The sequence below is a fragment of the Acomys minous genome (assembly GCF_964271855.1).
Source record: "Acomys minous genome assembly, chromosome: 7".
Lineage (NCBI taxonomy): Eukaryota > Metazoa > Chordata > Mammalia > Rodentia > Muridae > Acomys > Acomys minous.
The window spans coordinates 61,894,496-61,966,584 of record NC_140488.1 but is presented as its reverse complement, the minus strand read 5'-3'; the positions used below and the strand labels follow the sequence as shown (position 1 = coordinate 61,966,584).

The 72,089-nt window shown below is 36.6% G+C and overlaps 2 protein-coding genes across 2 annotated transcripts; both read left to right on the top strand.

Annotated features, from left to right (window-relative positions):
- Positions 1-29,822: 29,822 nt before the first annotated feature.
- Positions 29,823-31,955, top strand: LOC311601420 (docking protein 4-like). Its single transcript, XM_084788880.1, has one exon. The coding sequence runs from the start codon at positions 29,937-29,939 to the stop codon at positions 30,435-30,437; it is 501 nt and encodes a 166-aa protein (XP_084645006.1). The 5' UTR covers positions 29,823-29,936; the 3' UTR covers positions 30,438-31,955.
- Positions 31,956-42,343: 10,388 nt separating this feature from the next.
- On the top strand, positions 42,344-62,824 carry CPXCR1 (CPX chromosome region candidate 1). The gene is made up of 3 exons (XM_084789408.1): positions 42,344-42,437; positions 58,005-58,109; positions 61,467-62,824. Exon 3 carries the CDS (start codon positions 61,475-61,477, stop codon positions 62,438-62,440), a length of 966 nt encoding a protein of 321 aa, XP_084645534.1. The 5' UTR covers positions 42,344-42,437; positions 58,005-58,109; positions 61,467-61,474; the 3' UTR covers positions 62,441-62,824.
- Positions 62,825-72,089: the final 9,265 nt, after the last annotated feature.

The window sequence follows — 72,089 nt, the reverse complement described above, 5'->3', positions numbered from 1 at the left end:
AGGAAGTAAAGAATTCAAACTCCAGGACAAGCAGGTTACTTATATTGCTAATCCCACTACATGGCAATAGCTATAAGACTGGCTGAGATACGACTGTCTATGCATGTACAAGGTCTCATGTTTGTCCAGATTCTCTGTGACTTATTACTAGAATCCGTTCTTAGTATGGCATGACTAAAGATTTGCAGATGTATTACTTCTGATCATACAATGAGCAGAGAACCAGCTTTAATTGCTCTGTATACACCACACATCTCACACAATTACAATGTCAGAACTATATAATGCTTTCGAGAAATGGTTTTCAGAACAAAAGAACTGGACACAGATGCTGGATTGGATCTGACAGGATTAATTCCTCTCAGCATGCTACATGCTGACATCCTATATCCTTTTTGTTCCACCTCCAGGCGTCTCAGTTGCTGTTACTCTTCAGAATTGGACAGCTTGCATGATAGCATTGTAGAACGGTTCTGATTACAATTGGTCTAGCATTTCAGTCTGTCCCACACTGGGTTGGAATCTTTCAACATTTAGAAACTGGACCACAAATACAATCCTTGACTTGCTTAATCATTTCCCCCAATTTTTCGGCCCCTTCTAAGATATTATTCATCCCAATTCAACATGATGAAACATAAAGGGAAAGATGCCCCATTTCCTCTAAAGGGTCTTAGGTAGGTTTCTGCTTGCTCTCTTGGTCTAGAGATGTTTATTTTTTATCGGGAGGCAGTTATAAGTTATTATTGGTTTTACACAGAGAGAAAAATAGGAAGGACTCAGGGACATCTCTTTTCCTTTATCTTTCTTTTATTGGTAAGGAGATAGAAGTTGAAAAGAAGGAAAGGGGGATATAGAAATACAGAGGGAGGATAGAACAAAAGGCATATGATTGAACCTATTCCTTAAGTCAAGGCCTAAAGTGTTACTCACAAAGAATATTATTTTTAATTCATTGTTATACAATAATGGTCATGTCAAAAACTAGTCTAATTTTATCACAAGAAGATATATCCTAGGTTGAACATATAGATATGATTCTATAGATATATAAGATAAAATAGTTAAATAATGTCTTCAAAGCCTCAGAGACCTATAGAATATGGCATTTAAAGATGGTTTTATTATCCTAAAGACTCTTTGATGACAAGACCAGTTAACTTCTGGCAACACTCAGCCTACCTCAAAGGAGATGGTCAACATCAAAGAACTTCCTTATGGAGTTGGCTTCCAATGTGGCAAACAAGCCACTGGGAAAATGTCCTTGTTTCTGACACAGACAGAATTCTGCCTAAAAATAGGCAAGCTTAGATGGAGGCAGTGTTGATGGCCGAACTCTTCCAAGACAGAGTAAGCAAATCCTTAAAAATTCCTGCCTATCAAATATGTCTGGCAGAAATATTAGGTTAGAAGGATGGCTGAAGATGATTCTCCAACATTATAGAGAGTGTTGGGTGACTGTTCAGATAATAAACTGTCTCAGTCCTTTTTTCATTTTGGAAGCTGCTAACCTGCACTTCTAGTTCAAGCAGGTATTTAAGTTTTATTCCTTCTCAAGTCTCTGATGGGGACTGAAGACCAGATAGATAGTCTACAATAAAGTTTAGTTGGTTAGGGGATAAGATATTTTCATACCAAGATAGATTTTTTAAGGTATGGTAATGAGATATAATACATATTGATTGTCATTCAGAAATTTAGACCCAACAAGATAGGAAAGATGTTTACTTCAAGGTTGACAAATAAAATAGCCAAAACACTATGAATGTAATATTTATATTACTCCTGATTGTCTTATTGTTGTTCCTCCTGTATGTAGTTTATTTTATTCATATGTTATAATATAAATGTATATGTTAAAGAGAAACATAATAAAGTAATTAAAAAGAGTTCAGTAATTGGCGGGAACCTATAGAACACATGTAGATCTGTAAAAGCTATCCCACCAGCAGTATAAGTAGATTGTAAATGTACACATTCAGATAATTTTATACCAAGATTATCAGCTCACTTCATCTACTGAAGTCAACCAGGAAACCCTAGAATATACCTTGATTTTTGCAAAGAGAAAAGAGTTTTTCAGCATCTTGACTTACAGGTAACAGTACACTGTCAGACAAGGTATTTCTTTTGTTGTCAACCTTCAGATTGAACTGCATGAGGTCAGATTAGGTTTACTTTGTACTAGCATTTGCATGCAAAGTAGCCCAAGTTGATGACTTCATGACTTTAAATGTAAATTTAAAAAAGCAAAATGGCACTTCTTGGAAGATTAGAGGAAGACATCTAGCACAGTTGTAAAACAAACAAACAAAAAAAGTCTTTTAGAAACAATGTAGCCTTTTATGAATTATGACTCAATTAAGCTTTTTCAAAAAATAGCCCCCATATAAACAGCTCTGAAAAAGAAAATGCAACTTAACATATCTTGAAAAGACAAGGTGAATACAGGTTTAAAAGTAATTAAGATACTTTGCTAAGGCTTTCTAGGATTAGGCTTTAAAGAATTCTACCGTTTCAAATTTAGGACTAGTTACTAGACATCAATTTACAAGTATGATGTTCAATTTTTGTTCTTTTATTGAAAGAAAAGTCTACCTTCAGATTAGACTATGAGGGTGGGGATGGGGAGGGGGAGTCATTAGAAAATAAGATTCAAACAATCTCATGTCAATATCAATATATTTTTCAAAGGGAAGACCTTCCAATTGTACTAGAGGCTTCAGTCACTAAAACACTTTCCTTTGAAATGATTTAAGTACAAATAGATGGCACCAAAGGCCAGGCCTAATATAGGACTGACTACCAAGCCATTTTTTTTTCTGGAATAAAGGTCTCAAATGTCCCACTAAATTTCAAGTAACAATGTTTTTAAAGATCAGTATAATTGAGGTCTTTATTTCATATATATATATATATTAATCTTTAAGACTAGATAAAAATTGAGTTCAATACCAAGAAGGTAGTGTTTTCTTATGTTATATCAAAGAAAACATGAAGATCTCTTCCTCAAAACCAACCCAGCTTTCATCCAAACTGTACTTGTGATGCACCTTTTTAAACATCTTGAAAAGGTAATATAGGTAATGTGTGCTCATGAAAATTAAAACTATTCATTAGAAAGGCTTAACTAGTTTTATAATTTAAGATTTAAAACATAAATATTTGCAACTTGATCTGCACTGACAATGATTGTTGGAGCTTGGAGTTCACATTTACAAACACACATACACACACACACACACACACACACAAAAATCCATACTATTATTGCACAATTTATTTGTTGAGAATACCTGCTTTTTAAATTTTTGACCACACCTCTCAGTCAATTCCAAGTTCAACCAACTTTAACAAAAACTTCACTCAGAATTTCACCAAGCTTTGTTCATCCGTACATTAATGCTTGCTAATCAAGATGTAGACATAAAAATCTGAAGCCTGCTCAGAGATTGTCAGATTAAAGAAAATAAATAAAATAAATAGATGTTATTTCAAAACAAAACATGACATTCAAAATATCATAATTCCCATTTGTGATCATATTTAGTTTACATTTTGTTTTTCATCTATTAATATATTCCTGAATAAAGCTACCAATATTGTTTTTAAATCACCCCAGATGTCAAGTAACATCATTTTGTATGTAAACTCTTCTTTACTCCCACTTTGTATTTGCTATATACATTTTATGCCAACTAAATGTTCTTTCTACAGTTTCCTAGTGAAAAGATTGGGATGCAAATATCTGCTGGAAGCAAATATACTTGCTTTCCAAATAAGTAATAGAAGGAAAGAAATTTCTCAGTACTGTAAGAAAAAATTATAAATATTTTGGGAATACAGTAAAATTATTCCAATTTCATGAAGAAAGTCTTTAGAAATTATTATAGCTAAAATCCCATTTTAACTGAGAAAGAGAATATTTTTCCTCTGTGGTAAGGAAGAGGCCAAAGATGCTTTGAATCTACACTCATCTTTTATAATAATACTGTAAGTTTTAGGTATTCCAATAAAGAAAAAAATCCAAGCAAGTAAATGAACAAAATAAAATGTGTTTGGTACTGTATGAGAACTTCCCTAGGGAGATACAAATATAGGTCTATAGATTTCAGGGAACTAATGACAGATAGATGAAAGTAGTGATTCTACTAATGTGCAGCATCATGAACCAATCTATTTACAGGGTTAACTTACAAGGGATTTCAGGATCACAGGCAGATCAAAGCCAGCTATGTCAGCAAAAACCCCACCCTAACGTGGGAGGTTTGAATAGAAATGGTCCCCATAGACACATGTGTTTGAGTGTTTGTCCCATAAAAAGTGACAATATAAGGTGGTCTGGTGTCAGTGGAGTATGTGAGGCTTGCTTGGAGGAAATGAGTTACTCAGGGAGGCCTTTGAGGTCTCAGAAGCTCAAACCTTTCTAGTGTCTCTTTGTCTTCTTCTGTTGCTTGCTAATCAAGATGTAGACATCTTAGCTCCTTCTCTAGTACCGTGTAGGCCTTCATGCCTTCATTCTTCCTCTTCATGATGATATTGAACGAAACTTCTGAAATTGTAAGTCAGGTCCAATTAAATAGTTTGCTTTCTAGGAGTTGCCTTGGAGTAACTCCTTGCACCCAGACATACATCTAGCCAATGGACAGGACATTCTCCACAGTTGAGTGGAGAGTGGGGTATGACTTTCACACAAACTCTGGTGCCTCACATTTAACCATGTCCCCTGGAGGGGGAGACCTGGTGGCACTCAGAGGAAGGGTAGCAGGCTACCAAGAAGAGATCTGATACCCTATGAGCATATACATGGGGAGGAGGTCTCCCTCAGTCATAGTCATAGGGGAAGGGAGTAAGGGGAAAGCAGGTGGGAGGGAGGAATGGAAGGATACAAGGGATAGGATAATTAGTGAGAAGTAATATGTCTGAATTAATTTTAAGAAGGGGAAAAAAGAGTTGCCTTAGGAGGTGAGAATTCCATCAATGAACCACCAATGCACCCAAAGTATTTACAGAGATGGCAATGGTTGTTATATAATAAACTTGGCACTATTATTACATATTCTGGAATATTTCTTTTAAAAATATTTTTAAGATTTATTTATTTATTGTGCATACAGTGTTCTTTCTGCATACCAGAAGAGGGAAACATATTTCATTATAGATGCTTATGAGTCATCATGTGGTTGCTGGGTATTGAACTCATAACCTTTGAAGAACAAGCAGTGAGTGCCCTTATCCTCTGAGATAAGATTGAAAATTTATTTCTTATCTATTCAGATTAATATGGCACTAACAGCACAATATTTTGAAACAAGTTGCAAAGTTTTAAATGTATTTTTGTCTTGCATTTATCATGTCCTTATCTCTCTTCATCCATACTCTATCATTTTACAGCATTTCACCAAAATCCTGCCTTGTGCTAACCAAGCTTCAACGGTTTCACGTGTTTTCTCTTATATCTGCTATTCAGCTTCAGTTTGCACCAAAATCCCCCTTTCCTTTGTTTGATTGTCCCCTTTAAATATTTTTCCTAGTGTCCCCTAATGTTTATATTCATGAAAAATGTAATTAATTCCATGTTTTCTTTTTGTGCACTTGTTACCTTTTTATCTAAATTATTTTGTATAGAAATTGTCTCTAAAAACACAATGTTCTAATAAAACAAAGATGAATTCACACTAAAAAAAAAAAAAAAGAATTTTCATGGTCATGATGTCTCTTCACAGCAACAGAAACCTTAATACAGGAGGAGATCCAAGATGGTGGTGAGCAGTGTGGACCGTGTTTGAATGCTCCAGTGAACAATTCAGGGAACTGCACAGATTTCTGAGCCAGGAACACCAAGGTCCCCACACCACGGTAGCAGAAGTGCTCCACGGTATGGAGGGACCAGGGTGCGGAGGACCAGCTTGCCCCTGCACATGGGAGGAGCGCGGACTTTCTTGGATCAGAGCAGCAGCGGCAGACACAGCAGTGTCACCAGCGGCAACAGCAGCACCAACGGCTCCAGCGGCACCAGCGGCGGTGGCTGAGGTTTGCAGCTCAGAGCCTTCCAGTGGAGGCGATTGGTGTGGTGGATGGTGGGAGTTGCTATGGGAGAGGGGAGTCTGGACAGGATTTGGGTTGCATGGTGCCTTGAGACCCAAACTGGACTCAGCAGACAGTTCAGCCCCAGAGTCCTGGGTTTGCTCAGTGAGCTGTGCCATGGAGAAGCTGGCTCACCTCAGCAAGCAATTCTGCCTGAGGCACAGCTCCCCTGCTGTGACACATGCTGGGCAGAGTGCTCAGTTCCACCCTAGGCACTTGCTCAGTGCAGTCGCAGTTCTCCTGCTGTGACGCAGGCTGGGTGGAGCGCTCACTTCCACACTTGGCACCAGCTCAGCGCAGCCGTAGTTTTCCTGCTGTGATGAAAGCTGGGCAGAGTGCTCAGTTCCACCCTAGGCGCTTGCTCAGTGCAGTCGCAGTTCTTCTGCTGTGGCAGACGGTTCAGGTCCTGAGAATCTAGCTGAGCTCGACGCATGGTTCGGGCCCAGTATCCCTGGCTGGACTTGGCAGGGGACCCAAAAAGCTGTGGATACCTTGGCCTGATCCAACGCTCATTCAGAGACCTAGGACGATTGCAGGACCCACAGCAAAGGGGAGCTGAGGATCAGTGGCTGTGAGAGCCCAAAACGACAGGGTTAACCTCCTGCCATCCACACCAGTGAAGTATCAGGGTTTCCAGCCTACGGAAATTGTGAGAAAACAAGTGAGTCTATCATCAGACTCCCTCCACCCAACTCTGGAAGTTACCCAACAAAAACAGAGATGGCAAGATGTCTAAAGGACAAAGTAAAAGCATATGCAAAAAACCCCCAAAACAACATGGCATCTCCAGTTTCCAGCTATCCCAAAGAAAACAACCCAGAGAACTCAAATACAACGGAAAAACAAGAAAATGACCTCAAATCCTTGGTAATGAGGATGATAATGGAGGAAACAAATAAAATTCGAAATCAGATGCAAGAAGACGCAGCCAAGCAGGTGCGAGACATAAAAGAAGCACATAGAGTGGAACTGGAAAAATTTCAGGAAAATGTAAACAACCAGAAGAAATAAATCAAAAAATCTGTTCAAGTTATGAAGATGAAAATGGATCAATGATAAACACACAGACAGAAAAAAAATGAGAACGTGAGACCTCAGAGAAGAAGGTGAATGACACAGTGCTGAACTTTTCTAACAGAATCCAAAAGATGGAAGAACGAATCTCAAGTCTACAAGATACAATCACAGATCTTAAAGCAACCATTAAAGAAAATGCCAAATCTGGAAAACTCCTGACACAAAACATCCAAGAAATTAAGGACACCATGGAAAGAAGAAATCTGAGGATAATAGGCATAGAAGAAAGAGAAGATATCAAACTCCAAGGCCCAGAAACTATTCTGAACAAAATTATAGAAGAAAATTTCCCCAATCTAAAAAAAGAGATGCCTATAAACATACAAGAGGCATACAGAACACCAAATAGAATTGACCAGAAAAGAAAAACTGCCCGTCACATAATAATCAAAACACAAAACATACAGAACAAAGAAAAAACATTAAAAGCTGCAAGGGAAAAGGGCCAAATAACATGTAATGGCAAACCTATCAGAAATACACCCGACTTCTCAGCAGAGACCATAAAAGCCAGAAGGGCCTGGACAGAGATCCTGCAAACCCTAAGAGGCCACAGATGCCAGGACAGACTACTTTACCCAGCAAAGCTATCAATAACCATTGATGGAGAAAACAAAATATTCCATGACAAAACCAAATTCAAACAGTACCTATCCACAAATCCAGCTTTACAGAAGGTACTAGAAGGAAAACTCCATCCCAAAGGGTCAAGCTACAACCAAAACTACTCAGGAAATAGATAAATATACCATGGCAAAAACAAAACTACACAAACGCTCGATTGGAACCAACATCAAAATTAAGACTCTTAATAGTAACTGGTCATTAATATCTCTCAACATTAATGGTCTCAATTCTCCAATAAAAAGACACAAACTAACTGAATGGGTGCATAAACAGGATCCAACCTTCTTCTGCATTCAAGAAACACATCTCACCCAAAATGATAGGCATTACCTCAGGATAAAGGTTGGAAAAATTATTCCAAGCAAATGGTCACAAGAAGCAAGCAGGCCTAGCCATTTTAATATCGAACAAAATAGACTTTCAACCAAGATTAATCAAAAGGGATGAGGATGGACACTTCATACTCATCAAAGGTAAAGTGAACCAAGATGACATCAGAATTCTGAACATCTATGCTCCCAATAAAAGGGCAGCAACATTTGTAAAAGATCTGCTAAAAAGGCTTAAACCACACATCGATCCCCACACAATAATAGTGGGAGACTTCAACACCCCACTTTCACTGAAGGACAAGTAATTGAAACAGGAACTAAGCCGAGAAATAACATCATTAACCAATGCCATGGGTCAAATGGATCTAACGGATATCTATAGAACTTTTCACCCAAACAAGAAAGAATATACCTTCTTCTCTGCACCCCATGGAACCTTCTCCAAAATTGATCACATCATAGTTCACAAAGAAAGCCTCAACAGATACATGAGGATTGAAATAATACCTTGTATTCTATCAGATGATCATGGGCTTAGGCTGCAATTAAACAACAGAAATAACAAAAAGCCTACACATATGTGGAAACTAAACTATTCTCTGCTAAATGACACCTGGTTCAGGGAAGAAATAAAGAAAGAAATAAAGGAGTTTCTGAAATTCAATGAAAATGAAGGAACAACGTACCCAAATTTGTGAGATACATTGAAAGCAGTGCTAAGAGGAAAATTCATCGCACTAAGTGCCTTTAAAAAAATTAGAAGCATTGCACATAAGCACCTTAACGACACAACTGGAAGCCCTAGAAAAAAAAGAAGCAGAAACACCCAAAAGGAGTAGACTTCTGGAAATAATCAAACTCAGGGGTGAAATTAACAAATTAGAAATGAAGAAAACAGTCCAAAGAATCAACAAAACCAAGAGCTGGTTCTTTGAGAAAGACAACAAGATAGACAGGCCATTAGCCATACTAACTAAAAGGCAGAGAGACAGTATTGAAATCAACAAAATCAAAAATGAAAAGGGAGACATAATAACAGACACTGAAGAAATACAAAGAATCATAAGATCCTACTTTGAAGGCATATATGCCACAAAATTTGAAAATCTAAGGGAAATGGACGATTTTCTTGATCAATTTCACTTGCAAAATTTGAGTGAAGAACAGATAAACAAGCTAAATAATCCCATTTCCTCTACAGAAATAGAAGCAATCATTAATAGTCTCCCAACGAAAAAAAGCCCAGGGCCAGATGGTTTCAGTGCAGAATTCTACTAGACCTTCAAGGGCGAGCTAATACCGATACTCTTCAAGCTACTCCAAAAGATAAAAAGGGATGGAACATTACCAAATTCATTCTATGAGGCCATAGTCTCATTGATACCAAAACCTCACAAAGACTCAACAAAGAAAGAGAATTTCAGACCAATTTCTCTGATGAACATCGATGCAAAAATACTGAATAAAATACTTGCAAAATGAATACAAGAACACATCAAAGATATCATTCATCATGACCAAGTAGGCTTCATTCCAGGCATGCAGGGATGGTTTAATATACTGAAATCCATCAATGTAATCCACCATATAAACAAACTGAAAATATAAAACCACATGATCATCCCTTTAGATGCAGAGAAAGCATTTGATAAAATTCAACACCGATTCATGTTTAAAGTTTTAGAGAGATCGGGGATAGAAGGCACTTTCCTCAATATAATAAAGGCTATATATAGGAAGCCAATAGCCAAAATCAAAGTAAATGGTGAGATACTCAAGGAAATTCCTCTAAAATCAGGAACAAGGCAAGGCTGCCCACTCTCTCCATATCTCTTCAATATAGTACTCGAAGTTCTAGCCAGAGCAGTAAGACAACAAAAGGAGATCAAGGGTATTCAAATGGGAAAGGAGGAAGTCAACTTATCCCTATGTGGAGATGATATGATAGTCTACATAAGTGACCCTCAAAATTCCACCAGAGAACTCCTACAGCTGATAAACACCTTCAGCAAAGTGGCTGGATACAAAATTAACTCAAAAAAGTCTGTAGCCTTTATATACACAAATGACAAGCTTTCAGAGGAAGAAATTAGGAAAACTACACCCTTCACATTAGCCACAAGCAATATACAGTACTTAGGATTTACTCTAACTAAGCAAGTGAAGAACTTGTTTGAAAAAAATTTCAAAACTCTAAAGAAAGAGATTGAAGATGATATGAAAAGATGGAATGATCTTCCTTGGTCATGGATTGGGAGAATTAGCACAGTAAAAATTGCCATTCTACCAAAAGCAATCTACAGATTCAATGCAATCCCTATCAAAATACCTACACAATTTTTAATAACATTGAAAGTTCAATTCTGAAATTCATATGGAAAAACAAAAAACCCAGAATAGCTAAAACAATCTTGTACAATAAAAGGTGCTCCGGAGGAGTCTCCATACCTGTTCTCAAACTGTACTATAAAGCAATAGTAATAAAAACAGCATAGTACTGGCACAGCAACAGGCTGGTTGATCAGTGGAATTGAATCGAAGTCCCAGATATGAATCCACACACATATGGTCACTTGATTTTTGACAAAGAAGCCAAATCCATCTTCAACAAATGGTGCTGGTCTAACTGGATGTCTATGTGTAAAAAAATGCAACTGGACCCATATTTGTCACCTTGTACAAAACTCAAATCCAAGTGGATTAAAGACCTCAACATAAAACCAGAGACACTAACTCACTTAGAAGAAAAAGTGGGGAAAAGGCTGGAACATATTGGAACAGGAGAAAACTTCCTGAACAGAACACCAACAGCCCAGATATTAATGTCAACAATCATTAAATGGGACCTCATGAGGCTGAGAAGCTTCTGTAAGGCAGGAGACACTGTCAAGAGAATAAAGCGACAGCCTACAGACTGGGAAAAGATCTTCACCAACCCTACATCTGACAAAGGTCTAATATCCAAAATATATAAAGAACTCAAGAAATTAAACCCCACCAAACCAAATAACCCAATTGAGAAATAGGTCTTGGAACTAAACAGAGAATTCTCAGCAGAGGAATATCAAATGGCTGAGAAACACTTAAAGAAATGCTCAACCTCCTTAATCTTCAGGGAAATGTAAATCAAAACAACTCTGAGATTCCATCTTGCACCCATCAGAATGGCTAAGATCAAAAATTCAAGCGACAACACATGCTGGCGAGGATGTGGAGAGAGAGGAACACACCTTCATTGCTGGTGGGAGTGCAAACTAGTACAGCCACTTTGGAAATCTATCTGGTGCTATCTCAGAAAAATGGGAATAGGGCTTCCTCAAGACCCAGCTATTCCACTCCTTGGAATATACACAGAAGATGCTCCAGCACACAACAAGAAAATTTGCTCAACCATGTTCATAGCAGCCTTATTCATAATAGCCAGAACATGGAAACAGCCTAAGTGTCCCTCAATAGAAGAATGGATAAAGAAACTGTGGTACATATACACTATGGAATACTATTCAGCTATTAAAAACAAGGAATTTCTGAAATTTTTGGACAAATGGATTGAGCTAGAAATGATCATAATGAGTGAGTTAACACAGAAGCGGAAAGACTCAAATGGTATATAATCACTTATATCTGCATATTAGCCCAAGGGGCATGTCCCACGAAAGCCTTTACTTACCAGGAAACTGAGACAGAGGGGAGGACATTCTAGTGGGACTCTAGATGAGAGACGCATGGGAGAATGGCAAAGTAGAAGGATCCAGAGGGTTCTAGAAACCTACAAGTAGAACATTATGATAGGCAGAATTGGGCACAGGGGTCCCGCTCAAACTAAGGCACCAGCCAAGGACAATATAAGCGGTAAACCTTAAACCCCTACCCAGATCTAGACAATGGACAGAACACTCTCCACAGTAGAGTGGAGAGTGGGATATTACTTTCTCACATACTCTGGTGCCTCACCTTTGACCATATCCCCTGGAGGGGGAGACCTGGTGGCACTCAGAGGCAGGACAGCAGGTTACCAAGAAGAGACTTGATACCCTATGAACATATACAGGGGGAGGCAATCCCCCTCAGGAACAGTCATAGGGGAGGGGGATAAGGGGAAATGGGAAGGAGGGAAGAATGGGAGGATAAAATGGATGGGATAACCATTGAGATGTAACAAGAATAAATTAATAAAGGAGAAAAAATATTTTAAAAAAATAAAAGAAACCTGAATACAGTTGGGAAATCTTGAAAGTTGCATCTCTGGTGCCCTCTGAATGACTTGCAATTAGTTGGATAGGTTGGAGAAGTTTCTCTATGAAATGTAGCTCCTTAAATTCTCCTCTCTCCATCTCTCTCCAGGAGGAAAGAACTACACACCACTTCTTCCTCCAGCTCAGTCATTCTTTCTTTCTTTTCTTCCTCAATTTTTCTGAGCTTTAGTTATGATCATATAAATTTTCAGATGCAGAAAAGTGTTAGTATGCCAAAGAAACTGTCACTTGTTTTCAGGAGCTTTACTTAGAAGTCCTACAGAATTGAAAGATTTTTACCAACACTCATGTGAAGAACTGGGCTGATGACCCTATGGTGCAATGATCCTACTTTAAACTCTAATGGAGATTAGTTATCTAAAAGAATAATTGCAGAGTCTGGGGAAATGGCTCAACATTTAAGAGACCTACTACCTCTTTCAGAGGTGTTAGGTTCTGTTATTAACATTTACATTCCAGCTCAGAACTTTAATAAGTCTGGTTCTAAAAAATTAGACACTTTTTTTTATTTCCGTACAAAAAAAAAAAAGATCCAGGAAGATACCTGAGGGTTCACAACCATAAATAAGGTTATGGCCACTGCCATGTTAGAACAAAATGATATGTTCATAATGCAGAAGTTACCTAAAAACTGGTCCCAGTACATGAAGAAAACAAGATGGGGCTGAACTGGTTACTCTCAACTCTTCTTCTGGATGTTGTTCATAATACTGGGTAAGACCTTTGATGATGTCTTCACCTGCTCCTTGTTTACTTGAAAATGTCAATAAAGAGGCATGTAAAGTGCTCACACAGGTGAGAGCATATTCTAATCTCTCACTAACAGACATAAGCCGTATGAAGTACACCTTGCAATCCACACAGGACAGATAAATTTGTGTACTTATCTTAGGGGAGCATCCATTTACTGAGATTAAATTTGAGAACATGCCTTGTATATTTGCACAACCTTCAAAATTTCAGAATCTTTCACAGTAATTCTAGCAGAGTTAGACATTTTTGAATATATGTTACCTCTCTTTAGCTGGACATTATATGAACACAGTGTGTAGACTTGGAATACCTAAGGCCAGATGCCTTCTATTTAATAAGTGTATTTATTTCTAGGTTTTCAAAATGACTAGATGTGTTATGAGCTGCCACATGAAAAACTACCATTTCAGCGATTACTATTGAATTCTGCATTTTCTTCTATATCTGTTGTCTCCACAAAAATGTCTGCCCGTTTTTTCTCATTCCACCAGAACATACATGAAGTGAGGCCTCTGAAAACAGACCAATTGTCAAGTAAAAAGTGTCACAGGCCAAGGCCAATGAGTTACTACTATACATACTGTTCTTACTAGCCCATTGACTACTTTGTTCCATTTTTTTTCGATCCATATAGTGAATTCATTACTACATATCGCCATTTGATGCTCCTGTTCCATAAAATCCACTCACTAGACATCTATAAAGATGTGTGAAATGTCTTTTCTTATGCCGTGGACCGCACTAATCAAACATGTAGGCCAGTTTATACATATAGAGAAAGATTGATATTCTGGGGTTTCCCGATAGACCCTCTATATGCTGATGGCTCAACCTTACCTACACATCTCACTACCCATAGCAAAAAGTCACACCACCATGGGAAATGCTGATCATATAGAGATTCCATCACAGATGCTCCTCTCTCAGATAATTCAGCTTCAGTTGTATGTCTCAGCATCCACTGAAAGAGCCATATAACTACTCTTTCCTTTCATCTTTGGTTTATCAGTCTGTTTGAACACGAATTGTGTTGTGTGAGAGTTTTCCTGGGAGAACATGAACAGATACCTACTTACCACAGATAGAGAACCATATTCAGATCAAATGATCCTACAGTAGCTAAAATAATGAATTTACTGATATTCTTTATATGACTGTGGGAACCAGCATCCAGGAGGGAATGAGGGCGATAAAGTCAGAAACCTGGTAAATAGACCGTAGGAAGCAACATTTTGTGCAGATCTTACTTTATTGTTCAGCAACAAGCATTTTTATACAGCCTTTGGATAAATGGGGAGTTGACAAGAGCTGTTGGGTAGCCAGCCACCCCATTGTCACTATGGGGAGGTCCCAGGCCTGCCAACACCCAAGGGAACATCTGTACAGATGTGGAAAGCAGCCACTACCCTACTCTGGACACAATCTGACAATCTTCGAGTTTGGTAGGATCCTCCTTTTGTGTCACAAGCTTTGCCAGCAGACACGGGCACTTATACTATTGAGTGACATAGAAGCCTCCTTCACCCTCCATCAGGCCTCATCCAGGGGCACAGCACCTACACAGGACCATAGTTGAAGTTTTCCTGCTCTGTAAGTTATTTACCATATCAAAAGTACTGGGGCACGCCTTGAGAATATTGTCTGTTTTAGGAACTTCTAGAGACTTGTGAGTTATTTATTTATTGATGCTCATAAGCCTCTCCTTCCGTCAAGGGGAAATGTTTCAATCTGAAGGACACTTCTGTATAACATTGGCAAGGAAAACATTAAATTCTATTTGCAGACACATACCTCTATGGAGAAAAGTCTCAAAGATCTGAAATAATTGGCAGAGTAAATGAGCTGATTAAAGTCACAGGATCTAAAAATCATCCCAAAATATAATTGTATCTCTAAAAATTAATAATAAATTCATGAAAATAAGAAAGTTAGCATGTATCATCTCTTTGAGATCTTGTAAATAAAATAAATTATCATGCGCATGATGAAAGAAAGCAAAGTGATATTAGATAAACAAAGTGGAAATCACATGTATAAATTGAAAAAAATAGCATAATAAACGTTAAACTTCTTTAAATTGATGCTTTAATTCATTGTCTTTCCTACAAAAATTCTATAGATTATTATAAATATTGGCAGTGTAGCATTTACATAAAAAATACCAAGAAGAGATGGACACAAACATGTATTCTAATTTATTTTTTGTTTCTAAGATGAACACCACAATCAAAAGCAACTTGGGGAGAAACATTTACTTGGTCTATACTTTCAAATCACAGGCATTCATTGAGGGAAGTCTTTGTCTAACTCAAGTAGGAACCAAAACAAAAACATCAGGGGACACTGCTTACTGGATCGCTCTCTAGGTGACTTATTTTCCTCAAGCTTTCTTATACAGTCCAGGCCTTTCATCCTAGGGATGATGCTGCCTAGAGCTGGGACCTCTCATATCAATCACCAATTAAGAAATCTTTCACATATATTGCAACATGGCAACCTGATCTAGAGGAGTATTCAATTGAGGTTTCCTCTTCATAGATATCAGTATATTTGTATCAAATTGAAAATAAAATCTAGTCAGCACATTACCATTTCCTGTTGTTGCCTCTCAGAATTTGAAGGTAAGATCCTGTTACTGAAGACATCAGATTTTTCAGACATAGAACTTGAAATCAAGTAGGAATTAACCTGAAAGATATTTTCTTCAAGTCTCCCAAATACAAATAGCTAAAGCACTATGAATGTAACATTTATATAATTCCTGATTATTTCATGGTTCTTCTTGCTGTATGTAATTTATTTTATCCATGTGTAATAATATAAAAGTGTATGTAAAAATATTTAATAATAAAAAGAAAAGAAATAAAAAATGCAGTACAGAACTAAACAGAAATCCCAAAGAAGAATATCCAATGGCTGAGAAACACTTAAAGAAACGCTCAACATCCTTAGTCATCAGGGAAATGCAAATCAAAATGACTTTGAGAGTCCATTTAATACCCATCAGAATGGCAAAGATAAAAAATTTAAGTGACATCTTCAGCCTTCTGGCCCAGTATATCTGACAGACTTATTTGTGAGAAAGGAAATATTGAGGACTTGCTTAACTTTTCTTGGAAGGGCTTGGCAGTTGACTCAATCTGCATCAAAACCTGCCCATTTTGGTGACAGAATTCTGTCTGGCTGAAATAAGGATATTTTGCCCAGTGGCTGATTTGCCACGTTTGAAGCCATCTCCATGAGATTATTTTATGCTAGTCATCTCCTTTGAGGTAGGCTGGGTATTGTCTGAAGATGATGTTTCCGCATTATAAATAGTTTTGTGTGACTGTTCAGTCTGCAATCTGTCATTTTTTTCATTTTGGAAGCTGCTAATCTGCACTTCCTGTTTACTCAGATAATTAATTTTATTCCTTCTTTATTCTCTGATGGGGATGAAGACCAGATAGTTTTGTTTTACAAATAAGCTTAGTTATTTAGGGGTTAAGATTTTTTAAAATTAATTTATTCTTGTTACATCTCAATGGTTATCCCATCCCTTGTATCCTCCCATTATTCCCTCCCTCCCATTTTCCCCTAATTCCCTTCCCCTATGACTGAACCTAGGGGAGACTACCTCCCCTGTATATGCTCATAGGGTATCAAGTCTCTTCTTGGTAACCTGCTGTCCTTCCCCTGAGTGCCACCAGGTCTCCCCCTCCAGGGGACATGGTCAAAGGTGAGGCACCAGAGTATGTGAGAAAGTAATATCCCACTCTCCACTCAACTGTGGAGAATGTTCTGTCCATTGGCTAGATCTGGGTAGGGGTTTAAAGTTTGTCACCTGTATTGTCCTTGGCTGGTGCCTTAGTTTGAGCGGGACCCCCTGGGCCCAAATCTGCCTATCATAATGTTCTACTCGTAGGTTTCTAGGACCCTCTGGATCCTTCTACTTTGCTATTCTGTCATGCTTCTCTCATCTAGAGTCCCAATAGAATGTTTTTAGTTATAGAGAGATGTTTTAAGTTGATAAAGATGAGATATGATAGATACTGTTTTATATTCAGAATTTTAGACTCCCCAAGATAGGAAAGATGTTCTCTTGAAGGTTGTCAAATACAAGTAGCCAAAACAGCATGAATGTAACATTTTATATAATTCCTGATTATTTTGTGGTTCTTCTTGGTTATATAGTTTATTGTATATGTGTATTATAATATTAATGCATATGTAAAGAAAGAAAAATAATTTTAAAAAACTCAAGTGAGAAAAAAGGAAGCTTGTTTGTGTTAAAGAGCCACTTTCCCCCCAAGGGCATTCTTAAATATTTGCCTATCTGAATTTTGTAACAGTTTTTTTTTTTTTTCTGTAGCCAGCTCTAGACCTTGGTGCTCTTCCAGGGTCTGTCTAAACAGGAAAATGTGAGCTCCTGCCACAGTAACTGTAGTTGCTATGTTTTAGTTTAGAATCTACATAGTTCTGACTACATTTGTGTTCATAACAGTGGCAAAATTACAGTTGTAAAGTAGTAATGAAAATACATTTATGATTGGGGTCACTACAACATGAGCATCACAATATTAGGAACACTAAGTAACACTAGTCTACTGTATCCCATGTAGATTTCCATAAAACCCAAGCTGATTCCAGGACAGAAGGTTGCTCTCTGAAAAATGAAAATGGGGTCCCTTGCTGAGAACAACATCTCCACACCTCATTTAGCTTAGAAAGGCCAAACTGAAGCCTGCATGTTACCCATATATTCTAGTCTCTTTGGAGAGAGAAGATACTCTGAAGGCTACCAAAAATGAAATAGGCAATCCAAGCTGGGCAGAAAGCCTTTGACCTACAATCTGTTCTGCTCTCAAAATGTCCTGGGGCAGTGGTTGAAAAGAATTTGTGGGAGTGGCAGTCAAATTCTGGTTTAACTCAAAGCCTAGTCCATTAGAGTGAGCTCATGCCAGACACGGCATGGATAGGCAGGAACCAGAGACAAGATAACTCAGAGATCTAGGAGCAGTGCTTTCTCCAGTTGTCATCAGAAGGGCTTTTTCCATCAGTAGAAGGGTTCAGAGGTAGAGACCCACAACCAGACATTATGTGCAGAGAGTGTCTAAATTGCACATCAGACATTGTATGCAAAAAGAGTATCTAAACTGGAGATCTCCTTTGTTTCTTTCCCCTCTGGAGCTTGAGGAACACCATGAAAGAGGGAGAGAAAAGATTGTAGAAGGTAGAAGGGCTTGAGGTCCCATCCTCCTGACTTTGAGATGTCATCAACATCTCCCAAAATTTCCCTCCAATAGTTCTGTAACCCCTTAATTTATCTTTATACATAAAAACTTCCCTCTACTCCTCAACATGCAAATCCTTAATTTTTCCATGCTTGTAATGATACTTGTTAATAATTTTTCTCTTTCTTCAACACAGCCATGGTAGCTTTTCAAATACCCAGAGAACATGGCTCACTGAATCAACCAAGTAGGGCTGATATGGGCTCAATGTGTCTGAAGTAGCAAGCATGGTGCCTGCATGGTTCTGTACCAGGCCATCTGTATATATTTTATGGCTGTTAGTTTGGGGATTTGTAGATTCCTAAGAGTTGGATTGAATGCATCTCTGCCTATTTTTCCTGCTTTGGGAACTCTTTTCCACCTATTGGTTTGTCTTGTCCATCATTGCTGTGAGGGCTGGTTTGAGGGCCTATGCCTTGTCTTGTTATTGTGTCTTATTTTGTAATGTATGATTATTGACTCTTGGAGGTGTGTTCCTTTTTGTACGGACATGGAGTGAGAATGGATATAGGGAAGAACGAGGTAGATGGTGGTTCTGGGAGGAGTGGAGGGAGGGCAAACTGTGATTGGTTATGTACTGTATGAGAGAAGAATCTATTCTCAATTTTATAAAAAGAAAATTTGAGAGACACAACTCTGTGACTGACAAATTCTCTGTAATAACATTTATCTGTCAAAATTTGACTTTTATTTTTTTGTTTAATAATGCTCATTTATTTTTATATTTTTATTATTTCTTTGAGAATTCTGTACAATACATTTTGGACATATTTAATCATTTTCAACACCTTCTTAGTCCTTTCATCCCATTGTACCCAACTTTGAGATATCATAGATAGCCTCTCCCAAACTTTCCCTCCAATATTTCTGTTACACCTTAAGCTATCTTCATACTTAACATTTTCCCCTCTTTTCCTCAACACATATCCTTAATTTTTCCAACTCCTTTTTTATGACATATGTTGAACACTTTTTCTTTGCCCAACACAGCCAAAATGGCTTCTCAACTTCCTGTATATTACTAAGATTGTGAAGATAAAAGTCTAGAAGACTTCAATGTGCCTCCCTCAACATGCTACTTTTAAAGTTTGTTGATAATTTGACCTGCATTATATAATAATGGATTTATCCTAAAGAGAACATATTGCATCAATTTCTATAGAAATTAGGTGAGTTTTAGAGGTACATTCTGTAAAATTCTAAGACATCTTCTTATTAGTATAATCTTTATATATTCTTTAAATGTCTTCTTATGATTTTAAGAAACTATGTGGATCAGAATTAATGAAAACTTACACATGAATAAAAATACTTCAAGCTCTACCTATAACAAAGAAGAAAAGACAAACAACCTAACAAAATCAGAAATAAAGCCATTAGAGTGTATTTCATGCACTACTCATACAAATTGATTTGTCCAAAATTCAAAGGGAAACAACAAAGACATAATTCAATTCTATCAATACAAACAATTAGAAAGTGTCTGGAATTCATATTTAGGTCTAGCTGTATATGACCATAGTGTGTCTGCTTTTATTGGTAGCTTTATTAATAGGCATCCTGCCGAGCTAATTGAGGCTGTTAGAAAGAACTAGATTAAGTGGTAACATGTTTCTCCTTTGGCTTTTCAGAAAATTGTAAGACTGTGTAGATTGGAAAATCTAAATTTCCACAATCTAAACTTTTGGCTTTTCACATTAGTAATAAGGCCAATTCTTTAAGGTTGTTAAGTCACCCATAACATTACACAAAAAATTAATAGAGAACCATGGAGATACTGCATGAAAAAAGAAAAATGGATTAAAAAGTACTATGTGTTAGAAAGTATGAAAAAAATATTCCAAAACACAACGACTGTCATCTGAAGTACATTCTCCTCCCTGTCTTCAAATATCTATTATCTTTCTCATATAACTGACTATTTTATTAATTTATTAATATCTTATCATTTTCACTACAATAATCTCAGATCCTTGATACCCAACTCTGTTGTGGGGTTGTTCAGTTTGTCAAGTAAGTTTCTTCATTTTAAATATTTATTTTATTTCTATCTATGTGTATATGTTGTATATGTTCACCTGTACAGGTGCCTTCAAAAGCCAGAAGACATCATCAGGTCCTCTGAAGCTGAAGTTTCTGGCAATTTTCAGGTACCTGTTATGTATGAGGGGAACCAAAGTAATATTCTTTGCAAAAGCAGCAAGTACTCTAATGACTCTCTCCAACCTTTGCTATATATATTTCTAGCACTTCCTGTTTTTAAATCTCTAGATCATTGTTTCATCCAACACAAACTTTTCCAATCATCCCTAACACTTGTCAGTATTCTAGGGCAATATCTACTTTCTACTTGGATGGCAAATTTTCCTCTTACCTTATGAAGGACAAAATACTGCAGTCCTAAACTGTTTCTGTATTCATCATTGACATTTATTCAGATCCTTACAGATTTTGTGAGATTTGAAGAAGGATTTAAAATATTTCAGAGGCTCAAATTTGAAAATAGGATAAAATTTAATTAGCCCTCAAAACAAAAAGGAAACAAACAAAAAACCCATGAATCTTGATTTCACAGTCAACTAGGTCTTCCTGACCTAAGGCGTCAGATTTTTACAGGCTTGCTAAGTCAAAAAATACAATAAACAACTTTAATAAAAGGATCTACTTGTAACAATTGCTGCCTGAAATGCATAAAACATATAACTGACCACAAACCAATGTAATTATAACAACTGGTTTGCTGTGACATCTTCATTTTTAAGGTTTTATATACAAAAATTACAGGTTCCTAGGATACCATTGGATGAGTGCTAATTTCAAGGTTGCTCGAGTACATTTCTTCTATAATATATCTGTTTCATATTGTCCCAAATAAAGTCTTTTTCTCATATTAGTCAGAGTCAATTTACCTTAACATTGTCAACTCCTGGTAATCTTTCAAATCTTTTACAATAACTGCCTCTGAGACAAGATCATTTATGTCCTGTATTGATTTTTGGCCAATGATGAAAACAAAGTGAGAATCATTGAAGGAAGAGGTGGTTCTCATTATCTCCTATATTTCTTTAGTGTCCTATAATATATGAAACAATTGAAGATCACATTCTATTTTTCAAACAACTCTTTGGGAAGGATATAGACCCTATGATGCTATGTAACCTCTTTAAAATGTACTAAATCATTATTAATTTGTACAATTTTGAGACAAATAATTGTAGCTTAGATTTTATGTATTACACATTCTCATTTCCTTCTTATATAATATTATTTATATGTCTGTGACTTGAGCTTTTCTCTTTTTCAGTATGTTACTTAAATCTGATGTCTTACTCTGTATACCATTGCAAGGTACTTGAAAACCGAAAAGAAAATCTCACAAATTAACAAAAGGAACTCATGACAACCAAATGTAGACAAAATTATAAAGGTCAAGCACTTATATACAACAGATAAACACCTTAAAACTATATGGCATTTTTTCAAATGTAAATACTAACTTACCATATAAAGAGTTTCAATAAGAGGTAGAGTGATATGCCAGATACACAGCTTCCATACGAAGGATGAGGTATGGAAGCCAGAGGAGCCTCTTCAGATCAATTCTGTGACCAAATGCCACAGAGGAATATCCAGACAAATCACATAACAATGGAAAAAGAACTCACTTTTCATAATCTTTTCATAATATTCCACAGGTAAAGGGTCTTTTCACATCAGCATAGTATACAAGACAAGAGTATGAAGGAGTCAGATACTGGTTAGCGCCAGCAATAGGCCATAAAATAACTTCTTAATTTGCTGTCTCAAAGTATAACTTGATCTTTTTAGAGTGTAGAATATTGTTTTTTTTTTAAGTGACCATGTTTTAAAGGAAGGCCTATTTTATAACAGTGATGTGTTACTGTAAGAAAAATTGCAACATACTTAAAGCTAAATAAAACCCTTAAAGGAATGGATGGCCCAAGAAAAGTCTGCACAGGAAGACTGAGAACCACTTTAGAGCAGGCAATCATGCACACATTCAAGACCACAAAGAACTTTTTTATATATTAGAATTTCTGTGTCTGGAAGACAGTTTTAAAATACAAACATAGGTCTCTAATTGGAATTCATTGGTAAAGTAGTAGTATTTATCATGTCCATTATTTGGCAAATTTTTTAACTTTATAGATATTCTCAGATGGTAATATGTGGTAAGATGTAAACCTAATAGATTAGTCAAATTGTAAATATGCTATAACTGATAAAAATTGTGCTTCTTAGACATAGAATTGATAAACTACCTCTGGGTGTTATGAGTGATTACTTGTTCAGTATTCTGGTGACAGAGGTATAGAAAGAAGAATATAGGGAGACGTTTGTGAGGGTATGCTCAGGGTTACATTTTCCTGAGGCCCACTGACAAACTGGAATCATCTGACTGTATTATATGTATACACTGACTTGTTGGAAATATAGCCTTGTTGATATTTTCAAAATATAGTCTGATCATAAGTGTCCTTAAAAGCACTATAATCTTAAGCCTAAAAAACAAGAGATGAGACTGCAGTGTGTTAAAATGATCAATTAAGTAAGGGAGTGGAGGACAAAATGACACACTTGACATGGAAGTGGAAAGGAGTCTAGGTAAATAAGGAGTAGATCATGGAGCAGTAAAAGTATTGGAGAACTTACTAAAACACACTGTATTTAAAAATATTATAATGCAATTTAGTACTTTGTATGCTAGTTTCAAAAAAATAGATATGATGAAAGAGACACTATAGTCTCCAGTCTATGGTTTATTGTGTCACATTTTGGAGAGAGTATTAAGTGTATGCAGGATTTTTATTGCAAGACTCCCAATACTTCTATGTAGAGTTATACTACCATTTGTTGTGAATATTTTTATTCGGTGGAGGGTAGAATTAAATTATGTTCCTAATGAATTGTGTTGGTGAAATATATGTTGGATTATGAAAACATTCATGTAGCTTAAGATTTGTGGGGAGAGAATAGTTACAATGTGTTAACAAGTCTGACTCACACCAAACAGTCTACTATGCAGAGCAGAAGGCTGTATACCTATAAGCTGGACATAGAAGGCCGTGTTTAACTGAACTGCTTCTTTTTCCTTTGCATTTTAATGTTTTTCTTCTTCTGTGCATATTACACAATTGAATATATTACAAAAATAACAAAAATTGTTATATGAGGGTACTGCTAAAAACATAGAAAAATAATTGAGCAGGCAATTGATATGAAGGACAAATGATCATAGTTGTAACACAGATGAGACATGCTAGTAACTTAGGAAGAATTGATAAGAAAAGGATTTTTTTCTAAGAAATAAGGTATTTGTTTTTTTCAACTATGTTAGAGATTTGGGGCTGTGACACAGATTCCAAGGAAAGGACAATCATTCAAGAAAGACCAGAAAAGCCTTACTTAGTTTTCATCTTTTTCTTAACTTTAACAAGAAGTAAAATCTAAAGCAAAGTTATAAATGGGAAGCTATGTGTTCAAGAGTCCTTAAATATGTAATTGTTCTGGAAGAAGGAAAGGTAAATGTTTTCTTTAAGATTAGTGTTTAGTTTTAGCACAAGCACTCATAGAAATAGCTCTTTAAATATTAATTATACATAAAATAAAGTGCTTAATTATTTTTCTCATTGCTATGATAAAATAACATTAAAAAACACCATAAGGAATTAAGGAGTTATTTGGGTTTAAAGTATAAATGGATATAGATATACACTTAAATATTTATATGAAACAGAGTTCCCTGATGAAATCAAGTTCATGCTAAAATACAGATTGTGAGGACAGTTGGCAGCAAATACACTAGAATGGAAGTATTCCAAAATTAGAGCAACAAGAATATTATTACAAACACCTTGAGAAAGAATAAAGGGTCAATCTATAAAGAATCAGAATAGCATCCACTAAGCCTAGAATATGGTTCTCTGTATTCACTTATAGTATTCATGGTTTTCTTTTTCTTTTTTTTTAATAGATTAAGAAACAAAAATACTATTCGTAGCATTAAAATATAACTTATACAGTAACAAAACAAAAATGTATACTCTTTAGAAGATGGACTCCTTAACAACTGGCCTAATAATTTCAAATCTTTCAGTTAAGAGACACATCCATATAGAAACCTAGGATTTAATATCCTAAACACAGAACACATTATAATTACCTTCATTGGAGAAAACAAGATAGTTGCAAGTGAACAGTTTTTAATTAATGTCCTCTTCCTGGTACCATAAGAACAAATTAACTAAATAAAAAACTAATCATCAAGATGCTAAAGTCAATAAGCTCATCAGTTTCACAAAGCAAAGATATGTTGGCAATTAAATTCTACAAGTCAATTTCTGCAATAAAAATTGTGTAAATAAATTTATTCTTATTGCTAATGTAAATTTGATTCTGTAATTTTGAGACTGTGAATGAATCCCTAGACTTGGATATTATGAATGTCTATTAATTTCACAAAGAAAACGTGACTTTAATTGTCTGACAATAAAAAGTATACTGACAACTATAAATTAATCATGTTATAGAATATACTTGAATATAGTCATTCATCTAAGGTGTGAATTTAGTCTCTGTGTGCACTTATGTGTATGTACATAAACATACTCATACACACACACACATACACACACACGATACAACTGGCATGGTATAATTTTAAAAATTTGAGATTGTGACTTAATTTGTAGAAAAATGCAAAGACAAAAGGGAATAAAGATAATCAAAGCAAATTAAGAGGAAGAATTTATATATAAATCTATAATTACATGGTGATATCAACATCATTTTTTTGCATTTATTTTCCCAGAGTTTTATAGCTTTAGTTTGTTCAATAAAATTAGAAAGAGAAATGAGGTTAGAGTTCAGACATGGAGAAAGCAGCGGCAGAAGAACAGAAGACTTGTAGAGAAAAGAAAAATTGTGGGGAGGAACATCTCTGTGACCAGCTGTAGACCTAACTCAGGGTAGACTCCTAGGGAGACTTAAAGGGCACTCTAGTTGAGATACCTAGTAGCAGGGAGTATAGAAACTTGCCCTAATCAGACAAGACTCCTAGTATAAGTAATGGTATAGTGGATTACATGTTTTTGTTTTGATCTCATCTATGGGATATTAGAAAGTCTTGTGTGAGCATGTGAGGTGTTTGTCAGCTGGAAACAGACTTGTGAGAGAACATGTGGTGTTTCCTACTAGAAAAGGAACTGCTTCTTGTGGGGCATGATTTTTGCCAACTGATAAATATCCTAATTTGGACTCTGAGAATATGTGTGTGTGTGTGTGTGTGTGTGTGTGTGTGTGTGTGTGTGCGCGCGCGCGCGCGCGCGCGTGTGTGTGTGTGGTGTGTGTGTGTGTGTGTGTGTGTGTGTGTGTGTGTGTATGTGTGGGTGGGTGTGGGTGTGTGTGTATTCCTAAAACAAGAAGCTGGGCTTTTTGGTCTTAGCATCATTTCCTATTGCTTGGTTATTCATCACTCTGCTTCAAGAGGCTCTTAGAGAAAACCACTCTGAAGAACACTTTGACGTTCTGGATTTCAGGTGCTGCTCCAGATTCTGGTTGCTGCATTTGCAGTCACCTGTGGTTTGGTGTTTAACAAGCCTGATGGAATCTTTCTGACTATGCCAGTGGAATCACTCCAAGGAACTGAGTCTAAAAAGTTATACTTCTCCTGTTCCCAATAACTTCTTTTCTCTCTTATCTATGGAAGGGAGATATAAGCATTAAAGAACCCCAAATAGAGTAGAGTAGGTTTGAAAAAGTTCGAAGCCTATAGGTAGTGCTCAATGTGGGGTTGTGTTTCTGTGTGTGTGTGTGTGTGTGTGTGTGTGTGTGTGTGTGTGTGTGTATGGGAATTTTTATAAGCCAGGGCACCTATGAAAAAGACAAGGGCAACTTTGTGGAAATTGTTCACTCTGACCATTATGTGGGTTTCAGGAATTAAGGTAAGGTCACTATGCTCATATGGCAAGTGCTTTTATCCTCTGATCCATCTTGCTGGCATTCAGCTTGAGTTTTCTAAGGAACTACATATGTATCGTCTTCTAAAATTTAAATTTAGTTCAGCAGAAAGCTCAGTGAAGGCTCTGGTTAGTGTTGGAGGCTGGAGGTACAGCGTGGTTGTGATGTTTTCTGATACCTTGCCTCACATCCATTCTTCGTCAGTGTGGTTTTAATTGATTTTGATGAAGGTTGAGTTCAAGGAGATTAAAGATACATAAAGAACAGTTGACCCAAATGTCTGATTTATTAGAGAAGAGCCTCTGGGGGAAGGGCAGCCCATCCCCTGGCCTATAGAATTCAGGGTAGATTGTGGAGTATAGGAGCCATACCCTGTAACAGGTAGGGACTGAGGGATTCTGAGGGAATCTTGATGCCAGGTATGATTTGATAAATAGGCATCTTAGCTGTTTGTTCTGAATTTAAAACTTAACAGTCATTAGTAACTGATTCTTCCAGTCCAAGAAATTCTTTATATTAGTTACTTTTCCAGAGTTCTGATTAAGTACCTGAGCCGGCTTCAGTCTGAGGATTCAGCCATGGGAGAGGTCCAAGAAAGATCAGGATGAAGGATCTGGAGCTGAGGACAGCTACAAAATGCAACTACTGCTGGGATATTTGTTGGGAATAAGATAAAGTAGTATAGAGGGTTAAGAACAGACTTGCTCTTCCCAGATTGTGTGGTGAAGTGGTGAAGTTTTGCATTATAAAAGAGTCTCAATTATTTCTGTTATAGCTGGAATAAGAAATAAGCCAAGAGAAACAAACACTGATGTGTGTGTGTGTGTGTGTGTATGTGTGTGTGTGTGTGTGTGTGTGTATCTTCAACCCAGGGGATGTTTTTTGAAGTACTTAACAGAAGCAGGGCAGAAGACTTACCAACTTGGCTTGCAGACTCTCACACAGCCTTGAGAACTTGTCAAGATACTTGTGTTTGCTAATTTCTTAGAAAAAAAGTTTATTATTAATTCCAGGTTAGGGTGTGGAGCTTGATGTACTTCTTTGATCGCAAATTGAAAGAAGTCTAAGCATATAGATAAACTAAAGTAAATGTTAGCATTTGTTTCTTTTCCAAGAATATTTTGGTTCACACATATGAATACTGTATAAAAGGTCTGAGAGATATAAACTCTGAGCTACAGTATTTACTGTTAGTTCCACAAATACGTGTCTTCATTTCTCATCTTTATTTTATTTCTTATATCTATTCTATCTTTTCCTATATCTCAGTCCTTAAACAACCCCATGTGTAGGTACTGTTTGATTCTGCTGGCTAGCACTCACTGGCAGAGCACCAACCTACCCATAAAACCTTGACCCAAAATTTACTCTGCCTAGAAGATGTGCATGGATAAAGATGGAGCAGATAAAGCAGAGATTGAGTGAATGTTTAACAAATGCCTGGCCCAATCCAAGACATACCTCAAAAGAGACACAACTCCTGATACTATTATCAGTATACTACTATTCTTACAGACAGTAGTCTAGCAGAGTTGTCTTCTGAGAAGCTCTACCCAGAGCAGTGGCTCAAAACAGATGCTGATACTCACAGACAAGTATTGGGCAAAATATATGAAGTCTTGTGGAATAGTTGGGGGGGGGGAGGAGAAAAGGACTTGGAGATGACAGAAGCTCCACAAGAAGACCAATATAGCCAGTTAACCATGGACCATATGAGCTTGCTGGGACTGAAACATCAAGCCAGGACCATACATGGACTATACCTAGGCCTCTACACAGATATAACCTGTAGCTGATAGGCAGCTTGAGCTTCATCTAGGTCCTTTATTAATAGTAGTCTTTGACATGGACTTTGTTAACATCTCATTGATCAACTTTCCCATGACAGGATTGCCTTTCCAGGTCACAAGGGAAGAGGACATGCTCAATCATGATGCCACTTGATGAGCTGGGCTGCATAGAAAGGTGGGGCTCCCCATTTCTGAGGAATAAGGTAGGGAAGAAGGGGAAGAAAGAGGGAGAATGGGTCTAGTATGAGTGGAGGGATAGGGCTATGGCCAGGATGTAAAGTATAACAAATAAATAAAGAAAAAAGGGGAAAACCCTCACAAAATTAAAAAAAATAATTTACCTTAAATTATGTTTCAGTGTTTCTCTGTGAACATGTATGCAAGTGCAAAGAGAATCCAGAAGAAAATATTGCATCTACTGGATCTGAAATTTCACGTGGCATGAACCACCCAACATAAGGAGTAGGGGCTGAACTTGAGTCTACTGCAACAATATTATGTGTTAAGTGCTTAGTGATCTCTCTAGATCTCTATTTTTATATTTGTTCAAAAATAAAATATGAATCACTTCATTTTTCATGTGTTGCTGTCAAATTTTCTCAACTTTTTGGTGTTATCTCTCTGACGAACACATACAGACTTCATGATGGTTAATGTTAATTGTCAACTTGACAAAAATCAAGAGGCACCTGGCAGATATACAGCTCGTCATGCCTGTGGGAGATTATTTCAATTGCATTAATTTATAAAGGAAGGTTCATATGTATTATGGGCAAGATTATTCCCTCAGCAGGGAATCATAAAATGTTAAAAAAAAAAAAAAAAAAAGCCGAAAGCCAGGTAAACACCAATACATATTCGTTACTTTTGTTTTCTGGCTAAGGACATACTGTGGCCATTTGCTCATGCTGTCTTGATTCCTCCTCTTAAACAGTGAACTAAAATAATCCCTTTCTCTCTTAAGTTAATTTTTTCAGAGTACTTAATCACAGCAACAAAAGAATGAAATTAAGATAGTCTCTAATATAGGAATACTTATACCTAAGAAAGCCATAAAAGTCAGAATTCCTTTTCTCCAATAAATTCCCAGTTATACTCAGACATTTTTCTTAAAGTAAGTAATGTTGGAGTGAATGGACAATGGACACTAAGAAGACCCACTGGAAAAGAACAATTTTGAACACATATCTTTTTTATGCTTTTTTATGCCATAAAGCCATTAGCTGCTGGCATCGTACAATGAATGTACATTTTGTTAGCTAATCTTAAACTCTATGTGAAAAAGGAAGACATTGCCCAGAAGACACAGAATGTTTTAGTATGGATCTTACAATTTTCCATAATGCTCATGTTGAAACTTTTGTCCCAAATCCTTTGACGCTATTGTCGAAACTTTCTGAATTCATTGCCCATCACCTTTTGTAGAGTGTTTAAAAAACTTATGCCTTACTGGTGGCTGTGCTTCTCTCCAGTCTACAGCCAGAGCCCGGTGCCGCCACCCTACCTTCCCAGCCAGGCCACGCCTAATCCCGGGCACAAGGCATCACGCGGTGCCAGCGCCTCTGACCCGGGGCCTTGGCGCCCAGCTGGAGCTGAGTGAAGGAGCTGCTAGAACAATGCTGAGGTGGGGAAGGTGAAGAGTGTCTTAAACAGGTGATCAGACCAAGCCACCTGGGTTTACCACTTGAGTACCCCTGGCTCCTGCCTGAGTACCCCTCCCGGACTCAGCCCAGCCCGCACTCCAAAGACAGTGGGGCAACCATGGCGACCAATTTCAACGACATCGTCAAGCAAGGCTATGTGAAGATGAAGAGCAGGAAGCTCGGGATTTACTGGAGGCGCTGGCTGGTGTTCAGGAAGTCTTCCAGCAAGGGGCCCCAGCGGCTGGAGAAATATCCTGATGGGAAGTCTGTATGCCTCCGAGGCTGCCCCAAGGTGACTGAGATCAGCAATGTCAAGTGTGTTACAAGACTCCCCAAGGAGACCAAGAGGCAGGCGGTGGCCATCATATTCACCGATGACTCGGCTCGTACTTTCACCTGTGACTCTGAGCTGGAGGCAGAGAAGTGGTACAAGACACTGTCAGTGGAATGTCTGGGGTCACGACTCAATGACATCAGTCTGGGAGAGCCTGACCTCCTTGCCCCAGGAGTACAGTGTGAGCAGACAGATCACTTCAACTTCTTCCTGGTGCCCTGCCCCAACCTGGAAGTGTATGGCGAGTGTAAGCTGCAGATTACTCACAAAAACATCAACCTCTAGGACATACACAACCCCCGCGTGAAGATCGTCTAGTGGCCCCTCTGCTCCTTGCGCCACTATGGTCGCGATGCCACATGCTTTACCTTTGAGGTGGGCAGGATGTGTGACGCTGGGGAAGGACTCTACACCTTTCAGACACAAGAGGGGGAACAATTTTACCAGCAGGCTCACAGTGCAACCCTGGCCATCGCTGAGCAGCACAAGTGGGTCCTGCTGGAAATGGAGAAGAAGGTGAGGCTGCTGAACAAGGGCACCGACCACTACTCCTACCCCTGTACACTCACCGTCATGCTGCCCCGTAGCGCGTACTGGCACCACATCACAGGTTCTCAGAACATTGCTGAAGCCTCCAGCTATGGTGAAGGGTATGGGACAGCCCAGGCCAGCTCAGAAACAGACCTCCTGAACAGATTCATCCTGCTTAAGCCAAAGCCCAGGCAGGAGGACAGCAGTGAGAGCAAGACCCCTTCCCAGTGACAACTGGACTGCTGGAAACTGATGACTGCTGGGCCACCTGCTGGAAGGCTAGCTGCAACAGCCCACGGACAGCCTCAAGGAGCTGTTGGCCAAGAGCCAGAGGAGAGCAAGCTGTCCGTCCTTGCCCTCAAAGGTGAGGCTGGACCTCAGCACATGGGGGGCCACACCACCTGAGCACGAGGGGCTAGAGCAGCTGTGGGACTATATACTGTTAATGGTTTTAATATATATGGCTAATGACATATTCTGTATAAATGAGGCTTCCCTCTACCCTCCCCATACCCATCTTAGTTGCCTGACCTGGCATGGTTAAGGCCATTTTTGAGTAAGAGAGCAGCCGTTCCTGCCCTCTGTGATACAACTCTCCTGCTGCCAAGATTACTTGAGCTGCCAGGGTCAGAGGAGGGGGACAATCAGCTGGTGCTGTCTGCTGCCTCTTCCTCAGAGGCCTAAGGGTCGAGATAGCAGGTAGCTTCTGTCCTCTGGGCCTACAGTGACATAGAAAGGACCTAAACTTCACTGTACTGTGTGGTAGCCTTGCACTTGGAGTTTTAAGCAGAGGTGGCATCTGGTTTTAAAATGCACTTTCCACACTGCCTCCTTTCTGCTCAGTAGGCTGAGGATGTCTTGGGGTGGGGTGACCATTACCTCAGCAGCGGAGGATGGCTGGAGCCAGGCGGGAAGGCTGCAGCAGGACTGCTGTGGGGAGTACCTCGATGCCCCCTTTTACTGACCAGGAGCATAGTGCTCCAGCATGGGAGTCCCTTGCCCTGGGCCAGCCACCCTGGGCCAGTCGAAAACCAAGACCTTCCCATCTCCCCACAAGGTGCTGAGGCTCCCTGCTGAAATGCAATTAAAGCAATTTATTTTCTAGTGCTGGTATTTATTGACTACCGTGCAGAAGGGCTATCTTTCTATTCACATCAAACCTTTTGTTGCGTGTTTCTGTTTTTTAATACTTTAGGGTTCTGATTTATGGAAACAGACCTTGTAAATAACCACTGTTTAATCACATTTGTGGCAGTGACAATAAGGCCCCTCCAAGAAGGGTCCTAGAGCCAGGAAGGTGGCTCAAATGGCCCAGCTCTGACAGACCTAGGAAATGACCACTAGGTCAGATGATCTGTAGAAGAAATGGGCCCAGACCCTCGGGAAGAAGGTGGAGCTGATTAATCAGCAGCACCATGACACATGAAGGAGATTATGTTGTGCTCTTTATTGCCAAAAATAAAGACTTTTAAAAAGACAAGAAAATAAAAAATAAAGACTTGGGCCTTCCTTTCTGCTTTTGCTTTCTTCCACTATGTGCAAATTAGACTTCTTTTGTTGTGTTTTCGTACCAAGAAATACTGTGCCAGCACAGATCAAAAGCAAGTGACTATAGGCTAAAACCTTTGGAACCGTAAGCTAAACCAAATCTTTATTCATTATAAATTTTTCTCTGGCATTTTGGTATAGCAGTTGAAAACTAATACTGAAAATGGATATCAAGAAATAGAATCACTTGCCGGGCGTGGTGGCTCACGCATTTAATCCCAGCATTCGGGAGGCAGAAGTAGGCGGATCGCTGTGAGTTCGAGGCCAGCCTGGTCTACAAAGTGAGTCTAGGACAGCCAAGGCTACACAGAGAAACCCTGTCTCGAAAAACCAAAAAAAAAAAAAAAAAAAAAAAAAAAAAAATAGAATCACTCTTGTAAGTATATTTGATAGTACAATTGGAAGCTTTGATAATTGGCTTGTAAGAGGCATTGGGAAAGTTTGGAGAAACAGAATGCTACTTGAAGTGCCATTCTGTTGAGTGCCTCAATGACCAGCATGATGATAGAAATATGCAAGAGTAAGATTATGATCATGATGCTTCATGAGGAATTGAGGTTTCCTTTGAGAACAGGAATAAAGGTCATGAAAATAAACTGGATGAATCATGTCTATATTTTGAGATTTTCTGCCATTTTGAGATTAAAGATAACAGACTAATTTGACTAGAAGAGGAAGTTCCAAGTCAGCATAACAATCAACAAGAATATTGTTACTTAGTAACAGGTTTAAAGTGCTGCTAAGGAAAATGTACTTCCTGAAGATATTAGCTGGGCGTGGTTGGTACATGCCTTTTATCCCAGCACTCGGGAGGCAGAGGTAGGCAGATCAATGTGAGTTCAAGAACAGCTTGGTCTACAAAGTGAGTCCAGGACAGTTGGGGCTACACAGAAAAACCCTGTCTCAAACAAACAAACAAACAAACAAAAAGATGTTAGCACTATCTTAAAGCCAATTATTTTCCTAACTTGATCAACAGAAAATGTGCCTTCAAGAGAAATCTGAGATGTTCCAGGACCCAATGCAAGAGACCCTTAAAGTTGTAAAATGTTAGTTTCTGAAAAATGATTTTTATTTGAGAAGATAGCCCTGGGGCACCTTGTTCCCACATACTGTCAAAAGAATCAGCTCTTTGGAAATCACATTCCCCTCTTCTCTCAGGCCACTCAGAGATACTGCAGGCAATTCTGATGTGGTTCCAAGTACATTGTGCAGCAGCTATTTGACTATAATGTCATGGGCTTCACGTTACTTTTGATGGCATATAGAATGAAAAAGTCATGGGTTTCTCAATTATTCCCCTGAGGGTTCATGGGAATTGAAGCCAAATGATACATGATAGTGTCATGGTCCCTGAGAAGAGCCTCTGACTGATGAGCTTTGAGAGATGAGAGGAACTATTGCAATGGAGGCCCTGTAAGGTTAAAATATGCTAAGCCTGTGGAATTATTTCCTGAGTAAGCAAGAGGAAGAAAATGCAGATAGCCCATCAGAATAAGTATCTGAGCTGCAGCCAAGAAAGTCATAAGGTTAAGTCTTAACATTGGCTTTGAAGTTAATATCGTACCACTGAAGACTGTAAAACTTGACATGGAGCTTTGCAATTTGGTATTTTCCCAGCTTGTTTTTAGTTTTCCATTGTAGTGACTGTATTTTTTGTTTCTTTGCTTCCTTCTTTTAAAAGTAAGAATGCTAATGTTACATCATTGTGTCTTACAATTTGGTACATTTTCTTTTGCTTTTTTTATATAAAAAATGACAGCAAAAATTTCTTGGAATCTCAGAGGAGATTTTTGGACCTACTCTTTTGAACAAAGCTGATATTCTAAAGTCTTTGGTGAGTCTTTTCTTATGTACAGATTGAATGAATTTTGCATTGTGAAATGAACAGGTGCCTTTGGAGATTTGAAAACAATGAAATCGTATGGATATAGAATGTCCTCCAAAGGCCCATGCGTTGAAGGTTTGGATCCCTGTTTCATTAAGAGTGTATAGGAGGAATTGTGAGACAGGGCATGTTAAGTCATTTGTGACATGTTGTGAATGGGGATATTGAGAACATTAGCCCTTCCTAGTGCTTTCTTTTTACTTTTTGCCTGCCATGAAGTGAACAATATAGTCTACCAAATACCTCCCTCTTTCCATAACATGATGAATATTTCCAGGTTTGTAAACCAGTGAGGACTGATACTTCTTCATGAATAATTTTAGATCTTACCTTATTTCTGTGATGACAGACAAGAAATTGAAACAATATAAGTGTTAATAACTAAGGTTTTAAAAATACATTTATCTTTAGCATTTCTCCTATTTTACTTATTATTTTCTGAGAGAAATTTTAAAACCTTAAGAAACTTGAGGAACAAAGACTTTATGTCAACTTATTCTTGTAGTCAATCCTTCATGTAAGAGGTCAGGGTAGGAACCTAAAAACAGGCATTGAAGCAGAGGCCATTGAGCTGTTTACTAACTAGATCTCCAAGTTTCTCTCAGCCTGCCTTCTTAACAAATCAGGAACAACATTACAGAGAGAGTGGGCTAAGCCTTCCCACATCATATATTTATCAAGAAAAGGTCTCACCGATTTGCCTACAAGCCAATCTTATGTACACATTTTTCTCAATAGAAATTCCTCTCCCTGGATACCTCTAGCTTTTGTCCAGTTGAAAAAAAAAAAAAAACTAACCATAAGGCACCAACCAAGGACAATATGTGCAGTCATCATCAAACCCCTACCCAGATCTAGCCAAGGGACAGAACATTCTCCACAGTTAAGTGGAGACTGGGGACTGACTTTCACACAATCTCTGGTGCCCCATATTTGACCATGTCCCCTTGTTGGGGAGGCCCAGTGGCACTCAGAGGAAGGATAGCAGACTATCAAGAAGAGACTTGATACCCTAGCACCATATTCATGGGGAGGAGGTCCCCCTCAGTCACAGTCATAGGGAAGGGGGATTGTGGTGAAAGCGAGAGGGAGGAAGGAATGGGAGGATGAATGGGATGGGATAGAAAATGAGATGTAATATTAATTATTTTATTTTTCAATAGAAATGTGTTAAAATATATATGTAAGTGCAAAAAAATAAATAATTATTAAATAGGTAAACTAAAATTTATATGCTCCAAGACAGATAGACATGTATACTCATGTACATTTTTAGAAAAAGAAGAAAGCAAGGAGACATTAGACTACCTGATTTCAAAATATTATGTGAAGCTATAATAATCAAAACAGCATTATGTTTCCATAAAAACAGAGGGACACACCAATCCAACACAGTAGAAAGCTGAAAAGTATACATATATATAGCCAACTGAATTTCAACAAGAGTGATGAGACCACAAATTGGGGAAAGGAAAGTTTGCTTTAGTAAAACAATAAAATAAAATTATGCCGGAAAATTTGATGACCAATGTGGAATGAAGGCAGATTAATATATCCCACATGCTATAAAAATGGATTTATAAAAGACTGAAGATTTCAGTACAATAACTAAAATTATCAAACTACTGTTAATGAAATGAAATATGAAAAATATTTTATGACATTCAAATGAAGACTCCAAAACAAAGAGCTAAGTGATATTGTATATAATTTACGAGCATCTACATAACAAGGAAACACTCAACCAATTTCAAAGGCAATCTTTTAAATATTATTAAATACTTTAGAATATTCATCTGATCAAAATTGTTAAGTAGAATCAATAATAAGTTCCACTAACTCACTAACAAGAATAAATTATTTAAAATTTCCACTAGACCTATAAAATTTCTTAAAAGGACATAAAAAGAAAAAAATATGTAAAAGAATCTTCATGTCACTAATTTGTAGTGGTTTGAATGAAAACTGTCCCACCCACACAATAATATTTGAACATTTGATCCCCAGTTAGTGGCATTATTAGTCAAGGGTTAGCTGCTGCAGTCTTACTAGGGAAAGCAAGTCACTGGGGTGAGATTTGAAATTAAAAGTCTCACAGAAATTCCTATTTTCTCTCTCAGCTTTATGCTTGCCTTTCAGCTTCTTGTTTCAGCAGCCATGTACGCTGCTTCATGCCATCATTTCCTACCATGATGTTCCTACCCCTGAGGAACTATAAGCACAAACAGATTCTTCCATTTCCTCCCTCTGTGTAACATTGGCTGTCCTGGACTTGCTTTGTAAAGATGCTTCCTTTTATAAGTTACCTTGGTAATGATGTTTTATCACAGCAACAGAAATGGTACTATCATACTAAACACCTTGGAAACCAAAAGCAAAACCATATGATATTTCACTTTGCCCTAGTGAGAATGATTATAGTCAAATCATTAAATTAATGTGTGCTGGTGACAATGTAGAGAAAGAAAAATATTGCACACAAGAGGTAGGGAAGGAAAATGAACTAAAATCATAATAATTCACTGTGAAGTTTCTTCAATTAAAATATAACTCCAGTGAATGAAGAGATGGTTCCGATAGCTCAGATTGCTCAGAAATGCCTGCAATTCTTGCTCCACGAAATACAACACCCTCTTCTGACCATTGATGGCACCCACACACACATAAGTATATACACACCCACATAAATGCACACACACATAAAATAACTATTTTGAAATAAGAGTTATAAAATAATAATATACAGTTTCTAATAGTGAATGTGATAGAATGAAGTAATGAAATTATATATTCTTTGAAAACTACCTCTTAGAAATCCTGCTTGTGGAGATTCATTTAGAGTTCGTGTGTGTGTGTGTGTGTGTGTGTGTGTGTGTGTGTGTGTGTGTGTGAATTTCTAATTCTGAAAAGCTACTTTACCTTTTTAAAAGATAAAAAAAAAGATTCCCTTAATCAAAGAGTCACCACAAGCCTCAGTAAATCTTAGCAGTTTGAAATTTTTTGGTTCATTTTGTTTTTACTTGTTATTTTTCATGTAAGTTCACACTCTTACATTATTCTTGATGTAGCTTATTGTTTAATTTGATATTGGAAATATATATATATATATCTGTATCAGATGTGTGTAATTGTTCTCTTTTTACTTTGATTATTAAAAAACTTTGAATTTTCTACATAACTGGTTAACTCATTTAAGATTTATAGTATTCATAAATTTTAAGAATATAACAGAATTCAGAGAGTATTGTTAGCTTCAACTGTACAAAGAAGAATACTCTATAGACTCTATTTTACAATATGCTACTTTTACTCCTTGAGAGAAATACTTGTATCTATCCAAAGGAAACTTACTGAAACAACATAGATATAAGAAAGGATTATCAAATTCAGGTTATAAATTGACAGCAAAGAGTGGTGTGACATTTGACTTGAAAGTCGTGATTTGAAATATAGAAAAAGAAAAAATCAGGACAAGGTTGTTGATGCTTTCCAAAGGAGGCCTTAAAGCTGGAGCATCACCTCCCTATACTCCTGCTTTCAAATTTTATTCCTCTGTAGCTTTCTTCTGGCCATTTTTGTTTGTGTTTTTATGACTTGCATTCTCATACATCATTGCAACATTAAAAGCAAGTATTTCCAGTGAAAAGAATAACCCTAAAGTAGTACTAGATTTTAAGTGCTTTTAACCTGAAAGTCTAAGAATGCTACTTTCAAGTTTATTTAGGTTCCATTCAGACTACAAAGCAGTAATATTTTTATAATTTCAATTGTCACCAAACCATCAAATCAGAAAATACTAGAAGGATCCCCTTCTCTTTATTAACTTTAATTGTATAGAAACCAACTTTTGGTGGTTCTGTATAGAACCATATAACTGTTTTTACATAGAATAATATCAGTATTTATCTAAATGTATTCTATTGCTGTATTATCTCTTTCTTCAAAATGTACTTGTATTTAATATATATATATATATATATATATATATATATATATATATGTGTGTGTGTGTGTGTGTATGCCATTCAATACATTTAGACACTAATGTCCATTGTACTCCTCCTTTAAATGGGGGGAGGTGTGAAGCTAAAGCAAGACAATACCTTGACATAATCTAGAGTCATCTAAGAAGAAACTGTACATTGAGGAATTGCCTCAATATAATTGGTTGCAGGAAAATTGTATTGATTATTAATTCATGTAGGAGGGCCCAACGCACTGTGAATAATGCATCCCTAGATGTATGTTCCTCAATTTTATAAGAAGTTTAGGTTATTGTCAGATAGTGAGCAAGCCAGAGAGTGAGGCATTGATCAATATTCCTCCATAGCGCTTGTCTCCAGGTTCCTGCTTTGAGTTCATGTCCTGACTTTCATCAGTGATGAGCTGTGGCCTAGAAGTATAATTCAAATGATCCATTTACTCCCCTAAGTTGCTTTTGGTATAAGTGTTTTGTTATAGAAAAATACTAAAGCTAAAATAATATGATACATTATATATTTAATAAAATAAAATTAAGGATAATCACAATCAAAATACGAGCAGTTTTCTTAGATTGCAACATCCCCTAGAAGGCTCATACACTGCATTGTCATCCACAAATATGGCATGTAACCTTAATGTGTGCTGCTTACCAGATCAAGATAAATCACTGTCAAGATATTTTAGGGGAAACAGTCAGTGAAATACATTAGTTTTCACATATAGACTCAGAGACTTTTACATTTAGGACAGGGGCTGAACGGGTCTGTACAAGGCCATTGTGTATATATTTTGGCTTTTCATTTATTGTTTTTATGGAATTCTTGAGTGTCTGAATGAGTAAATGAGTAAATTCATGCTCCCTCTCTTGAGCTATTTTTCTTATGTTTGTTTTGTCCAATTCCTACATATTATTTTTTGTTTTATCATATTTTATCCTTTTATGTTTTGCTGATATCCCTTAGAAGCATATTTGTTTTCAAATAAGAGAAAGAAAGGGAGTGAATCTAGATTGGAGGGGAGGTTGGAAGGATGTGCAAACCATAATCAGGATATATTACGTGAGGAAAAGAAACTCATTTCAGCAAAAATAAAAATTGTTGGCATTCCTGCTCAGATGGAAAGGTCTTCTGAAACACAGAAGAGAGGGAAGTTATCCCAATGGAAATGTATCCTGAGACACAGCAGACCAGGAATCACATAGTTCTGAAGTGAGATAGTGCCCCAAGTGAAGGGCATTCTGAGACAAGGGAGTCTAGATACCACACAGCTCTGAAAGGAGGTCTCCTCAGCAGAGGCATTGCAGCTCCCAGGGGAGGGTCTCCCCAGCTTATCTGAGATACTCAGGAGCTTCTCATCCACACTCCTTCTTCAGTGTTGTAGTTCTTAGGGAAGGCTATCTCCAGTAGAGCTGAGGAGCTCAGGATCCTAAGCCCCACTCCATTTCTTCATTTCTTCCCTATTTCATTGCTTCTTGCTTTCTGATCTGATACATAGCAGGCAGTAAAACTCATTAAAAGAGATTTAGTTTGAGGGTCCATGGTGTGGAGGGACAAATCCAGGTATGGCTACTTCTGACACCAGGAGAAGATAGCAGGTAACTGAATAGAAAAAAACTTTATATAGGATTTCTTAGGGGGTAGACTTTACGATGGCAGAGATTTCCAAGGTGAGAATTGGTGAGATTTTAAGTTCTAAGATTAGAAGAGCTCAGGTAATGGTGGTTTCATGCTCAGGAATTGTTGGGCTTTTTTTTGAGAAACTCGGGTTTTGGTGGGGTTTCTTACTCAAGGATTCATGTATGTTGTTTAGACTTTTCACCCAAAATTAGCATAATTTGGGCAGGATACTATAGAGGACCTAGATATGACCTTCATGACAGTTACAGAGGCTGGAAATGCCAACGGTTGTTAGAATGGTCTGGGGGAGGGAGAGGCCTGGCGGTTACAGCTCACCAGACAGAAAAGCCTGATCAGTTTCCTGCCTTGAGAGTTTTACATTGTGTACAAAGTTTACAAGGGGTGTCCTGAACGTCTTCTTTGCTGCTTGATTTGGTGTGAATAACAGCAGAAACTAGAGGGATTTTCTGTGTTTTTCCTGTAGTGACAGTAAAACTAGTTTCTTAATTTGGAATTTTTGGAAGAAAATTATGTGTTTATCATTCAATAGGCAAAAAAATTGATATCCAATAGAAAACTGGCCACACATTTTCCTGTTAATTTATCTGAGTTCTGGAGTTCTCCAAATATGATTAAATATGTACTAGACTGTCAAAGATGTACAGTCAGTTGACTGGAGGAAATATTGTATCTCTGACATCATTGGGTTATACTTAGATAATGTGTTGGGTGTAGAAGTGAATGGAGAGAAAATTAAAATACAAGATAATCCGCCATCTTGGCGCGCCTCGGAACTGGCACCACCGCCTTATGCAGACACTTCCCCTTTATCAGCACCACAGGGGAATTCTCATTCTCTGTGCCCAGAGGTTTGGAAGCAGGCTCGTGTCGCCTTCCCAGTGTTTGAGGATGCCAATAATCAAAGATACCACGAGCCCTTGGATTTTAAGGAGCTTAAAAGCCTGGCAGAATCAGTTCGAGCATATGGCCTCCAGGCATCCTTTACACAGGCTCAGTTAGAGAGACTAGCAAATAAGGCTATGACACCGTTGGACTGGTTCAGCACTCTCAAGGCTTGCCTGTCCGTGGGACAACATTTAGATTGGAAATCTTTCCTCCAGGAATATGCTCAACAGCGGGCAATGCCTCCTTTACTTGGAGCAATATAGAAGTATTTGAAAACTCCACAAGGCTCTCTGCCGGAGACAGGATTATTGGTTTCTCCCCCACACCTGTATGTATGTGGCCACCCTTTATTTGGCTTGTGTTTAATGGCTCTCTCAATAGTCTCTCCTCATTATCCTGTACCAATCAGTCCTGCTTACAAATGTCAAGTTATCTTACAGGAAATTGGTCCAAAAACTGACTCCTTAATGACAGAGCTGTCTACTGCTATCGTCACTGTGAATTCCACTCGAGTGGACATTACCCACTGAAGGCCTTGCCTCTTGGATTCAAGAAGCGATGCATCACTTAAGGAGTGGGCGGGTATCGGGGCTTTAGCCATGGCCCTTCTGATTATCAGCTTCCTCTGCCTTGTGTTCCTTTGGCGCTTGGTCATATCCCGAAACAGAGACCGTGCCCTAATTGCACAAGCTTTCTCTGCTATTGAGGCTGGACAGTCCCCTCAGGCTTGGCTGGCGGCCTTTAAGTCCCGATCCTCGTCACGTTCGGGGTGCATGGCACCGCACTGCACAGGAAGTATCCTAACTACTTCCTGGAGAGCACGTCTGATTGCATGTGGGCTGACATCCAAAATCCCACCTCCAAAAAAAGGTGTCGGTCAGGTCCAGAGCTAGGCTGGGGCCGAGCCCCTAGCTGAGTTCTGTTGTACATCAGTGGCCAAACTTCAGGGCGGGTTACGTACATGATCAAGGTGGATAACCTGGGTTATGGGCGGTCATACATCTCCAGGTACTCTGGAGATCAGACCTCTACTCTCACCCGTTTCATCCTGCTCTTACAAAATAAAACAGGGGGAATTGTGGAGAGCTGCAAGGTGCCGCGCCTTAACAAGGTGCAGGTTTCTGCCATCCTGATGGTGAGCGCTCTCTAAGATAAACAAGTCCTTCTATGGCAAAAGGCTGTGCAAGGGTAACTGGTAATCTGATGACAAGCAGTCCTGCTCTGACGCGGACCTATGAGGAGGTGGCATGAGCTGATTGGCCCTTGAGTTGTACTTAAGCTTGGCCCTTCCCTTCTTCGGGGCCATTCCCACTGAGCTTAATCCTGAGTAAAGATCTCGAGAAGAAGTCTGGTTGTTGGTGTCTTATTTCAGCTGGACGGTGCGGCGCCAACACTTCCTAGTGTTGGGGAGGCCTGATGGCACTCAAAGAAAGAATAAGCAGGCTACCAAGATGAGTTTTGATAGCCTATGACCATATAGTGAGGGAGGACGTCTCCCTCAGTTACAGACATAGGGAAGGGTGAGAGGAACAGGTGGATACAAGGGATGGGATAACAATTGAGATGTAATCTGAAAAAAATAATTTAAAAAAATAATAAAAAGCTAAAAAAATAAAAAAATAATTATGGCACTATGCAGAGGTTTCTCTTTCGTTGCTAGGTTTCACACATGTGTTAACATTGTGATGCAATCAACAGAATTTTCAAAAGGTACAAGTGTAAATGTAAAGGGGTGAATATCAGCAGAGCAGACTGGGTGTCATGAAGGCCATGTTGTAGAAGAACTCTTACTAATTAAAAAGGAGAGGAATGGTGAGTTGAAAGGGAAACATGAGAAACATAATGAGTGTTTCTTAATATAGATATCACTATTTTTCAGTATGTAAGAAGTTATTTTGTAATTAGTTGTAGAATTTTATCAGCCTTTCTCTGACAGAAATGTTAGTCCCAAGACTTATTGTTATGTATCAGGGGTTAAATATGTTCCTATTTGATTCCATGAACATAACTCAATGGAGGTAACAGCTGAATTTGATGGTAATCTTTTAAAATAATTACAAGATAAAGTAAGGATAAATTTCAAAGTATCAGAATATGCTCCCCTAGATAAAGGAACTGGAGTACGATAAAGGTAACTCCCTTGCTTATATGTACTTCTCTATGAGATATGGGATAGTTGAGGCTGTTTTAGCTAAGGGAACTAAGACATATATTGGAGATTTTATGAAAAAAGGGACAGATATAATCAATGTAGAACTGAGTTGAGGTGTTTAAATTTTTTGTGTGGTTTAGGTTTTGTATAAAGAATATATATTGTCCTGGAACATATGGGAATCATACATTACACGACAACATATAATGAATAATAATGCAGAAAAAGAAAAACTTCTCTCAATCTTAATAATAAAAATTTATTTAAAAAAGTTTAAAACAAGCATCTTTTTGCCTAAGCTAAATCTATTATAGGTGTTTTTCAAAAAATTATAAAACCTACACAAATGAGGTAATGGTATATTTCAACACGTGTCTACATTGTGGAATGTTCAAATAAATATATCTCATTCATCAGTTACTACTTATTCACAAATTAACCACTTCAAAGTCATTTCTTTGAGCTAGTAAAATGTAAAGAATACTGTTATTACTTCAATTTGATATAACACAACCAATTTTTTACCTGACTTTAATTCAATATTAATTGCCAACTTTTCAGCATCTTGCTCTTTCTTCATTATTCTTCCTAGCCTTTTGTAACCACCATTCTATCCAAAATCTCTATGTGATCAATAATTTTAGATTCTATATGTAAGTGAGATTAGGTCATGTTGTTTTTCTTTTTCCATCTTTTTAAAATTAACATAATTACACTCACTTTCATTCATTTCATGAACAAATTGGGATTCTTATATAGCTTAATACAATGTGCACATGTTTCCCATTTCCTTCATGCACTAAAATTTTCATCAATTGGATGTATGACATGCATCATGATTAAGAGAAGAGGTTGCATATTTCTTTGTCATCTTGATTTGATTTTCAGTTGGCTAGCTAGAGATAAGGTAATTGTATTTTAAATTATTTAAATAAAGCCTATATTACTTTTCATTTTGCTAATGTACATTCCAAACAACATTATTAAGGGTTCATATTTTCTACCATCCTATCAAACATTTGTTAGATTTAGTATTCTTGATTATGCCTATTTTTGAGAATGGTGTTGAACTGTTATGATATTTGTCTGAATTTACTTAAGGATTATCAACTTAGAGTAGTTTTCTATGTAATTTGTTGTTATTCCTTCTTTCTCATAATATCTCTTTAGTTTTCAGTATTTTATTCAGCTGTTTGGATATTAAATTTGTCCCCAATGTTGTTTCTGATACCTTTTAGATATTACCTTGTTATATGCATAAACTGAAAATATTCTGTGTTATCAGTAGCTTTTTAATTTTAATTATAATTGATGTGATAAAGTGCTTAGTTTGTTGTAATCTCCTTTGCTCCTGCTTGCTTTTATTTCCTGTGTATTTGCTGTGCTGTCAAAAAAGACCATATCAATATAAATATTTTATGTTTTTATTTAAAATACTTGTGGGCTTGATCTTACTTAATATTTATGTAGTTAACATATCTTTTGTTCATTTTAAAATGTTATTTTAAGATATTGGCTTATTTATTTTGTGTGCTAAAGGGACCATACATATGATGACATGCACATAGAAGTCAGGTGAAATTGTAAGAGTTGAATCTCTCTTTCCACCATGTATGTACTCTGGAAATGAAATTCAAGTAATTAGGCTGGTGTCAAATATCCTTGCCCATTAAGTCTTCTTGATATATCTTATATTATTTTTCTAGCATAGAGACAGAGTACCTATTTAATTACTCTGAGTATGAATATTAAATTTCCTTGTTTTTAATAGCTGAATAGTATTCCGTAGTGTAAATGTACCACATTTTGTTTATCCATTCTTCTACTGAGTGACACTTAGGCTACTTCCATGTTCTGGCTATTATGAATAAGGATGCTAGGAACATAGTTGAGAAAATGTTCATGTGTGCTGGAGCATCTTCTGGGTATTTTCCAAAGAGTGGAATAGCTGGGTCTTGAGCAAACCTTATTTCCGGTTTTCTGAGATGGTGCCAGTTGGATTGAAATAGAAATGATCATAATGAGTGAGTTAACCCAGAAGCAGAAAGAGTCAAATGGTATATATTCACTTATATCTGGACACTAGCCCAAGGGGCATGTCCTACGAAAGTCTTCACTTAGCAGGAAAGTGGAACAGAGGGGAGGACATCCTATTGGTACTCTAGGGGAGAGAAGCATGGGAGAATGGGGAAATAGAAGGATCCAGAGGGTTCTAGAAACCTACAAAAAGAACATTATGATAGGCAGATCTGGGCCCAGGGGTCCCTCTCAAACTAAGGCACCAGCCAAGGACAATACATTTGGTAAACTTTGAAACCCTACCCAGATCTAGCCAATGGACAGGACATTCTTCACAGTTGAGTGGAGAGTGGGGACTGACTTTCACACGAACTCTGATGCCCTATATTTGACCATGTCCCCTGAATGAGGAGGCCTGTTTGCACTCAGTGGAAGGATAGCAGGCTACCAAGAAGAGACTTGATACCCTATGAACATATACAGGGGGAGGAGGTCCCCCTCAGTCATAATCATAGGGAAAGGAAGTAGGGGGAAAACAGGAGGGAGAGGGTAATGGGAGAAACAAGGGATGGGATAACAGTTGACATGTAATATGAATAAATTAGTAAAATATATTTTAAAGAAGAAAAAATTTCTGTATGCTATTTATTGAAAATACTATAATTTCTCCAATACATGTTCTTATTATTTTTTCAAACATCAAATTTTTTACATGTGTACATTTACTTTTTAAATTTTAATAACATACTGACTTTATTATGTGCTACTCATATACTTCTGGATATGAGGCCACCTACAAAGAGGAATTCTTAAAGAAAAGTAATGGGTTGCCTTGTCTGGTCTCAACATGAGATTTTTTACCTTGTGTTATTGTATCTGGTTTTCTCTTGCACAGTTATTGTCTTCTAGAAACTTGCTTCCTACTGAAGTGATGTGGAAGTGGACTAGATATGGGTGAGATGAGAGGTCCTGAGGAGAGGAACTAAGAATACTTTTTCTGGAGGCTATTTTAAATTATCTTAGCCCCCTACTTCTTTCTACATGTGTTTAAAACTGGTTTCCAGAAAGTGTACTGATATTTGTATGTTATTTTATATCATACCACTTCTTTTTAACATGTCCACTTTAGGTGATTTCTTTTGAATTCTTTAGTCTTTTAGAGACAATGTTTAAAATTATCCTATACAAATAAAGACAAATTGACATCTTCTTTTCTTATCTATATCTCTTTTATATACTTGTCCTACTGCTCTAAGATTTCAAGCAATGTGTTGAATGGGAGGAAGAAGAATAGATGTCTTTGTATTATTCTGGATTTAGATGGAAATGCCTTACTATTTGTTTTGCCATTCAAATGGACTAAGCTCCATTTAGTATGATATTAGCTCTGCCTTGAACTATGTTGCCTTTATTTTGTTGATATATGTTCTACTTTTAGACGTCTTTTCTTATTACAGAAGATAGCCAGTTCAGGCTCTGTATCTTCCAGTACTAGGAGTCTTCGCCAGAGTCACCCACATAGATGCCAAGGAATTTCCACTGTACTGGCTTTATAAATTGCCCTCAATGCCTCCCAATTTCAACCATCTCTCCCAGTACTTTCACCCTCCATTCCCCCCAGTTGATCCATCATGTTCCCATCTCCACCAACCCCCAGTCCACCCACAAAATCCATTTTATTTCCCCTTCCAAAGGAGGTCTAGAACCTCCCCTTGAATATACCTTGTTACTTAGCCTCTCTGGTCTGTGCATTTAGCATGACTATCCTTTACTGAAGAGCTAATATCTACTTATTAGTGAGTACATAACACATTTGTCTTTCTGCATCTGAGTTACCCCACTCAGGATGATTTTTTCTAGCTCCATCCATTTGCCTTCTATTTTCATGATGTCATTTTTAACAGCTGATTTATGCTTCCTCGTGGAAATGTGCCACATTTCTTATCCATTCTTTACTATGGCAAGGGGACATCTAGGTTATTTTTAATTTCTGGCTGTAACAAATAAATTTGCTATGAACATATTTGACTAAGTGTTCTTGTAGTAGGATAGAGCATCTTTGTGTATGTGCCCAGGAGTGGTATAGCTAGGCATGGAGGTAGATTGATTCCCAATTTTCTGATAGACTGCCTGACTGATTTCTAAAGAGGTTCTATATTTTTGCATTTCCAACAGCAATTGAGAGTATTCCCCTTGCTCCAAATCCTCACCAGCATGAGCTGTCACTTGTGTTTTAGATCTTAAACATTCTGATAGTTGTAAGGTGGAATCTCAAAGCCACTTACTTTGCATTTCTCTAATGGCTAAAGATGTTGAACTTTTCTTAAAAATGTTTCTCAGCCATTTGAGATTCATCTGTTGAGAATACTCTGTTTAGATCTGTACCCCATTTTTAATTTGATTGCTTGGTTTGTTGATGCCTAATTTCCATAACACTTTATATATTTTTGATATTAGACTTCTGTCAGATGTCGAGTTGGTGAAAATATTTTCCTATTTTTTAAGGCCTATATATTTAAGTTTTGCCACATCTATGGTGTCCTTTGCCTTACAGAAGATTTTCAGTTTCATGCGATCCCATTTATAAATTTTTGATTATAGTGTATTCTTAATTGGTGTTCTGTTCAGAAAGTTGTCTCTTGTGCCAAAGTATTCAATGCTATTCCCAGTTTCTTTTCTATCAGGTTCAGTCTATCTTCGAATGTTGAGTCTTTAATCCACTTTGACATGAGTTTTGTGTTGGGTGACTGATATGGCTCTCTTTGCATTCTTCTACATTCAGACATCCAGTTAGCACAGCATCAATTGTTGAAAATGTTTTCTTAATCCATTGCATTTTTCTGGCTTATTGACACAAATCAGGTGTCTATATGTTTGTATATTTTTTCTAGGTCTTAAAATCAACTCCTTTAATCAACATATCTATTTTATACCAATACCATGTGGTTTTTATTACTATAGCTTTGTTATACAGCTTGAAATCAATGATGATGATACCACTAGAAGTTATTTTATTGAATAAGATTGTTTTAGCTGTATGCAGGATTTTGGTTTTTCCATATGACATTAAATATTGGCCTTTCATTGTATATAAAGAATTGATAGAAGTCTGATGGAGATTGTATTGAATCTGTAGATTGCTTCTTGAAAAATGTCTATATTTACTATGTTAATCCTATTGATCCATGAGCTTGGGAGATACTTCCATCTTTTGATGTCTTCTTCAATTTCTTTTCTCAAAGTTTTGAAGTTTTTTTTTTTATTAAAAAAAAGCCTTTTACATCCTTAGTTAAAATTACTCCAAGATATTTTATATTGTTTGTGGCTATTTGTGAAGGGTGTTGTTTCCCTAATTTCTTTCTTGGCCCACTTGCTATTTGGATATAGGAGTGTTATGGAATGTTTTTAGTTAATTCTGTATCTAGACACTTTGCTGATAGTGTTTATCATCTGTAAGAATAACTTGTTAGATTTTGAGGGATAACTTAAATATACTATCATATCTGGAAGTGAAGATACTTTGACTTCTTCCTTTCCAATTTATATCTCCTTGATCTCCTTTGGTTGTCATATTGTTCTAGTTAGAACTGCAACTACTATACTAAATAGATATGGAGAGAATAGCCAGTCTTTTCTTTTTCCTGATTTCAACTGAACTGATTTGAGTTTTTCTCTACTTACTTTTATGTTTGCTATAATCTTGCTGTCAAATTACCTTTATTATGTTTAGGTATGTCCCTTATATTGCTACTGTTTTCAATACTTTTATCATGAGATGGTGATGGAGTTTTTTAAAGGATTTCTTTCTGCATCAAATGAGATAATCATGGTTTTTTTCTTTCAGTTTGCTTTATGGTGGGTTATATTGACAGATTTTCATAAGTTGAACTATCTGTGCATCTCTGGGACGAAGCCTACTTGATCATGGTGGACCCTCTTTTTAATGTGCTTTTGGATTCAGTATGGAAGCATTAAACTGAGTACTTTCACATCTATGTTCATAAAGAAAATTGGTCTGTAATTCTCTGTCTTTCTTGAATCATTTTGTGGTTTTGATATCAGGGTAACTTTGACATCACAAAATGTATTTGGCAATTTTCCTTCTGTTTCTATTTTGTGGAATAATTTCAGAAGTATTGCCATGCATTCTTCTTTAAAATTTGGTAGATTTTTCTCTAAAACTGTCTGGCCCTAAAATTTTCTTGGTTGGGAGATTTTAAATGACTGCTGCTATCTCCTTAGGAATTATAACTCTATTTAAATTATTTATCTGAACTTAATTTAACCTTGATAAGTGGTATCGATCAATAAATTTATCAATTTCTTTTAGATTTTTCAATTTTATGGAGTATAGGTTTTTAAAGTATGAACTCTGGATTTTCCCTGTGTGGTGATATATTTTTTCACTTCTGATTTTGTTAATTTGGATATTCTACCCATCATTTAGTTAGCTTGAATAAAGCCTTGTCTATCTTACTTTTTTTTCAAAGAATCAATTCTTTGTTTCACCTATTGTTTGTATTATTCTCTTCGTTTCTATTTTATTGATTTCAGCCCTCAGTTTTATTATTTCTTGCTATCTACTCCTATTAAGTATTCTTTTCTTTCTTTCTTTCTTTCTTTTTTATTAATTTATTCTTGTTAAATCTCAATGGTTATCCCATCCCTTGTATCCTCCCATTCTTCGCTCCCTCCCATTTTCCCCTTATTCCCCTCCCCTATGACTGTTCCTGAGCTCCCCCTGTATATGCTCAAAGGGTATCAAGTCTCTTCTTGGTAACTGGCAGTCCTTCCTCTGAGTGCCACCAGGTCTCCCCCTCCAGGGGACATGGTCAAATGTGAGGCACCAGAGTACGTGAGAAAGTCGTATCCCACTCTCCACTCAACTGTGGAGAATGTTCTGCCCATTGGCTAGATCTGGGTAGCGGTTTGAAGTTTACAGCCTGTATTGTCCTTGGCTGGTGCCTTAGTTTGAGCAGGACCTCTTTTTGTTCTAGAGCTTTAGGGTGTGCTGTTATTTTGCTAGTATAAAATCCCTCTGATGGAGCTGAAGACCAGATAGTTTAGTGTTACAGTTAAGCTTAGTTCTTTAGGGGTTAAGATGTTTTAAGTCTAAAAAGATGGTTTAAGTTGATAAAGATGAGATATGATAGATATTGATTTTCATTCAGAATTTAAGACTTATAAAAATAGGAAAAATATTTTTTTAAGGTTGCCAAATACAAATCGCCAAAACACTATGAATATAACATTTATATGACTCCTGATTGTTTCATGGTTATTCTTGCTGTATGTAGTTTATTTCACTTATGTGTAATAATATAAATGCATATGTAAAAAAGAAATATAATTTTAAAATTGCAAAAAAAGAACTGTTCACCAAAGGGGGAAAATAAATTCCCTTCAATTTCTTTATGTAGGCACTTAGTGCTATGAGCATTCCTCTCAGCACTATTTTACTTATGTCCCATATGTTTGGGTATATTGTACATTGATTTTCATTGAATTCTAAGAAGGCTTTTATTTCTTTATTTCTTCTTTGACCCCGTAGTCATTCAGTAGAGAGTTGTTCCGTTTCCATGAGTTCATAGGATTACTGTTGTTTCTTTTGTTGTTGAAATTCAGCTTAAATATATGGTGATCTGATAGGTACAGGTATTATTTTACTTTTCTTGTATCTGTTGAGCCTTGCTTTGCACCCAATTATTGGTCAATTTTGAAGAAATTTCTGGGAGGTGCTGAGAACAGGGAATATTTTGTGTGTGTGTTTGAGTGAAATGTTCTTCAGATGTTTGTTAGATTCATTTGTTTTAGAAGGTCTGTTTTTGTATAGATAGACTGCTCTTTAGTGAGAATAGGGTATTGAAATGTTCCCATTATGAATGTATGAGGATCTATGTGTTATATAAGCTTTAGCAATGTTTCTCTTATGAATATGGATATCCTTGTGTTGGCAGCATAGATGTTAAAATTTGAAAGATCATATTGGTAGATTTTTCCTTTGATAAATATGAAGTGTCCTTCTTTTGTCTTTTTTTGACTAATTTTCTTTTGAAGTCTATTTCATGGATATTAGAACAGCTACACGAGCTTGATTCACTTAGAAAATCTTTTTTCTACCCTTATTCTGAGGAAATGTCTATCTTTAATGTTGAGGTATGTTTGTTGTATGCACCAGGATAGATTCTGTTTTTGCATCTGTATTGCTAATGTGTGTTATTTTATTTGTAAATTGTGTCCATTGATATTGAGAGATATCAAAAACCAAGGATTATTAATTCCTATTATTTTGTTATTGGGAGTGACTGTGTGTGTTTCTGCATGAGTGTATACACGTGTGCACATGCACCAACTTCCTTTCCTTTGTTTTTTCTAATATGAGATTATGTATTTTCTGTCTTTTCATGGGGTAAGTTAACCTCATTAGGTTGAAGTCTCCTTTCTAGTATCTTCTATGAGTCTGCAATTGTAGACAGATATTGTTCTAATTTGACTTTATCACAGAATACCTTGTTTTCTCCATTTATGATGATTGAAAGTTTTGGTGGGTAAAGTAGGTCTCAGCTGGCACTCTGGTATCTTAGAGTATTTAGGACATTTGTATAGGCCCTTCTGGCTTTTAGAGTCTCCATTCATAATCTATATGTAATTCTAATAGTTCTACTCTTATATATTATGTGCTCTTTTCCCTTGCAATATTTTGTAATATTTTTTGTTCTGTATGTTTATTGTTCTGAATATTATGTGGCAAAGGTTTTTTCTTTTCTTATTCAACTTATTTGATGTTCTGTATGTTTCTTGTACCTGTATAGGTATCTCCTTTTTTAGGTTATGAAAACTGTCTTTTATGATTTTTGAAAATATTTTCTGGGCTTTTGAGGAAGAATTCTTCTTCTTATATTCCTATTAATCTCAACTTTGATCTTCTCATAGTGTCCTAGATTTCCTGGATGCTTTGCATTAGAAATTTTTTAGATTTAACATATTCTTTGACTGATATATCTATTTCATGTATTGCATCTTCAACACTTGGGATTCTGTCTTCCATGCCTTGTATTCTGTTGGTGATGTTGCATCTGTAGTTCCTATTTTTGTAAATATATTTTTTTTATTTCTGATTCCTTTTGCTTGTGTTTTTGTATTGTTTCTATTTCCATTTACAGGTTATGAATCTTTTTATTCATTTTCTCCAACTGTTTCTTTTTCTTTGCTTCCTTAGCTTTCATTAAGAGATTTATTCATTTTCTCCAATTTTTGTTTATATTTTCCTCAAATACTTTAAGGGATTTATTCTCAGTTTTAAGGATCTCTATAATTTTTCAAAGTTGGTTTTAAGGTATTTTTCTTGTGCTTCATCTATGTTTAAGTATTTGGGGCTTATTGTAGTAGGATAGATGGGCTCTGGTGATGACATTGCCCTGGCTGATATTGATGTTGTTCTCAAGCTAGTGTTTAGGAGTATAGATTTGGGGTGATATAGGTACTCATGCTGATTTCTGCAGTTGTCTTTGTTGGATGGATGTTTTGTTTCTTAGTTTCCATTTCTTCTTGGGTCCTGTGGCCTTTGTAGCCTGTGGTTTAGTAGAGGTTTTCCACTCAAATTGGAGGAGAGTGTTCTGATGACTATTGTGGCATCTCATTGAGGAGACGGTCTCTACCCGTGTTGGGGCTGGGACAAGATGAGGAGGATGGGAGTGAGGGTTGGATTTAGTGTGTTTTAGGGACAGAAAGAGAGAGAAAGAGATCCATGGGTGGGATAGTTATCTCATGATCACATGGCTGGCATGGACTGATCAAACAAGATTCTCTGTCTCAGTTGGGGGCTTGAAGAAGGTGACGAGGAGGGGAGGAAATACTGGGAATGATGGGCAAAAAATAATAAATTAGGTGTGTAGGCAGGACGCATTTCTGTAGTTCTACTAGCCAATAAGGCCTCTGATTCAGCAGAGTCTCCACCTGAGTTTACCTACCTGTATTTTCTGGCTGGTATGGCCTGTACTTGAGCAGGGGATGTCCACCTGAGTTAGGGGTGGGGACATGGCAACAGGCTTGAGCAGTAGGGAAATTCTGGAAGATTGTGTTTATAGGAGGTCATGGTGTGATAAAGTTTTGAAAGCAGATGGCTTACCTGTTCAGCTGGTGTGGCCTGTACCTGACCAGGGGATATGTCTGCCTGAGTTTGGCATGGTGACAAGGCAATGGGAGTGGTGGGTATTAAGGAAAATGGTGGTAGTGAATTGAGTATTTGGAAATGAACTGAAAGAGTAGAAGTGTTTTGTATGTGTGTAGCCTACCTGTTCTGGATAGTATGGCCTGCACCTGAGAAGGGAGTCTATATACAAAATGATATAAATATGTCCTCATGATTTTCTGAACTTCTTTAATTTCTATGGTAATGTATCTGTTTTCATCTTTAATCTTATTAATTTAGGTCTTCTCTATTTTGTTTTGGTTTATTGACTAAACACTTCTTAATATTTTCAAAGTGTATGTTCAAATTAATATTTCTATATTTCTTTATACTTCTGTTTTATTAATTCTTGCCCTGACTTTGATTATCTTTTCTATTCTATTTGGTTGTATTTTTTGTTATATATTTTCAAGGCTTTTAAATGAATCAGTATATTAATATTTGATCTCTTACCTGTTTTTGATTTAAGGATTCACTACTATAAACTTTCCTTTTTTGACTACCTTTAATGTATCCCATTCATTTTGTTATACTTTTTTTTTGCTTTCATTTTCATTTAGTTCTGTGAGTTTTTAAATTTCCTTCTTGAATTATTCCTTGTCCCAATTATCTGATTATTTCTTTTGTCTCCATTTATACTTACCCCCAGAAACTTTGGGCTCTTTGGGGGGAAATGGGGATAAAGATAACAAAGAAAATTTATAATAATGTAGAAAGGTCCTTCCTCAAGCTAAGCTCACTTCCTATTTATTCAAGGGGTTCTGTTTTCTACATAGGTACACATGAGAAAATTGGTTGAGAATCCATGATTTTCTGTTGGGATTAACCAAAGTAGCCTTTCATTCATTTGCTCTGTAATGTTTCTGTTCATAAAGATCAAGCAAAGTCTTAATAGGCTTCTTATTTATTTCACTTCTGAGAACATAATTGTTAACTAGGCTTTGTCATCATCTACATGAATCAGACTATTGAAATCATTTCTGGACATTTTTTTTCATTACAATATGTAATCAATTAGCAACTGGCTCTTGCTACTCTAGGATTCAATGAGATCTATGACATTTGTTACCATTTTTGAGGAGCTGAGGCTGCCACTTTATGGTCAGGCATACAGTAAAGAATGAGGATAGAGTTCTTAACTATACTTCTGCCATTATCACAATTGGTCTCTTAAACAGTTAGTGAAGGAAACATTCATCCTCTAAGTCCTCCATTTTGAGTGAATTGGCTTAACATGGTGAATCCACTCTAGTATTTAAATTCCTCTGCACTATGAATCCCTTAACACCAGAGCATCCAGATCATTCATAGTACAAAAAAAATCCTTCGACCTATGGTTGATCAAAAAATATAATAAACTGATGGCACCTTTTAATTCCAAGAAGTCCAACACTAAGCCTAGAATCTCAGCTCAATATGTCAACTGTTGCCATGCATCCTGAGATGTTACCTTTTCTAACACAGGATTCCTAACCCTGAATTCTTAGCTTTTGTGAATAGAACTATTTTTGGAATACCCAGTAAAGACAACAGTGGAAATGTAGTATAAATTATAGTATGGATTTTATGTACGAAGGATAAGAAAATGAGGTACAAGAAAAAATTAGGTATACGCAAGTATGGGTATAGCCTTCTCAAGAGAGTCTTTCTTTTGTTTATCTGGATAGTTTTCAAGTTACATTTTGAAAGATTGCTAAGAAGCCTTGAAAAAAACTGCTCAAAATGTAGTCTACAACAAAGTTTTAAAAGTCTGACTTTTTTCTTTGTAGACAAAATTTGCGGGTGCAGTGTGAATTGGTAATTGGGAGAATAGTGTCAAAATTACAGATTGTGATATTTTGAGCCTAGGCAGGCACAGAGAACTTTAGGAATCTGAGAGAAGTCTTAACATTTGAGGTTAAATGTTACTTTGCCCTTAAGTAAGCATAAATATCTTTAGGAGGATGCACATGATTTCTGTAGGTGATTTTCCCTATTAGTTGTGTTTGACATCTCCTGGCTTTGTGACTCTATCAGCAGGAAAGGCAAGTAAAATTCCAGGATAAAGGCTTGAGTTTTCTCTCCATATCCCCTTAATTTTCTGTCTTTTTGTGTTCTTTCAGATAGCTCTATTAAAACAGTCAGCTTATTCTAGTTTTATCTTTCTTCTAGTTATACCACACTTTTATAATCCATTCTTACATATTTTCTTTGAATCTCTGTACAAAAAGAATTAGAAATTTCAAAAATTTCCTGGGTAGTATAGCATATCTCCTCATACCTCACATTTTGAAACTCATCTCTATAGGCTTGCTAAGACATGATATCCATTGAATTTTGAAAGTGTTCATTGGGGGGTATTGACATAGATATGCAATACTTAGCACCTCCATCAGGAATGGTCATATGTCCGCTGAACAGACACTTCAAAATTATTTCCATCTGGCAAGGCCTAAGAAAAGAGTAATAAATATATTAGGTACAGTGGGACATCTATCAGAGAAGGTAGGAAACTACTTCATACAAAAGTAATACAGTAGAATAGTAAAGATTAGTGTCTCCACCTATATCCAGGTCTTCATCTTATCTATCTATAGACATATTTCATGGAGGGGGCATTATAAGCGTTGGTTTCTTGTTCTTGGTTTTTGTTTTGTTTTGTATTTTTGTTTGTTTGTTTGTTTTTGTTTTTTTACTGGAAACAACCTAGAATTACCCATATAGTGTTTCTGTCAGGGACTGTCTACATTGGGTTTTCTTGTGTAAATGTCTATGGTAGATTAATTGCTGTAGGAAGACTGAGCCTTTTGTAGATGGCACCATTCCCTAAGCAAAAGGTTCTAATTGTGAAAAAGTAGAGAACAAGGCCTAAGTGTGCACAAGCACTGAAGTGAGCATATATGCATTCATTTCTCCATAATCTTTACTGCAGATACAATATGATTAACTGTTGTATTTCCTACACTGACATCCCTATAACAGACCCTGAGTGCTAAAATAAAATCCTTTCTCCCACAAGTTTCCCTTTTTTTCAAGGCATTTTATCAGAGCTTCAAAAATTAAACAAAAACAGGATTTAAATATGCTATTTAAGTCAGCTAATCATAAGGTGAAAGTAGAGGGTTTTTTTTTCTTTTTCTTTTTTCTTTTTTTTTTTGTTTTTCAAGACAGGGTTTCTCTGTGTAGCCTTGGCTATTCTGGACCCACTTTGTAGACCAGGCTGGCCTCAAACTCACAGCGATCCACCTGCCTCTGCCTCCCGAGTGCTGGGTTTATAGGCATGCGCCACCACGCCCAGCTAAAAGTAGAGGTTTGCACTTTTAGCTTAGGAAAGATTTTTCTCTCAGGACACTAAATATTTGCTATGTTTATTCACATCTGGAGCTGAAAATTTTTCATCCCTGAGCTCAATCCTTTCCTTTTATCCTTAATCCAGAGATATTAGTGGAAACAAGGCAGTATGCCTTCTTTTCCAGAAATATCTAAAATTTTATATCTAGATTCACTGAGTTCATTTTTCCTCAAAGAAGGAAAACCAGGACTATCAAATGAATTGACTTGCATAGTTATTTAAATGGTCCACAATATGGAAAGTAGTTTTCCTCATACTACCAGGAAACACTTTTAAAAGAAGTTTCTGCACTGGTTTTAGTAGAATTGAAGAACCCAGTAGAGAAGTACAAATTCACTAGATCAACCCCTTTTCTATAATATATTCATAAGATCAGGAGTCTCTCCTCTCTCTCTCTCTCTCTCTCTCTCTCTCTCTCTCTCTCTCTCTCTCTCTCTTTACATGTAACTTTTTAAGAAATGTAAAGTTCTTTTGCAATGTGTTATGCAATTTTATATTCTGCCATTCCAACAGCATTTGGCATGATGGGAGATAATAGAAGGTTGCTTTGTTATGTTTTTAATATGCATTTCTTTTATTCACATTACATCCCGATTAGAATCCCCCTAACTCTATTTTTTGATTGGCTTACCTGATATATTTGGCATACCCAACAATGCTTCATACTTGAGAGGATGAGAAGGCAATAGCCGCTCTATCTGCAAGGGTAGATACCTCTTGATTCCCAACTTGTCCTTGAAGGCCTGATCAAATTTTTGAAAGTCCTTAGTCTATTGGTATTGTTGAGAAGCAGAGAAACTGGATTCTAACTCTAGTAGTGAGTAGTGACAACAGTAGCAACAATAGGGTATAAGCAAGAGACAAAACAGCACTAGTTGTTCCTTGAACTTTTTATAACCTGGGCATTGTCACAAAGTTTCTGCCCACTTTTGGTCATAGTCTCTCCTGATTTAATCATTCCTGGAAATTCCCTCACAGACCTGCTCAGAAGAGTGACTCTTAGAGTATTCAAGATCAAACCAAGTTGAAAATTCAAGATAATAATCACACTCAATCTATACATCAAGTATATGTGTTTTGATAATTTATCTGTGAAGTATATTTTGAAGTGAAGTAATGAAGTTAATATCTCTTACATTGTTCCTTTTGTACATAGTGACTTTGTCTGCTTAAGATTTTCTTGATAATTTACTTTAATATTCAAATAGAATATTCTAGATTTGTAAATTTTATGGTTTTATATACTATTTTAGAAAATAATCATACAAAAAAGGAAGGTGTAATATTCGCACTTTAGCAAAGTAATTATCAATACATTAAATGTTTTAATTTAATCATTTTGAACATTATACCAGTGGGGGGGGGGAGGTTTCACTCTATGGCCCTGGCCACCCTGGTACTCAGTATAAAGAAAAGGCCTCTTGCCTTACTCTTACAAATTCTGGAATTACATATATGTATCATCTTCCCATGCTGCATATTATATTGTTAATTCCACTATTTTCTGTTTAGTTATTTTTTTATGGAAGACCTCTCTTATTAACATCTGTAGCTTACCTAGGTACCTGCCAAATGTGGTAGCTATAAGATCCCTAGAAGAGGGTCTTGGGTCAGTGAGAAATTACAGAAGGACTGTGACTATGTGTTCATTTTCTGCTTTATGAAAATATTTTTATCTGATTTAAGGTTCTATCTAACAAGATCAATAAATAATCAAGAAACTGCAGTTCTCACCCAGTTGCTGGATCTCATCCTCACTAAAAAGCACCCAGTCTTATTGTCATCATATAGGTAAGTTTAATTATTTCAAACTTTTCCTAAAACACAGATAATATTTATTGCTTCTTTTTCTTGTTTATAGTTACAATTATTAACTCCAAGTATTTTGACTGATATTTTCTTTAAATGCTAAGTTGAAAAAATTAAAACTCAAAAAGTTTATTAGTACATTACATATATGACTGTAGAATTTGAAGAATGTATAAAACTGAACAAGAGATTTTTTAAAAGTATATTAGATAATTAAGAGTAGACTTATGTTAGAATGCTTGATTAGAAAGTAGAAAATATATAAATAAAGTAAAATTTTGAGTGTCATAATGCTCTTAGGAAAAGATGCTTGCTGCTCAAATTCATTGATATCCATCACACACTCTTACACAGTAAAAAGTAAATAACAATAACAGAAATTGGGATAAAAGAAGTATAATAAGCCAGGTGTGGTGGCTTATGCCTTTAATCCCAGCATTCGGGAGGCAGATGCAGGTGGATCGCTGTGAGTTCGAGGCCAGCCTGGTCTGTAAAGTGGGTAAAGAACAGCCAAGGTTACACAGGGAAACCCTGTCTCAAAAACCCAAAACAAAAAGGAGTAAAATAATACCAAATTATTACAATGAATAGAAATACATATGTGTATTGCTTTAATATTGTGGAAATTGATTATGTCATTCATGCTGTTAAAATAGCACTATGTAGTGAAGAATATAAAATTAAATGTCTTTACACTCATTAATTTGAAAATAATGTAGAATGCTTTTGATATGAAAAAATTCATTCTTACTTTAATATCAAACATTGTAAATATTTAATTAAGGCTTAAGTTGAAGGGAAAGATGAGTATGCAATGCAAACAAGTCTATTAGTACATTGAATACCTAGTGAGTGATTAGAGAAAAGTTAATCAGTAGAGGTGATCTGGCTAATGTGGTCCCCTCCAGACTCCTTTGTTCTTTATTAGGCAATTGTCCATGAAATAGAACTGCCTCACTTTTAAATTCTATCTACAGTAGCTCATGAAAAGCAGACATGAATTCTTCACAGTTGAGTGGAGAGTGAGGACTGACTTTCACATGAACTCTAGTGCCCCATATTACCACGTCCCCTGGAGGGGGAGACCTGGTGGCACTCAGAGGAAGGATAGCAGGCTACCGAGAAGAGACTTGATACCCTATGAGCATATTCAGGGGGAGAAGGTCCCCCTCAGTCACAGTCATAGAGGAGGGGAATAAGGGGAAAATGTGAAGGAGGGAGGAATGGGAGGATACAAGGGATGGGATAACAGTTGAGATGTAATATGAATAAATTAATAAACTATAAAGAATGAAAAGTAGATATGAAAAGGGAAGATATGCTAATTTCTTAAATTTATATAGAATCAATATCAGACTATTGATACTTTTCTTTCCTCATCTCTGCTTTTTATATTTTAAAAAAAAAAACTCTTAACTGGGGCTTTGGCCTCTAGATGATTCTGGACTGGCTAGTTGAGCTTCTATAGGTTTTGTATAGCTAGTCACAGCTGTTATGAGCTCATGAGTACAGGGGACAGAAGGCACTTTTTCAAAGAATTCTTCCTCAAATTTTGGCTCTTCTGTCTTTGCACCACTGCATTCATGATGATTACTGATCCTAGTAGGAAGAATTTGATATAGAATACTCATTCAGAGTTGAGTAGTCCATAGCCATTTATTTTCTATGTTCTGAGTAGTTATGAATTTCTGTATTAACCACTGTGTCCTGGAATGAGAAACTTTCCTGTTGAAGGGTGAGAGTTACACTAATCTAAGGGATCTTAGAAAGTAATATCTTGTTATGTCTGGTTAGCAAAATAATAGTGGTAGAGTCTCCCTAGAACAGGTGACTACCTAGCCATGAGTTGCTTGCCAGATTTATAGTAATAGGTATAAGCTCTATTCAGAAAGCTATTGATTAACTCCATAGCAATCATATCATCATTGTATTAATGGGTGGATCTTACCACATTGGTTGTTATTTTTACTTACTGGGTTCACAGCAGAGTAACACTGTTGATAATTTCCCCCTAGGATTTATAATACCTGCTGGTACTTCAAAAGTTGTTTTTCTGTCAGAGTGAGAGAGTCAAGCCAATTTTTTAAAGGTGTATGGCCTCTTAAAGGTTGCCCACTGTTAATTGGTCATAAACCCATATGGATAAAGGTAGCAGTAATTTGAACCAATAGGCTATAAAGAAAATAAATAAAAGGATACAAATATAAGTGAGAGAATTGGGAGTGCCTAGGGCAAATTAGAGGAGGAGTAGGGTAGTAAATTATCTATTCACACTGTATATGTGATTAAGTTCTCAAAGTAGAAGAAAATGAATTTTTAAATGAATAATCAACTTTTGTATTCATCTTGCTCTGAAAAATGCCCAAACTCAGATTATCCTTAGTCAATTTATAAGAAAGAATTGAATAAACAAGGTTCAAAAATTTAGGATGCATTGAAAACATTTCAACAACAGCAGAAAGACACCAGACAGAATAAAAGAAGGTACATTAAGAATTCAGAGTTTAATTAGCTACTAACAACCATAAATTAGACTGCAGCACCTATCATCTTGATTAACAACAAGGCAATGTGATTGCTAAGTACATGATACATTCAGAAGTGGTATTAATAAATTAACTATGAATCTGGAGTTAACTTTTATCAACCTGCTTTCACTCACTGTCTTTTATTTATTTACATAATCCTCCAATGTCCCTTTTGATATTATATAATTTTAAAGAACAGAGTAAAACAAAGGAAAGAATATGAAAGAAAAGGAGAAAATAAAGAAAGGAGGGAGAGGGAGGGAAGGAGGAAAGGAGGGAAAGAGGAAGAGAAGGAGGAAGGATAAATAACAAATTCCACAGAAAAAGGTAGCTCAAGTTTGATCACAAATATTCAGATTTGTTTTATCATTATAGAAAATGCTTAATTTTCTTCCGAACATATATCTTTATGAAATGACCCTTTATTTTTGTCTCAATTCAGAGTCTATTCATATATTTATTTTATTTTATGAAAATTCTATAAAATTGGATATCTACAAAATGATAACTACACTTGTAGAGTACATTTATTAAATATCCGAGGGAGAGGATATGCTATTCAGGTTTATATAAATATCATAACTAGGCAATGAGAAAACATAATATATAAGAGATTATGTTGGGCCCACGATTTAATATTTTGCTTGTTTTATTTTTTGTTTTTAAGAGTGATGAAATGTTTAGAGTGATGGAGAAACACAGATAACACATGTACTTGCTTTCTGAAAGACTAAACTATGGGATTATTTGGAAGTACAACATTCCTCAATTTAATAGAGCTTTATCTCTCCCTCTTCCACACCCCAAATAGCACCTAGCATGGCTTCTCCTAATGGAGGACATGATCCAGCTGAAAATGCTCTCAAAAATACTGAAAATGAACCATCCAATGCCTGTGAGGCTGAGAAAGAACTTCCACTTGCTGATAGCAACAACATTTCTCAAGTGGAAACCAATATATCAGCCAGGGAGCCAATCTCATCAAGTTCCCAAGAAAATATGGATCTCCAGATAGATAACAGCCAATCTGATGCAGAGAAGATGCAAAATGGTCCCCAAAATGAAGAATTAATAGAAGCCTCTCTTCCACTTCAGATACCCATTCCTAGAAAGCTGATCTTTCCTAGGTTAAGATTGTTTAGAATCATCTATGTCAGTATTCCACAGCCACAAACTCATGAAAACAAGACCTTATCTGATAAAATCCTGTTCTATCCAGGAAAAATGGAGATGACAATAAGTGATTACTTTCACAGTTCCATCAGTGACAAGATATTACATCCTCGTTTCCTGCTGTGGCTAATTCCATTCATTACTATTCATGAGATAAGTAGGATGATTATTCGCCTGTTGTGTGGCAGAGACTTCTCTCAGCCAGAATGTCGCCAACATAATACATGGGTAAAGCAAAAATATGTAGCAGTTCTTGCTCAGCCAAATTTTGTCATCAATATTGAAAGGAGCATAATCTTTGGAAGACCTTTAAGAGTATACTACCACCATCAACTTATTGAAAAAATGACTCATAGAAAAACTAGTAAGTCCTATCAAAACAAGCATGGAAACCATCCTTCTGTGAAGCCAAGGTTCAATATTCCACCATTACGAACCCAGAATATTGGTCACAGAAAGGCTTTTAAAATTAATTTGAGAACTCGTCATAAACTGAGGCTAGTAATCACAACCTACAATAATAATTGGAGATATGTATGTCCTGTCTGTCAACATGGTTTCAACAACTCTTATGATCTTAAACATCATTCCTGCAGCTTTTTTGGAAATTAAATTCAAACAGGGTAAACTTTTTTTTTTATTTTAAGTTTTAAAACTTTGAAATGTAGTAACTCACCTGAAACAATATTTCACAATCAGTAAATTTAGTATTACATACACTGCAAAACTGAACACAAGCTAAGTATGTACTTCAATATAAAACATTTTGGGGAAAAGAACACAAACTAAGTATGTACCTCCATAAGAAACATTTTGAAGAAAAGAACTAACTTTCATATGGATCATCAAAATATCAAGCTGTCTATCTGGATCATGAATTGAATCAAGATGATGTTTGCAACCCCCTTAACATCAATTTCCGCTGATAGAATTGTTATTGGTTACAGTCTAAACAGGATCATGGTAAAGATAGCAGAGAGCTAGGCAAAGTCATACCATGGGTTTCGAGAGATTCTGCTCAATACAAAATCTGAAGTTTCCTCCAAAACTCAATAAAATCATAGTAAAGGCATTGCAAATGTTATGATAGTTTTTGTAGCTTGATACAAATATATGTCATGAGAAGCACAACAGTGCAAATATACTATATGAGTACAAACTAATGATGTTCACTTATATAGAATAACTAGCACGTGTGTGTGTGTGTGCATTACATTAATCCCAGCACTAAGAAAGCAAATGCAATCAGATTGCTGTGAGTTTGAAGCCAGCTTGCTCAAGAAAGTGAGTCCAAAATAGGCAGGAATACACAAAGAAATTTTGTCTCAAAAAGTAATAATAATCAGAGCAACAAAAATACTAAACACAGAATAGCATACATTTGCAAAAGAAATGTGTTATAGAATACTGAAGTTGGAAGCTATAAAAATAGCCTCTTTGATGTATGTGATGTAATTATCTCAGAGGCTTACTGTTGAATATAGTCACACTTTCTAGATCTTTCTGAACTCTGGATGGCTGGTTCAGCTCAGCTGTTCTTCCTTAAAACTCCACTCCTCTCAAACTGGCTTCTCTCGACTTCTGACTTAATTGCTCTGTTTGGCCTTATACTAACTTTAGCAATATATTCTAATCTTCTGGCTCCTTATTCTCTGGCTCATTCTGTCTTCACCTTTGTCTAATTTGTTCTCTCTACAATAACCTGTCTCTATAAAACTGTATTGGAAAAACTGTCTCTTCCCTTCTTCTTCTTCTCTGTTCTCTCTTGTCACCTCTCTTTCCAGTGTATTCTTGTGAGAATTGGGCATCTCTTATTCTGTCAAATCTTTCACTGGTTTGTCACTTTGTCTGCTTCTCAATTAGACATCACTTTCAAACATGTCTTCTTCCTTCTACAAACTAACCTTACCTACATTGTTTGGTATTAAAGGTGTGTACCAAGGACATGTCTGTATTCAAGCCAAATCATTTTGTAAACCGGGTCATGTCTGTATTCAAGCCAAATCATACAGACCTAGTATGTCTTTGAATGTGAATAGTGCAGCCATTTTGCTGGATTACATTTTGTCTACAGAAAACTTTTTTATTTTTAATATTTTTAAATTATATCAGTTTCAAGTCTTTATTTTGCTTCAAAAGCTTAATTAATTATAACATTTTTTATCAGCCTGCTCTTATTTTGTGCAATTATGTGCAATCTGTTTCATGACTACATTTTTTAATGTTTTATATGTACTCAGTACGAATAATTATAAGTTCATTAACAAATCAAACTACTTGATATTCATGTGAATAATTGTTAATACTTTTCAGAATATATTAAAAATTCACTTGAATGAAGGAAACATTCCATGGAGTCTACTAAATTCTCACAAAAATTAACTATCAAATATTGTGTCTGCTATGATTATTTTAACAAATATAGCAGTGAACAATATATGTGAGTCAGTATAAATGAAGCAATTAATAGTGTAATGAGTGTTTCTAATCTTAGATTTTGGAACTGGTCTTCTATATGACTGGGAGAGGAAAGTACACAAATACTGGATTTACATACTAAGAATCTAGTATTATATATATTCAGTAAAATAACCTTCAATTCTATTTCTTATTTAAGTATGAAGTCTTTAAATATATCAAAATAAAGTGATACTCTACAGTATTGTTCTTATGTATAATAATTTTAATAAGCCAATTAAATATGTACATTGAAATAATTACATAATTTTTGTAGAATTCTTTACTTATAACATATTTTATATCTGTACAATTTTTATGCCTTCTATACTTGAATGTGAAAATGTAGTTTGACCTAATCTTAACATTTTTTATATACATGTACGATATGTATGTATAAATACTCACATAAATAACATGTTAGCAGTCATAAAATATAAATAATACCAAAAGAAAAAAACAAGAGTAAAAAAGAAAGAAAAAATTACCATCTAGTGGTTTCTTAGAATTTTGTTTTTGTAACTGCAGTATTCCTTTTTTTTTCCTTTTTAAAAATACTTTTATTTTATCACACATGTATAAAACAAACTACATACTGCAGGGAGAACCATGTGACAATAATGAGAATAATGAGTTCTATACATGTTACTTTCATAGTGACTTGGTCATCTGCATTTGACCTGTGAAGAAAGTGTCTTTCCTGTCTTGATGGGTCTGAATTTCTGAATGAGATTCAATATCTTTCCTATGTCAACTCTCATAGCTTAACTTCTTTATCTGTATCTAAAATGATCTTGTCCCCTAATCAGCTAGACTTGGTTGTAAAACTATACTATCTTGTCTTCAATGCCACTCAGAGACTTGAGAAGGAATAAAACTTAAATTCCTGAGTGAACCAGCAGTGTGGGTTAGCAGCTTCCAAAATGTACAAATTGACTTAAGACAGTTTACTGCCTGACCAGTTACCCAATACACTTTATAACATTGGAGCCTCATCTTCAGCTTTCTGTCCTAATATCTCTGCCATACTTGTTTGCAGGGCAAGAACTATTAAGGACTTCCTTACCCTGACTTGGTAGAGTGCAGCCGTCGACTCTGCCTTCATCTAAGTAGCCCATTTTTAGGCAGACTCTATTTGTGGCAGGAATGAGGACGTTTTGCCCAGTGGCTATTTTGCCACTTTGAAGCCATGACCATAAGGAGGCTCTTTGATGCTCATCATCTTCTTTGAGGTTGGCTAGGTGTTGTCAAGAGTTAACTTGTCTTGTTTTTGAAGAAATTTAGGATTGTAAGAACAACTTTAAATGATGAATTCTGTGTGTCTCTGAGGCTTTTAAAGACCTTGTTCAACAATTTCACCTCATATATCAATAGAGTATATCTATCTGTTAGACTTAGGATATATATTCTTGTGTTAAAATCTGCCAAGTCCTTGACATGCCCATGTTTTGTATCAATATACTAAATTCTATAGCCATGACTTAGACATAACCTTCATTATAAGAAAAAAGTAAGACCTGGAGTTAAAGAGTAGGTCCAATCATCTAGCTTTTGTTCAATCCTCACTCTATGTTCCTAAATCTCCCTTTCCTTCTTTTCAGCTCCCATCTCCTTGCCTATGTATGCAAGATAAAGGCAAAGAGAAATGTTCCTGTGGTTCCCCTAATTTTTTCTATTTATAAGACCAATAATGACTTATGACCACCTCCCGATGAGAATAAGCATTTGTAGATCAAGCAAGCAAACAGCAGCCTATACAAACCCCCCTCTTTTGAAGAATTTGGGCATCATTCTCTTAAGTTTTCTTTTTTTTAAAATTAATTTATTTATTTTTAATAATTTATTCTTGTTACATCTCAATGGTTATCTCATCCCTTGTATCCTCCCATTCTTCCCTCCCTCCCATTTTCCCCTTATTCCCCTCCCCTATGACTGTTCCTGAGGAGGATTACCTCCCCCTGTATATGTTCATAGGGTATCAAGTCTCCTCTTGGTAACCTGCTGTCCTTCCTCTGAGTGCCACCAGGTCTTCCCCTCCAGGGGATATGGTCAAAGGTGAGGCACCAGAGTATGTGAGAAAGTCATATCCAACTCTCCACTCAACTGTGGAGAATGTTCTGACCATTGGCTAGATCTGGGTAGGGGTTTAGAGTTTACCGCCTGTATTGTCCTTGGCTGGTGCCTTTCGTCATTGGGGCACATAATACCTTTGAGTGGGCCTCCAAAAATTGGAGAGAATGGTTGAGCAATCTAGTGATTGCATTTGTGGTTCAGTTTCTGAATGTTCAGAGATTCTAGGCTTAGTAGGAGATTGAAATGGTGGTCCAAATTGGATCAAAAGTTTTCTATAAAGTTGTCCAGGAAGCTGTACAACTCTGATGAGTAAAAGCGATATAATCATCCAGGGTTGGAACTGGGAGGATGCAGGATGTCAGTGTCCATCGTGCTGGGAGGAATGATTCCTGTCAGGTCTGATCCAGCTGGTTGGTTTTTTCTGAAAACATAATTCTCACAAGTATTATACAGTTCTAACATTATAATTGTATGAGGTGTGCAGGATGCACAGAACAAATAAAGCTAGTTTTCTGGTCATTGTATTGGTCAACATAAGGCATTTGCAAATCTTCCTTCTTGCCTTACTAGTAGTGGCCTCTAATAGTAAGTCACAGAGAATCTGTGGTCAACATGAGGCCTCTTTATGCCTTAACATTTATATCTCTGCCAGTCTTGGAACTATTCTCATGTAGTGGGATTAGGAATATAAATTACCTGCTTATTCTCTAGTTTGAGTTCTTTACATCTCAATTGTGGCCTCCTCTTTCATCCCCTCCTGATCCTACCCCCTCCCTTATCTACCCCCGATCCCATTCCCTCTCTCATGCCCTTTCTCTCCCTCTCCTAGTCCTTAGATAGGGGAGCTCTCCTTCCCTAAAATCTGATCTTAGTTTATCTAGTATCCCCTGTACTATATATGACCTCTTCCTCTGTGGCCTGACTGGGCCACTCTATACACTCAGGACTCTGTTCACTGTCCAGCTTTAAGTCTTTGTAACTGTCCCTATACCCTGCTGGATGGAGTCTCCCCTAAGTTGTCTGTGTTGGTTTAAAATCCATATATTAGTGAGTATACACCATGCATGTCTTTTTGGGTCCAGGTTATCTCGCTTAGGATGAACATTTCTAATTCAATCCATTTGCCTACAAAACTCAAGATTTCCTTGTTCTTAAAAGATGAATAGTATTCCATTGTGTAGATGTACCACAGACTTTTATCCATTATTCAATTGAGGGACATCTCAGTTGTTTCGATCTGTGGGCTGTCGCTGTGTTCTGCTGACAGTGCCTTCTCCCTTGCAGAAGCTTCTCAGCCTCATAAGGTATCATTTATTAATTTTTGATCCTAGAGCCTAGGGTGTTGGTGTTCTGTTCAGGAATTTTTCTCCTGTGTCAATGAGTTCTAAGGTCTTACCCACTTTTTCATTTAACAGATTTAGTGTGTCTGGTTTTATGTTGAGGTTTTTAACTGACTTGGACTTTAGTTTCATACAGGGTGATAAATATTGATCTATTTGCAATTTTTTTTTACATGTAGACATCCAGTTGGACCAGCACCATTTGTTTACGGTGCTTTCTTTTTCTATTGTATAGTTTTGGCTTCTTTGTCCAAAATCAAATGGCCGTATGTGTGTGGGTGTATATCTGGGTCCACAGTTTGATTCCGTTGGTCAACTAGCCTATTTCTATGCCAGTTCCATGCTGTTTTTATTACTGTTGCTCTATAGTACAGCTTGAGATCAGGGATGGAGATTCCCACCATAGATCTTTTATTGTATAGGATTGAATTAGCTATCCTGGGTTTTTTGTTTTTCCATATGAAGTTGAGGATTGATCTTTCCAGTTTTGTAAAATATTGTATTGGTATTTTGATAGAGATTACGTTAAATCTGTAGATTGCTTTTGGTAAGATGGTCATTTTTGTTATGTTGATTCTCCCAATCCATGAGCATTAAATCTTTTCATTTTCTGATATCCTCTTCAATTTCTTTGTGTAGAGACTTGAAGTTTTTTTTTCATAAAGGTCTTTCTCTTGCATGGTTAGATTTACACCCAGATATTTCATGTTGTTTGAGGCTATTGTGAAGGGAGTGGTTTTCCTAATTTCTTTCTCTGCCCTTTCATCATCTGTATACAGGAGGGCTACTATCTTTTTCGTGTTAATTTTGTATCCTGCCACTTTGCCGAATCTGTTCATCAGCTGTAGAAGTTCTTTGGTTGACTTTTGGGGATTGCTGATGTATTTTATCATATCATCTGCAAATAGGGAAACTTTAACTTCTTCCTTTCCCATTTGTATCCACTTGATCTCCTTTAGCTTTCTTATTGCTCTAGCTAGGACTTCAAGAACTTTATTGAGGAGCAATGGAGAGAGTGGACAGTATTGTCCTGTCCCTGATATCAGTGGGATTGATTTAAGTTTCTTGCCATTTAGCTTGATGTTGGCTATAGGTTTTCTGTATTTTGCCTTTACTATGTTTAGGTATGTGCCTTGTATCGCTGATCTCTCTAAGACTTTTAACATGAAAAGGTGTTGGATTTTGTCAAATGCTTTTTCCCCATCTAAAGAGATGATCATGTGATTCTTTTCCTTCAGTTTGTTTATATGATTGATTACATTGATGGAATTTCTTATATTGAACCACACTTGCATGCCTGGTATGAAACCTACTTGGTCATGATGGATGAGTTTTTTTATGTGACCTTGTATTCTGTTTGCAAGAATTTTATTTAGTATTTTTACACCTATGTTCATAAGGAAGATTGGTCTAAAATTTTATTTCTTTCTTGGGTCTTTATGTGGCTTAGGTATTAACGTGATTGTAGCTTCATAGAATGAGTTTGGTAGAGTTCCTTCTGTTTCTATTTTGTGGAATAGTTTGAGGAGTATCAGTTTTTCTTTAAAGGTTTGGTAGAATTCTGCGCTGAATCCATCTGGCCCAGGGCTCTTTTTGGTTGGGAGACTTTAATGATTGCTTCTATTTCTTTAGGAGATACAGGACTGTTTTGTTTGTTTGACTAATCTTGACTCAAGTTTGGAAAGTGGAATTTATCAGGGAAATTGTCCATATCCTTTAGATTATCAAATTTTGTGGCATATAAACTTTTGAACTAAGACCTAATGATTCTTTGGATTTCTTCGGTATATGTTGTTATTTCTCCCTTTTCATTTCTGATTTTGTTAATTTGTGTACTCTCCCTTTGCCTTTTAGTGAGTTTGGCTAAGAGTTTGTCTATCTTATTGATTTTCTCAAAGGACAAGCTCTTGGTTTTGCTGATTCTTTGAATATTTTTCTTTGTTTCTAACTTATTGATTTCAGCCCTGAGTTTGATTATTTCCAGACGTCTACTCCTCTTTGGTGTGTCTCCTTCTTTTTTTCTAGAGTTTTAGGTATTCCATTAAGTTGCTTATATGCAATATCTCCAGTTTCTTTGTAAAGGCAACTAGTGCTATGAATTTTCCTCTTAGCACTGCTTTCATTGTGTCCCAAAGGTTGGTATATATTGTACCTTCATTTTCATTAAACTCTAGGAAGTCTTTGATTTCTTTCTTTATTCCATCCCAGACCCAGTTGTCATTGAGTTCAGTCAGTTTCCATGTGCTTGTAGGCTTTTTGTTATGTCTATTGTTGTTGATGCTCAGCTTTAGGGCATGGTGGTCTGATAGCATGCAAGGGACTATTTGAATTTTTTGTATTTATTGAGACTTGAATTGTGACCAATTATTGAGCTTTGTTTTGTGACCAATTATATGATCTACTCTGGAGAAGGTTCCATGTGGCACAGACAAGAAAGTATATTCTTTTCTTTTCTTTTTTTTTTTAAGCAAAATATTTATCCATTTCAATCCAACAATATACAAAAAGGCATAATGCAGCATGATAATGTAACCCTTATGACAGGGGTACATAGATGATTCCATTTTGAAAATCAGTTGATGAGCTCCACCACATTAAGCTAAAGAAGAAAACAAATCACATCACAATGTCCATTGATGAAGAAAAGGCATTGCACGAAGTTCAGCACCCACTCATGGTGTTAGAAATCTCTCATACAAAGGAGAAAAGGGGACTTAATCAAGGTGTCAAATGACACCTGTGACAAAGCTCCTGCTTACATAACACTACGATGAAATAAAACCGAATGCCAGCTTCTTTCATTTGCTCTTCATTCAATAGGGAAAAGCATTTTTAAAAAGTATATTCTGGCCTATCTTTTGTGGCCAGATTTTTTAGGTTGGTAGAACTAAGTTTAATTTTTTTTTTCAAATGAAAGTCCTGCAGTTTGGCAGGCAGAAACAATAAAACTGTTCCTATTTGTTTTTTTTTCCAAGATATATATTATTTTATTAATTTGTCCTTGTTACATCTCAATGATTATCCCATCCCTTGTATCCTCCCATTCTTCCCTCCCTCCCATTTTCCCCTTATTCCCCTCCCCTATGACAGTTCCTGAGGGGGATTTCCTCCTTCTGTATATTCTCATAGGGTATCAAGTCTCTTCTTGATAACCTGCTGTCCTTCTTCTGAGTGCCACCAGGTCTCCCCCTCGAGGAAAAATGGTCAAATATGAGGCACCAGAGTATGTGAGAAAGTCATATCCAACTCTCCACTCTACTGTGGAGAATGTTCTGCCCATTGGCTGGATCTGGGTATGGGTTTAAAGTTTACAGCCTGTATTGTCCTTGGCTGGTGCCTTAGTTTGAGTGGGACCCCTGGGCCCAAATCTGCCTATCATAATGTTCTACTTGTAGGTTTCTAGGACCCTCTGGATCCTTCTACTTTGCCATTCTCCCATGCTTGTCTCATCTAGAGTCCCAATAGGGTGTCCACCCCACTGTCCCAGTTTCCTGATAATTGAAGACTTTCATGTGACATGCCCCTTGGGCTAATATGCAGATATAAGTGAGTATATACCATTTGAGTCTTTCCGCTTCTGGGTTAACTCACTCATTATGATCATTTCTAGCTCAATCCATTTATCCACAAATTTTGGGAATTCCATGTTTTTAATAGCTGAAGAGTATTCCATAGTGTATATGTACCACAGTTTCTTTATCCATTCTTCTACTGATGGACACTTAGGCTGTTTCCATGTTCTGGCTATTATGAATAAGGCTGCTATGAACATGGTTGAGCAAATTTTCTTGTTGTGTGCTGGACCATCTTCTGAATATATTCCAAGGAGTGGAATAGCTCGGTCTTGAGGAAGCCTTATTCCCAGTTTTCTGAGATAGCACCAGATGGATTTCTAAGGTGGTTGTACTAGTTTGTATTCCCACCAGCAATGAAGGAGTGTTCCTCTCTCTCCACATCCTCGCCAGCATGTGGTTTCGCTTGAATTTTTTATCTTATCCATTTTGATGGGTATAAGATGGAATCTCAGAGTTGTTTTGATTTGCATTTCCCTGATGATTAAGGAGGTTGAGCACTTATTTAAGTGTTTTTCAGTCATTTGATATTTCTCTGTTGAGAATTATCTGTTTAGTTCCAAGCCCCATTTTCAATTGGGTTGTTTGGTTTGGTGGTGCTTAATTTGTTGAGTTCTTTATATATTTTGGATATTAGACCCTTGTCAGATGTAGGGTTGGTGAAGATCTTTTCCCAGTCTGTAGGCTGTCACTTTGTTCTCTCTTCACAGTGCCTCCTACCTTACAGAAGATTCTCAGCTTCATGAGGTACCATTTATCAGTTGTTGACATTAAGGTCTGGGCTGTTGGTGTTCTGTTCAGGAAGTTGTCTACTGTGCC

What these genes read in the sequence shown, in the direction of transcription:
- LOC311601420 (XM_084788880.1), top strand. Translation starts at nt 29,937, where the DNA reads ATGGCGACCAATTTCAACGACATCGTCAAGCAAGGCTATGTGAAGATG.
- CPXCR1 (XM_084789408.1), top strand. Translation starts at nt 61,475, where the DNA reads ATGGCTTCTCCTAATGGAGGACATGATCCAGCTGAAAATGCTCTCAAA.